Below are 72089 nucleotides of genomic sequence, written 5' to 3'. Positions count from 1 at the left end.
AAAATCTATTCCATTTAGCACATACAATGTCATCTTATTCAGCCGCAACCACGTAACCAAGCCGTATTAAAATTCCCAAACGTAGACAGCTATAGAAACCTCAGTTCTGAATCAATCAATCAAATCTATTGAACATTCGTTCTTAGAAATTCAAGACAAAACTTCGTCGAATATTAGAGAACCATCGGCCCACAAATGTATAGAAATGTATCGATATTAACTGGACTCTAGTTGAGCCATTAGCAAATATCCAGAAAGCATACACCCCTCATATAGGATTCTGTGAAACTACATTAATATTTCAGTCTGAGGGCAAGTTTGAGGTCCTTTCTAAACAGCCCTTGGTCTTCCCAAGTTATTCCAACTTTGTTCACAAGTTTCCAAGCTTTTGGAGGGGGAATGTAAAGATTACTTTGTGGGGGGCACCTTATCTTAGTTTTGTGTTAGTTTGATAATGAAAGTTGTTGCGGTACAAAAATGTACCTCGCGGCTAGTGAGGGTTGGCTTGTGGTTTGCATGGGACGTGTTTTTGTGCAATTGTTGTTATGCTGTTTTATTGAACTCTTTCTTAAAATTGTAAGAGATCTAAGGACCTCTTTTGCTTTATTTCTTTATACGGAAGGCTTGCAGAATAACAAACAAATAAATATTAAAATATAATAGTGATAGGTACCAAATTACAAGCCTCTTTTAATTTGAATCTTGTTATTTCATTAAAGTTTTTCTGCTGGTCGATAAATTATTACTTTTTTAAAATCGTCGTGATTTTAATAGTTAACCTAAATCGGTTTTCAATGTGAATACCTGTATGGTATTTTTTAATACTTTGTTGCTGGTTTATTATTCTTATTCAGTCACGGTCCCGTTTTTCAACTTCAGCTACAGTTACATGTAAAGAACACAAAAAAACACTAAAAACTACATTCTAACTAACTAATGCTACACATGAATTACTTTTCGACACTACCATAGCAGAAATATACGACCATTCTCAATCACCACTTGAATTATTTCGTAATAACCCTCTTATATAGCCCTTAATATGTACAAATACATAAACAAGAGTATGCAATCTATGTTAGGCAATAATAGAACATATTGTTGGAGTTGATGTTATCTTTCTACTCGGTGAACGGAGCTAAATGGTGATACCACTCGTGGAAGCCACTGGCTTTGGGTGTAGGGTGGGTATGGGTGCAAAATTAGGTGGACTTTTTTAATCAATTATGGGTGAAATAATTTTTCATTGCATTGTATGTATATTAATTATTAAATTATCAACAGCGCGACGATCGCCGCGTCGTGTGTCGTGGAATTCTACTCAAGAATATTAGCCTCTAGCATGGCTTGAAACATGTCGAATTCCTCGTTAAACAGTTACATGAGTAAACCGATAACATACTAATTAATTTAGTATGTCTCACGAAAGTTGTAATAAAATTATGTTTAGCTACACACGCACACTTAATTACTACACCTGTCGAAAAAAGATGGCTCAAAGTATCCCAATGCGTGTTCCAGATAAACATGTTGATTTTATTTTAGCAAAAACAATATGCATTATTTTTGTTATTTTATGCATTATAAGTACGTGAGACATACTAAATTAATTGGAAATTACGTGAAATGATTAACTTTCATCAGTACATAAACAAGCTTTCCAAAACTTGATCAGTTGTTCAATAAACATTGATTTGCTATAAAATGTAAAAGAGTAAACAATATAAAAATAATTACAATACAAACGAATTAAACACACAAATCATGGCATCCCAAACACCGTCTATATCTTAGCCACCCTACCACTTACGAATACGTGGCAAAGTCGAGGAGCCAACAAGATTTTGACCAATTTATAGCGTGTCAAGTGGAAAGATAAGATAATATGGCTTAGAAACGAGGGGTTTTGTATTGGAAAACTAATTTTGCATAAACTAAGAGCTAGGGAGCGCATTGGAGCGGACTAATGTAACAGGTATTTGATGTATGCGTTGATTGACGATGATATGTTGTTGTTAATAATTGAAGTGACTCCTTGACTATTAATGGGTATTAATATTGTATTAAGATTTGTTTGAGGGTAATTCATATTTTGTTTATTGAACTGTAAATGGAATTCACGTTGTTGATGTAAGTGCAGGTGGGTATGTAGTTTACGTTTCTACTTTGTTACTGAAACCTTAAGTTACTTAGTATTTACTGTCATCGTGTTAATCTACCTTTAACGAAGAGTATAAAGTACTTACCACTTCCAAACAAAATAAATGCTCTGAAAATTATGGGAAAAAAAGATACTTTCAAACACAAATATTATTCTATAAAAAATATTTTCTTTCTTCTTTTTTCCTTTAATAAAAACGTTCTCCTCTCACTAGAATTTTCTCCCAAGTCGCGGGTGAGTTTAAAAACATACAAGTTCACATACACATGCCACCTAGACCCGAGACAACAATTTTGGATCATACAAAGGGTTGCTCTGTGCGGGAATCGAACCCGTGACACGTTGCGTGCCGCCGTCCTCGGTCACCGCACCAACCGTGCAAAATACTCCATTGCAACGTGAAAGAAAATATAAAAACCAATAAACACAATATTGAATTTCTAATAATGATCAACTAAAAAAGGCATAATATTTCCATATGGACCATAATTTACTCATGAAGGAAGACGAATTAAAGAGCGTGTTTATACACACGAATATCCAAAATCCCATTAAATAATCTTGCCCTAACACTCATATATATTCAAATGATCATTCCTACCCTTTAACTACCACTATTCTTAGCATATCAAACGACAAATATCTTGAAAATTAAACGGAACCTTTTCAACATACCTTCGTTTACATAGCGCATACTAATGACTAAGCGTTGGACCTCCGAGGGTGACCATCAGGGGACGAAAATTTCCTAAAGGGTTTACCCTAAAACGGGGGCCGAACGCGATAATTAATGCTTTAAAACGACTGTGTTTTAACCTGACATTTAAAACAAAATTCAACTTTATCTCCTTACATCAAAGTGCTATTTTGTGTGCTATTGTTGGACACATTCGGTCTAATTTTATAGTGTAGGGTGGCAAATAATAAGAGGTTTTGGGTACATGCAAAGTTCGTAGAGAGTTGTTGATGAATGACACTCGGAGGACCCATTGCCCTTCGAATGTTTTAAGTGGGTTGGATAAGAAATGTCGGATATACTGTGAAATATTTCCAAACGTCGTGCGTCGCCGCCATGTTTGTTTTACCATAATAATTAATTCCTGAAGTTGGTAATATTGTCTTTTGATGTGCGACTGGAGTGCTGTTTTCATTTACTAGTTCTGTTTTTAATGTGCAATTATGAATTGTTTATGAATATGTCTTATGGAGTTTGTATCATTATGGTAATGAATTAATTAATGTGTTTTCGTTCATGTGTTTTATAATTATTTTTATTATATAAAAATCCAGACATAAATTGAGTAAAATACTGCCTCTAACTCTATAAAAAGTTTTTTTATCGATTTCAAGGCAAACGAGTAAACGGATAATATCACGCTATATTACGGTAAGCGATCAGCGCCACCCGTGAAATTCCGCAACATCAGAGAAGATGCAGGTGCATTGCCGGCCTCTTAAAAAAGAATACACTCTTTTCTTCTAGCGCTTTATCAAAGTTTCCAATGCACTATATAGTCTAGTGTCCATAGGCGTCACTGATCATTTACTTTCAGGCGATCTATATGTTCGTATGAATCCAAAAAAATAAAACAGTAGTCTTGAAGGTCCACAATTTATTGCAAAGCAAAAAGTTCATACTATACTAAACATATCATAAAATAAGAAATATTTAACAGCACCTCCCAAACCCCTATGCAATGACTTGCAGGACACACCATATGCTATAAGGGGTGATTCGAAACGCTAATTACGATCATCCCTTTGAATTGTGACGTCATCAAGTAATGGCCGCCATTTCTGACGCTGAGAAATATGAAACCAAATTAATTAGTGTTTATTGATGGATCTGTGTTGATGAGGACACTGGCGAGTTTGTTTAAGAGGATTTTCGCCTTTATGCAGTAAGGGACTGTATGTTAAAATGGATGTAACTGTTAAAGTTTTTCAGTTATTTTTTGTTACAATAGCAGTTGCCTGCGTAGAATAATGAGTTCTGACAGAATGTGAATGTGGGTCTTTTAATTATTTTTTTTAGGTAAAATATTTTTTTTTAAATAAATGTAGCCTTAGTAACTCCTTTGTATATCAGCTTATCAGCTACCTGTCAATAAAAGTCCCGTCAAAATCGATCTATCCATTTCAGAGTCCAATATAATCTCAATAATAATAAAGAATTAAAAAAAAAACTCAATAATATTGTAATTGCTAAAAAATGTGTCTTTATTTTTTGACATAATGGAGCTTTTTAATGGTATTATTTTTGTCGGTTAATTAGAAGCAAGTTGGAGTTATATGGATGGAAAACTTATGCCTTAATAAATCTTAATTATAACTCATTATCATACATATTCAGGTATTAATCAACTACCTATATCTTAACAACTTACCTACATAAAATATATATACCAGATATCCTATGAAATTATAATGAAAAGCATGCTCAAACTGTACATACAGGACAGGAGTATCAATATCAAAGATGGGTACCTCATTAGTGGGATGTAGGTAGCTACTGGCTCAGTATATACGAAGATATTTTATTAATTTGGCAGTGGTATACGAGATTGGATTTGTTGTGATTATGTTTTAATTTGAATGTGCTGTTGTTCCAGTGGTGGATTGAATAGTCGGTGTGCCAAGGGGTTTTTTTTCATGGTATAAGCCGGTAAATGAGCAGACGGATTACCTGATGGTAAGCAATCGCCGTCACAGAGGTGCATGTAAATGATACACTAACTGTTACCCGCGACTTCGTTTGCGTAGAATAATGTCTTCTGACGGAATTTGCGTCTCTTTTTTCTAAAATTAAAATATTATTTTATAAAATAATAGTAGTTTAAGTTACTCTTTAGTACATCAGCTTCCTGGCAGTAAAAGTCTTGTCTGAATCGATCCGGCAATTTCAGATATTAGCCAGAACAAACAGACAGACAAAATCTTGTAAAAAAATTGGTGCATCTATCGTATGTATATTCATACGCATGTAGAAAATAGCGGTTATGAAATAACCGCTTATATTTACTCTATTATATTACCAACAGATTCTACAATTTTATTTTAAATTAGTCTAATTAATATGTATATGCAAATACAAAAAAGGACTAGTAAATAGACATGTACACTAATACAATACCCACACATCCACATATCTAGAGACCTATATAAACCAAAACATAATAATTATTAGCATACACACACAACAATAATTCTGCAATAAAGCGATTTATCACACACATTATACTTCTCAGTCATTAAGAACACGCTACCACGCTCCTTTCAATCCGTCTTTATGAAACTATGAAAACATAATGACCATACGTCACGCCGTAAAATACCTACCAAAACAATGGGAGCTCGCGACAGAAATTAATATATCATTATGTCAGACCCATGTTCTGTGGCCCTCACACTCGAAATACCGACCTCTCTTTCACACTTACATCTTAATGTATTTCCCATCTCCCTTCTGGGCGGAAAACTTTAGTATGAATACGCGAATCTCTCCCGTGATTGGGATTTGTTAATCTTCTTGCCTCCAAACTGCTGAAGTTAAAATTCTAATGTGCTACAATGCCTTTGGGTAGTGTTTGTGTTTGTTTGTTCGAAATTTACGATAGGAAAGTTTATAGTTGAATTATGACGACGTTATAAAGATGTGTATCTACGCACCTAATCGACTGCCAAATTGGGTTATTGAGGCTGTGATTTTTTTTTTATTTATATAGTGGCATTACGTGCCATAATGTGCTCCTCTGCCTACCCCTTCGGGGACGGTGGTGAGACGTTGCATGATTTTTTAAATTATTTTGTAATATTGAAATGCTCGATGCCATAAAAAAGAAGCACCTATTAAGTATTGTAAGCTAGATCAGAATTTGAGCAACCTTCTGACTATATTTGACTTTGACTTTTACTTTATTCTTTTAATGTGTCTTTTATAGGTACTTAACTGTGCTATAGTTATAGTTGAGTATAAGATTGATCAAATTCAAAATATTATGTGGTTATACAATAACATAGTAATTTTTAGTCAAACTGTTTCTTTCAAGCCTTATTTAAAATAAAATAAAATTATCATGTTATTTAAAATTCCAAGAGAAAAATAAAGTACCGTATAACCCCCCCTAATTCAATGAAGCAGCAGCGCAAACGCACGTTGCAAATTTAATCTTATCATACAATGAGACGTCGGCACCATTATTTTTAAATGACTTCATACGAGAATATGTTTATGGTTCATAGCACTTTTGAACGAAAATTTTTCAATAAACAATGACCATAATTATTTCACCAAGATTTTATTCAAAATACCACTTAATTCAACCCCAATCTCCTCTACAAAACCACACACACTCACCCATCCCTACTACACCACACACAGCAACTAATACGCTAATGCTTTGACAAAAGCCTTCTATAAAACCAGGGCAATGATAGTGCGTCGGTTCTCTCAGTCTAGGCTTTGCCGCACTTCACATCCGAGGCTAATTTACACGGGGCCGCCACAAAGGAAAATACGCTAATTAAAAAGTGAGTCGACACAAAGTGTCATAGCAAACGTAAAGCCGAGAATAGACGTACTGTTGCCGTTCGTGTGTTCTTTTAGTTCGGCCGTATTGATGTCTTTGTGCATTTTGGCGTGAAATTTGTGTGTTGCGGGAGGTTTTGTGTGCTTGCTTTGGAATTGGACATATTATAGTGTTTTTTACTAGAGGACTGACCGACAGACAGACATTTTTAATATTATTATATTTGCTTTGACATTCAAAAGTGTCTTCCTGGTCTATTTAAAATAAGTAAATTTGATTTTGAACATTTTAATAGATTTTATTAGTTATGTAACTTTAAATATTGCGTGGTCCATCTATAAATGTATTAAAATTTGCTGTTTTGAAGTCTATCTTTTCTTTCCATTTTCGTAATCTTATTGATGAATTATTCGAATGTTTTAATGTGCCTAAAGCCAACAAGTAAATCTGAGTGCAGATTGCTATACTAATTTCTTTCTTCACCTAAAGTATTAAAAAAAAAAACAACTCTTTCGATATTCAATTAAAACTTTTTACCTTTAGATACTTCCATTATCTGTCATATTACACGTGTAATATGTCAAATTGTATACAAAAACCGAATTAACAACAAAACCACAAAACGCACGAATAAAAACGAAAACCAACCACTTTTTCAACAAAACTAAAAAGCAAAAGACATTTCATAACAAAATAAATAACATAATAAACGTAATAACAATGTATTAACGTAACAAGCTCCATAGAGAACAAGACAACATTTATAAGGATTGAAAATAGTAAGGAAATGATGCGAACGAGCTACTTTAATGAGCTGATTCTAGTGACTAGGGCAGCGGTTCCCAAATATTGGGCCACGACCCGGCATCGAGTTATCAAATAAAATATGGGATCGCAACATTTACATTTTTTTTAAATATTTTCCATATTATCACCAAGAAACTAAGGTATTTTATGTATAAATCAATACATACACAAATATTTTAGGTAAAATTTTAACAATAATCTGTTTTAAATTATTTGAAAATAACGTGAAGAAACTGACAAAAGACGAGAGAGAGACTCAGCGACATCACTCGCTGCACATGAATAAGAGGTTATAAGAGTCGCTATGTTACTTGAAACTAGTAGAGCTTCACTCAATTACTTCAAGTGAGTAAGCCGTTATTTTCTAATTAATTTAATATGTCTCACAATATTTGTTTTTTATTATTATTTTTTAGTATTATTTTTACCTAATAAAGGCATCGTAAAAATTACTACGCTTTGGCAGAATAATCTTTGGGAAACACTGGACTAGTGCATTGAAAGCATCCATGTCAACGGTGGTACCACAAAAGCCCCCAAGCATTATATCATTTCAAAGGAAAATGATGCCATCGTTATATGACTGTAGTAAGCATATAGATGCCATTATTGTGTGAAGATTTATTAAGAATTAAACTTGTGATTCTTTAATTTTGTTTTGTAAGTGTCGTGTTTTGAATGTGTTTGTATTTTAATGTAAATGTAGGGCATTTAGGTTTTATACATTGTTTCACTTAATGTGTATTCTTAAAATATTTACTGCTAATGGTAACATTAGCGACCCGCCTCTATTCGCATGGGTGCAATGGTGATATATTATGCACGTATTATACATATAAACCTTCCTCTTAAATCACTCCATCAATAAAAAAAGACCGCATCAAAATCCGTTGCGTAGTTTTAAAAACTTAAGCATACGAAGGGATATAATATGGACAGAGAATGCGACTTTGTTTTATACTATGTAGTGATGTACCACTAGTTAAAATATAGCTCATATAATTCACTCAAAAATGTCATACATTATTTTATTTCCAAACTCCGTATATACTCAATGTATTTCTAAATACCCTAAATGATACCAAAGCTGCTATATATACGTGCAGTGTAAAATTAAAACAATTGTAATGTTTGTTTCAGACGTGTATCGGCTACGTGGAAGAGAAACCATCAAGAATTAAAAGCCTTTTAATGACAGCCCAGGTTATGGACCATATTATGCAACAAGGAACAACGCTATATCGATTTTTAATAACAAGCACATCAAGTTACCCTTAGCTGTCAATAGATTATGATGTTTAATTTTATTTGATAAAAATCTATTAAAGGGATTTGATCATTTAGAGTTGTTAAAACTTCATGTTTGCTCTAAATAAGAGCCAGAAACTGCAGTAAAATATTGTGTGTTTTTATTAAGTATAAAATAAATGTTTATATAACTAGGTAAAAAGACGCAATTTTAAGCAAATCATTACCTAATGCAGTTTCTATTCTTACTTTATGTTTCTTTAATAAAGAAAATTAGACTTGTTTAATAATTAAGTAACTATTTCTCTTACTTTAATTAAATTTTATCCATAGAATTGCATTGCGTTAATTAATATTAAAATAAAATTCATAATAGACTTCCTTCATCTAGCATAAACCGCTCCAGCTTAAGTGCAGTTCGCTTCTTAAAACCATAGGTGGTTTTATCGAAGTAGAGGTGAAACGCTCAGCGTTACGAGGTCTCGATTGTTCGGCTTGTTGCAGTTCAAATATTTAAGTGCGCTCGCCCCACTCTAGTTTGTTCCCGCATACTCACGATTGCAGTGAATTATATCGATAGATCGGGAAATTATTGCGAGTATTTTTTCTTTAGTCAAATCGATAGTATCTACTGATTTAGTTTTGAAAATCGTTTTGTATCCGGAAAATCGATAGTACCTACTGATTTAGTTTTGAAAATCGTTTTGTATTTGTATAAAGTTTAAAATTTATTTTTTGTATAAAAGAAGAAGTTACCTGGAAGTAGTTTTTACTAATAATACTTTGTTTTTCTAATAAAAAATGATAAGTTAAGAATAAAATGAGAAGCTAAAATACTCCTAAAATTATGATCACAAAAGATAACATTGCAGTTTATTTATTATATGCCATAAAATAATTGAACATATACCGTCGTTACGAGAAATATTCCTCGAAACACAATAAAAAATAAACAAACACTAAAAAAAAAACAAGAAAAAATGCAAAAAATAACTATTCACAAACTTGTAAACGTCATTACTGCATATCAAAAGCTTGCAGGAACAATTGGTATCGTAGTTTAATTGGCACATCGAGCCAACTGCCAACGTGACTCCCACGAGTCGGGGAGAAAGTGGCGATAAAGAGGTACAATGGTGGAAAAAAGTGGCAATTCCCGACCACTCAGTGTTGCCAGCTACTAATTAAGGTGTCGCAATATAGCACGGGGAGTGACGATAGTTTTTTTAGGGATCGAGAGGTGATTGTGGTTAGGATTGGTTTTAGGGTTCCTGTGTCTAAAAAATTGGAATTAAAATTATAGAAAATCAATGGTTAATACATTAATTGCCAATGCGGTTAATGTTTACTGGACTGCATGATGGCGCGGTGGCTTGGCAATAGGCTGCCGTACAGCGTGTAGCGGGTTCGATTCCCGCACGGAACAATTCTTTGTGTGATCCACAAATTATTATTTTGGTTATGGGTGTCATGTGCATGTGTATGTTTGTAAAACGCACCAACGACACAGGAGAAAATCCTGGTGTGAGGAAATGTTATACAAATATGTTGACCAACACTAACGGGGCCAACACTAACTTCAAAATTAAAATAAATCTGTAAGTACAGAATTAAAGTTTTTTCTACTTAAGGGCAAAGTTTATTTCAATGAGATATTTTATAGCCTATTAAAATAAACATTATTTAAGACTCATTAAACACTTTAATAGTTTACTATACGATATAGATTTTTGTATACGGAACTCGTAGTTTGACTAGCACTATTCCGTTCCACGGTATCAGTATGAAAGGCTTACTAATTGGTAATTTACACTGTTTGCCGAGTGCCCTTATTGGTGCTACTTATTGCACGGGTTTTGTTTCGTTTTTTCTGTGAACCGCGGTTACATTTTATAATTTGTTTTTGTAGGAGGAAACTCAAACTCAACCTCAAATCATTTGTTGCAATCATTAGCACATTAGTTTCAACATATTCTTTACTAGTAAGGAGTTTATAACTGTACTACTTTAAATAATAACGACTTTAAATAATTATCTATTATTATAAGTCCATTGTTAAGTAACCTCAGGCATATTAATTCAGTGATGGTTCTATTTACTTTTATTTACTTTTATCATATGTTCGTGAAGCGATTCTGTTTTAAAATTTAACCAGTTCAATTAAATTCTAGTTAGTCTAGGGATACATAAGTGTCCTTATTGGTAAAAAGCGTGAAGTTCATGTAACTTTTTTATTGTCTTTGCAGACACAGTTCAGGCGTAGCACGAAGACTGAAGACGGCTACGAGATGCTACGAATGTGCTACGGATCCGCTACAAGAGTAAAAGATGTTTAAAAATATATGTATATAAAAAAAATCTTGTATCGTTACTTTATAAACGTATTATATTTGAGTTTTAAGCCACCATTACTGACTATAATTTCCATTGAAGGTTTATTGAATACTTACATAATTATATTGGTACTTTCCAACCTAACTAATATTATAAATGTGAAAGTTTTAGTGTATGTTTGTTACTCAATTACGTCAAACGACTAAAGCGATTGGGATCAAATTTGGAGCAGATTATGGTCTAAAATAAAACATAGGCCACTGTTTTTTAACCCACGGGAACACAGACAAAGCCGCTGACAGAAGCTAGATAATAAACAAACGTTAGGTAATTGTCGGTTCATAAGAATCCTTCGTCACAGTTTTTTTCCCCAAAATCCTTGAATCACTTTCACGCACGAACCTGCACTGGTTTATCCCGTCAATCTCCATCCCCACAATTCTCCAAACCCGTTCCAATCTTCGATTAAGAACTAATCAATCCAACTATCCAATCATCAAAATTGAATTGTAATAAGATACGTCTGTCTGTCCTCGCTATGCTTTGTTCGGAGCCAAGCTTCGCCGCACACAGGATGAACACAACACCTGAGACCTATATACAGCGGGTTATTTAATTTGTTGTAAACCTTTTGTAATGTAAATAACAACTGATGTGTTGTAAACGAATTGTAATCAAGTGTAAATAAAGTGTTTTATTGTTGGGTAAGAAATGTGTTGTGGTAGGTTTTATTGAAAATGTAGAGACTGTAATAATTTTATTGTAAATATTTTTTAGGTTTTCGTATTAATTAAGAATTGATATTATAAATTAACACTTTCAGCGTCACGTCGGACACTGGTGACTGACGCTTAGCGGAGGACTTGCCTTTCAACAGTTTTCTTTCGGCAGTTACATAATCTTTTAATAAAACAATACGCTGTAAAAACTTTCAATTGTTTATGAAGAAGAAGACCGATCGATTTGACTGATAATATAATTCGTGAGAAGGTAGTTTAGAAATCCAGACACTGACATAGGATACTTTTTAGAATCAAGAAACGGAAAACGGATTACGCGAAATCGCGGGCGAAAGCTAGTTTATTAATAATAATTTATGTCTATAAAATAGTTATTTGTAAGTGTGTATGGTTTAAATTATTTTTAACTGTCTATTAGACGCAAAATAATTTTAACACAGATCAGTTATAATTTATTAATACCACATATTTTCACTTCAACACACATCATTCCAAACACACCACAAACACGTAACTAAAAAAATAATCTATCAAAGCGAAGCTATCAGCACACATTATTTTCAACATTTAATAATTTGTCAATGTTAACCCTACGACAATGGTGCCGGTCCAACACGCCCGATGTTGACAAAACTCTATTACCGAAAATTGGACAATATTGCACTAAAACGGGTCATATTATGTTCATAAACCCACCGCGCAGTTGGCCGAGGAACATAATGGAAATGATCTAGTTATTATGACCCTTATTTTATAAAGGGACAATGGAAACTTGAAATTCCAGTTTCGTGGATTCCGGATTAAAATAAATGTATTTTTGAATACTCGTACGGCACGAGCGTGGTCCTGATTGAATGTAATTTGATTTTATGTGACGTGCCAAGGTAAAATAAGGGAAATTAAACTCTTTTTCACTGATGAGATGGATAGCTTCTCCTACAACTTTAAAAATGGATTTTTAATCTTGAAAACTGTAATACCATATTATTATTATTAAAAAGAAGAAGGAATTTATTAAATAAAATCACACTAATATTATAAACGTGAAAGTTTGTTTGGGAGAATATACAAAAATAGAGAGAATAAATTGTTTTGAGTCAACGATGTGTTTTTACAAGTTAAATTACCTATAATAAAACCAGTATAGTATCTGTAATGCACGTCGTATATTTTTTATTTTAATAGTACTACACGTCTCTAAATAGTACATATTCGACTACAGTAAACACCTCTCACAACAAAGACTCATTCAACTCAACACATTTCCCAACAGAAAACGAACCACATCTTACATCGCCCCAAATCTTTTCATCAAACATGATGGCCGGCTTAAAACCAGAACCAGAACGCAGGCAATGCATAAAAAATGGAAAAAATTAGAAAAAAAAAAGGTAAAACAATGCCTACATTCGTCGAGAGTGCAGACGATGACGTCCGACTAGCGTTCTCAACGAACAATAGTGACCCATTGTCACATCGTCCATTTTAAATGAACAAAATGGCGCCGAAACTCCGGATTCTGAAACAATGCTTGTCCCTAATCCCTGTGAAGGGTTAAATGCATGCTATTGGTCAACTGTACCCCCAGTCTGCTTTTATGAGCGTCTGTGTGCGTGTTGCAAAGTTTTTCGCGTTAATGTTTGTGCGTTGTTTGCGAGGTGAAGTTACGGTGGGGTATTTTTGTCCTGCGATTTGAATTCGTCCTCCATGTTTTTGCAACGGCTTTGCAACGGTCAACGTCAAAAAAATATATCTTTATTATAGTTACGATCTTTTTGTTAAAAGAGGAGAGGTATGTATCAGTCTAAGAGTAGAAAAATTAAATATAGTTTTTATTCAAAATTAAAACAACCAACAGCCGTACTCAGATATATTTTATGATTACATAAACTATTCCTCAGAAAAGATTTTGTTCCGAAAATAATTGCTAAAGACTGGGTTACGTAACCATTAAATGACCCTGATTACAGTGGTAATATTACATTATTACTACGTTAGTACCTGCCTAAATAATCTTGGTTCATAACAGTCAGGCCACTTCCATTCACCACAAAATAAAATATTAAGACAAAATTCCTAAAACACTGACCTACTAACGAACATCTTGCGTAGCGTCTAACATAAAAACAAACGACGTACGACACATCAGCCGTGAGCCAGGACAATTCATCGAACCCGTCAACCGTGACAGCCAGCAACGCAATCAAAACTTCCCAACTCGGGGTACATTGTACCCGCCTACGTCCCACTTTTCTCGAAGACTATTATTTGAATGTCTTTCAACCCGTGAGAAGGGTAGGCTCTCCCCACGCGTGTGCCTGCCTGATAATGTAATTAAAACAACACCTTTATTCAGAGTAGTCACATTTTGTAACGAGTTTTAGTTTGATATGTGGCGACATCTTTCGAGGATTTCTTGTAAACTTTATCTCTTTGTGGCTTAGTTTTGGTCGAGGTTAGGATAAAGGTTTAATGTTGTATTATAGGACTTTGGTTAAGAATTTGTTCGGTCATTAGGCAAATAAAAGATGCAAAAGATTTGTTATTTCACATAAATACAGGGGTTTCTTAAATAATAACAAGCTAGTGATAATAGATTACTTTTGCAACACTAGCAAAATAGAGAATCATTATCACAATACAACACGACATTTTAAAAACAAACATTTGCTGTTAAACAAAAACAAAAGCAAAAAACACGAGCAATTTTTCAACAAACCACCCGCTAGTGGGAGCGGCGAATAAGAAAAACACACATTAACCTCCAGACGCGTCGCAAAACATAATCCCTATAAAGAAACAAAGGACTGTCGCACATTAAAGTCGACAGAGATTTTCAAAGTGAAGCGCCCGAATTCTGCGAGAGAAATTTTCGGGTAACATTATACCCGTGCATTAGAGCTAAGTGATACCGTCACATTTGTTGGATTAATTCATCATCTGAATTGCCGTGGCCAGACTGATGGGCCAGAACGCCCGGCACCCCCCCTTCCACCCCCCTACGTAGTGGGGGCGCTTACGTACAGATAACTTTTCCCCTCTGTTACGTATGGTGTTTTAATTATGTGTTGTTTTTGGTGTTTAGTGACTGTGTAGGTGTAGTGTTGATTTGTTTTTGTGTTAGATGAAAGTAACAATTGTTTTGGTTGAAGATTTTTTCATTCAAATTAAATAGTATATTAGAGATTTTACAACAATCCTAATTATTATATGGAAATACTTTATCAATAAAATTATGGAATAAAAAGAAATAAAATTAAAAAGACCAGACAGTACTCCAGTAACCTATTTTAAGTGGAACTTCTTTCACCTATAACCAGAACTTAAATCACCGAACGCAAAGAATAAAGTTTAGTTAAAGTGGTAATCAGCGCTTGTAGCGCTTAGCTTCGCCCGATGCCCTTTTGCCCCCCGAATTAGACCCCCCTCGGTGGGGGGAGATCCCACTCTACGGGACAGCGAGTGTAAGGATAAATGGGAGGGCTGGCTCTTCTGGTTAAGTGTAGATTTTCCGAATGCGGTGTTGATGACGGCTCCGTTGAGCTGGGATTGAGATGTCGATGTATGTTTTTTTTTTGTTTGTTTTTGTGACAATAGTGTGTTTTATTATTTTAATAAGTTATGCTCATTGAAGGTTTGTTAAATTATTATCGTCTAGAACGGGATTATTAATAATCTTGAATATACGAGTATATAATATTGTACATGGTAAGCAAACCCATAAAATATGTGAATAATGTTGTTTAATTAGTTTTGGAACAGATTAATTGAATTTCTATATATTTTTTTTTATTTTCGTTCGAAAAACCGAAAAAAGTCCAGTAATACTTCGCCCCATGACCGTTTGCTCTGGCAGTCGCACTTGCAACCACTCGGCCAACGAGGCAGTCATATTTTCGTCATTTTCTTCAATTTTGCTGTTTCTTTCTTTTATAATAATCTTTGTATTTGTGTATGTGTATACTGTATATAATAAATGTTTTTTTTTCTTTCGGTCTCTCTTTTATTTCTGATGACTAACTCATAAGAAATAATTAGGATATAATTTACATAAAAACTATTTATAACTTATCAATGTAATTATTAAATATATAATTAAGAGACAGTCTCTCTAGTAATGAATACGCAATGAATAGATTCTCAAGAAAACAAAAAAAAAGAGGCTTTACACTTACATACATAAAATATATAACACTAGTGTTGTCTATCGACAAACTTAACCCCCATCACTACCCAAGTTCTCGAGACCGTTGGACAGCGAGGTTGTAAATACTCGTGTAAAATTGTCCACATTCCCCCTGGAAGCCTTTTGTGTTATATATTTCTTTGTTATTTACTTCACCCGGCGAATGTACGCTACCTGATGTAGGGAGCACGGTTTTAATGGACATAGATACGGCTTTATATAGGTTTGTATGTTTGTAAGTGTCTGCGAGATCTTGTGGGTGAATGGGGATGGACTGGTTCTTTTTTTTTTTGTTTAGTGATGGGTGTGTATGGGTGTAGATATAAATGTGTAATGGATTTCATCGTGTTGAAGTTTAAATTTATAAGCAACTAAAAGTAAATAAGATTACTTTTATGTGAGGTGTGAATACTTTAATTGATTACCACATAGTCCTTTTATTTGCAGGGTATAAACGGAACGCTCCCGAAAAATGCTACAAAATTTTGGTTATTATCATTTTAATTGTTTTATATAATTATGCAACATCAGGCTTAATCAGTTGATCAGAACGATTATAACATAAAATAAACATTGATTTCCTTATTTTTTTTGAAATTAAGACTCGTTTTTTACCATTACTTGTTTGCGGCGTTTGTGAACGATCCGTTTACACCCTGTATACAATTTTGACATTGTTTTCAAGATGGTAAGTCATATGCAATATCACGACACATTAAAACGTTAATTAATGTGGTTAAGTAATCTAGATTACAGTATCGTGTCGGAATATCAACACAATCCTCACCTACTAAGAAATAAAATTGACGATAGACGATACACATTTACACAAAAAAGCGACGTCTCTCATCAATTAAAATGACAAAATTTGCATACCTACTTAACCAATTCTATCATAAAATAAACACATATAATTATTAATATATTTTTACATAGCAATAATAATAACGTAAATAAAGACAGGTAAACATACAAGTTAGTATAGAGCCGTAAAAACAAGGGACATCGGTGTTCGCGTCACGAAGCGCGCGAGTTAATTGCTAAGCACAAATGAGTGGCGGCGAGCGAGTTACCGAGCTACAGCCGACCGACACCTGCGCTTGAAGGGGCATCTCACACTGGTGCTTGAAGAAAACTAAGTATTTACTAAGGTGGTTAAATGTTAATCAAGTTAAAGTCAAAATTATTTATTTCAAATAGACCAGTACACATAGTATGAGTTTGGTTTACGTTGAACGATAACGAAACAAGAACGCGTTCGGCGTTTATTCAAGCCGGCCAATCAGAACGCCAAACGCGTGTAGCAAACTCGTACTAAGGGTACTGGACGGTACTTTTGAACGTCAATGCAAATATAATAATATTAAAAATGTATGTCTGTCAGTCAGTCAGTCCGTCTAGTGAAGCTATTTGCTCGTTCCAAAGTGTAGATTCCTGTGGAGAAGAACGAGAACAAGAAACTCCATAGGTTGACTTGGTTTAAAAACTGAATTAAATTGGAAAAAGTATCTAATAGTTACTGGCGAGCAAAAGATCAAATATAAAGGTTGAATCCTTGCGTTAAATAAATATATGTGTGTGATTTTTATGCAAAAGAATGTCATTAATAGTGTGATCTGAGTGATAACTGGATTTGCTTAATTATTAATTAATGGGAATAGTTATAATTAAAAATTATTATACCTTATTAGGTTCTCTTACTCAACTCATGGTATTGTCATATCAGGAAAATACAGGACGTTAAGTACATTATTTGAAAATAATTATAATATTAGTGTGATAAAACATTGCACTTAAAATAATCAAATACTAGTTTTTCGTTGTTATTATACACGTGTAAAAAATATTACAAATCTGACTCAATATTTTCTACGCACATTACACGTTGATCTTTACAACAAAATGTCTCCCTTTCACCTTCTACTTTCGCTTGGATAATCTTATTTTTGCCCCAGCCAAGGTGCTATAATCCCTCTAACGAACGGAATAAGGTCCAAAATCGTCCATTCCTTAACCAGGAGTTAAAATGTATTACCTTTTATTGTGATCCTCAACAGGGATTAAGAGAGAGCGCGGTTTTGAATTTTGATTCGGATTGTAGCGCTCAAGTTGGCCATCCAAATTAGAACTCTCTTGGATTATTTGTCGGCCCTTTTCTAATCTGATCGGAGAAAGTGTGAGGGGGGTGGGATAGTTCAAGTTACGTTGGTTTATTCCTAACTATGCACACCTATTTTGCCTATTGCTTTGATTACATTCTACGGAATGGTCTTTAATGAAGATTTTGAATGTTGGAGGCGTGGTTTTAGTTGTTTAGAGACTCGAGCAGCACAGTTATTGTGTATTTGTTCAGTTTCCAGTGAAATCTTTCGTAATCTCGCGAGCTTAGCTCAGTAGAATACCTTTACTAGTAGGTAGGACTAAGATACGGTAAATGTTCTTGATTCTATTCCCATTATTGCGATGGCTCAATTAGAGCGGTGTAGCACCTCTTTTCACTTTGACAAAAGGTGGGTACTATGTTCTTCTCTGTAGAATTAAATGTTTATTTTTAGAATAGTAGATTATTCTTCAAATGAGTGTGAACGGGGAATAATGGCATACACCATCATCGTCTTACTCTTCAGTGAGAGACTTGTGTTATAAAAGTCATTTCAGCAGGCAACAATTAATTAGTACTTCTAAGCTTTTAGCTATTTAGGTACCTATATGAAATTTCGAATGCATAGTTGGGTACCTAACTTTGACGATATGTAAAGCTTTCGTTTAAATCCAAAGATCTCAATCTATCTCACATAACTTTTAAAATACCTAAGTTAAAACATAAAACAGCTAATGTTTCTCTCAACCGGTTACATTAAACCCACGCCTGGCCTATGTGACCAGTTATTAGGGCGTTTTAACCCTTTCACTGCGGCCCTCGGTACAAAATGACCTCTTCGACCCATTTCCCTGTTTTTCTCTTAAATCAACCCTTCGTCGCGTGCTCGTTGTGGGGTAAAAATGTTGTTTTCTGTTAATAAAAAAAGTTTTATTACTTATTGTGAAACATATGTCCTGTTTTATTATTATTTTTATTAATCGTGTTGATGTGACGATAAGTTATTAGTTTTGAATTTGTTGTAGGTATTGATGTTTTGAAGGGTTGAGGGAAATTGTATTTATTGTGCATTTATTAGAGTTTAGATTAGATAATCTTATTTCTAGCCTGTTCGACTGTCGACACGTCAACTATACCTATTGTGACTTAAAAATGTACGTAGGAAGATCTTTTGCAAATTATGTGAACGCCACTAATGTTTACATTATAATTTCTTTGACGATTGATTTAACTTTATTAATGAAGCGCAATGGTATTGATATTTTAAAGTTACGATTGTTGGATATGCTTCACTGGTCTGAGAACCAGATTCTTAACAGCTTCTTGCTGGTTATAAAAAGGTAAAGTGTTATAATGTAAATGCATAGCTAAACTGCCTGCTTCAAACCCAAATAAGTTAGTATAGGTATAAGTAATTTGAACTCATACATTTGTGTTCATATAAATAACGAATAACTCTATCAGCTATCAAGTTGAGTTATGAATGCAAACTAAAAACCTGTTCGACCAGCTATCGAACCCTCGCCACACTTGCAGAATGTGTGCAAAAAGTGCATTGTTACATTTGGCAGATGGTATGAAGTTATTGAAATAATAATTTTCAAAAATAACAATATAATGCTTAACGGTCACTTTTTAATATTTATTTTTTGGATAGACAGATAGGATAATATTATTGCTATTGGTTCTCTGTCAAATATAATAATATAGTTCTTTAGTCGGTTCTTACGACACCCGCGGGATGACCAGAGGTGGTTTTAAAATGTGTTCTACTATTTTTAAGGGGGGGGATCATCTAATGTCTTCTCGGGTCTTGGGCGAGGCGAAAGCGAGTGTCAGACTCTTACTGAATGCTTTTCGCACCGGAGGCGAAGGCCCGATAACCTGATATACATCCGCAGCTCCTGGAAATGTATTCTAATCTGTCATCATCAGTGCTTTTTTTTTAATTATCTCGAAAATCATTTGTATAACTGGGTTAGTTTCTGTGTAAATAATGCCATAAAAATATAGTATAGCATTTTTATTAATTTCTATGTTTCTTTAGTTAGATGTTCTTAGAAATATCTTTATCTTTAATGTTACCGTACTTAAATGCTTACAGTAACACAATAGGTAAGCTCACATACAAAAAAACAAAGTAACATAACTGACAAACAGCGAGCGTATTTATTGCAAATACATCCCTGTCTACACGACTTTCCTTGCGTAACTTTTTTTTTAATTGGAAAAAATTATTAAGTTATCGCCTTAATAACAATAAGTAGTATAGATCAAGTAGTATAGTTTCTAAATTACAATTGGAATTACACAAACAAATATCGTATAGCCCACAACCTATAAATACCTACTCTTCCACGAACTTATTTCATCCCAACCCTACAAGCATGTTAACACTTCAACATCAATCAATCTCACGCACCCGCGTTTGACCGCTGTCCGCTGTGGGCGTGGCCATACTGACCGTCCATTGGTCAAATAGCCCCCGGTCATACGCACAAAGTTGGATGGACTCGGTCAGCGGTGCAAGGGTTTTGTGTTCCGAATATTTTTTTCTTATAAGGGTGCGTTCTTATTGGAGGTAAAGGGTGTTTTAATTTCTGATAGGACGGTGTGTGGATGTTTCGGTATATGTGTTGTGTCACTTGGGTATATCGTATAGGTGTTCGTAGGTTTGTGGTTAAGGAACTTTTTTACCTTTATACGTCTGCGTTTGGCCACCAATCCGTTTACAAGAAACAGAAAATTTAAGAAAATAATAAATCGTAATAATATGGCGTTTTATTAATTGCATTATTTCAGATAATATAAATAAGTAAAGTATTATTTAGATAAAATATCTAATAGGTATAAACAATGAGATGGTTTAATGCAGGAGTTTATTTTCAATTATTTGTGTAACTACTTGTGTATCTAAAAAATGATATAAACTCCATATTAATACATACATATATGCATAACATAACATATACCTAGGTATTAAAATAATTTTCAAAATCAAAAAAGCTCGCTCGATATAAAACGCAGTGACGATATGTAGTATCACTATTTATACAAAACCAAAAAGTAATATAATAAGTTATATTCGTCGAATAAAAATTACAGATTCTTAAATAAATTTTAAATGCGCAAGCGCAACTCCGTTGGTGCTGCCATCTACAGAAAACGAATAACACAAATAATACCGATCTCACTGCCATCTGTTGATTTTTTGGCGTATTCGATTCTAAAAATCGATTTACGATCCCGCAACTACAAAATCGAATTAGAATTTCCAATAAGAAATTAATGTTTATTGGAATGAAGTTGGTAAAAAAATGTTTATTGGAAATTCTAGTAGTTTAGTTGCAACAATAAATTGTTAAGCAACATTATATTTTATCATACCTACCTGAAAATAAATGGGATGTTGGTTGCAGAATGTTCTAATAAAAAGAATACGTCATCTTTGTTTTTTAGTTTTTGATAACAATATTTGAATATTTTACTTCATCTACTTATTTAATCTTATTAAATTTAACATTCAAATTCAAATAATTTACGAAAATAAACCAGTATCGTAAGTCAAATAAGTAACACAAACTTAATAATTACATGTTTCTTATAAACATTTTACTACATTTACTACAATATTAATAAAATAGAAAAAAGCAAATACAACATAGTATAACTTAATAATAATATGATTTTAGTAAACATCTTCCATATAACATAAAAAGAAGCTTCCAAAACATTTTGCAAACCCACCAAACTTACTTTGTTTCCGCTACTCGGCGCTAGATGGCGTTAGTAGCTCACCAGTAAAAGCTCGGCGAACTTCGCGAGAGGGTTGAATATTTTTCAAGTTCCTATAATTTGTACGTCGGAATAGCTTTGTTTTTTTTTAATTTTCATAGAATTAAGTATTATTTATACATACATTTCACGTTTTAATTTACTGATAGCTTATAAAAGATATTTATATGAAAATGGGATCATATTTGTTCCAGGATTACGGAGGACTTGTCATTGCTACTAGCTTAGAACATTATTTAGGGTATTAAATAAAATTACTAATCGATTTTCTTATTTTATTTTGGTTAAAATTGTAATAACATAAACACTCATACCGCTTTCCATTTTTCGTACTTTGCGTGTCCCCAAAATTCGAACCCGGAACGTGCCCATTTGAATTAATATTTTTTCGTTGCTGTAAATCACAAAGAAATTTTCACTTGAAAAAAAAACAGCAAAGTAAGTAATTTTACATTTAAACTATTTAACCCTATTTAAACTCAAACAGCTTTTTTTAAGAGGGGGAAATCATTCTGTAAATTCTCCCGTCCTGGAGAAGAGACGAGAAGTCCGAGGCGAGAGAGAGTGTCAGACTCTTACTGACTAAAAACCACCCCGTTCCTACTCTTACTTTTCAAGCCGGAGCCCCGGTAAACCCGCTAGGTAGTCCGCAGCTCCGGATCAACACTCCAGTAGCTATTACTTAAAACAAAACGAATCCTAAATTATGAATTGAAGTAGTTAATTATGTTGTAAGAATATCAATTAACGAGTGATTCGACTTTATCCTATTAGAGTAGAGAAGGGGCTTAAGATTTTAAAGATACCTTTTTATTAAGATAAAAGATATAAAAGGTTTCGGAATAAAAGATTGGAGTCAATGGTTTACAGTCGCAGTCATGAATGTTTGACTACAGAGAATAGTCGATTAAAGAGTTTAGATTTTTGATTTTGATGAAACTATTTATCTATCTACCTAATAAGATTCTATTTTTTTCAATTGTGGTAAAGCCATGCTTCGGCACGAATGGGTCGGCTCGACTGGAATGATACCACGGCCTCACAGAAAACCGACGTGAAACAACGTTCACGAGGCCAAATTACCCCTTCCCAATCGAGAAGATTACTCTTAAATTCCTTACCTCCAAAGGCCACGTCTAGTGTTTTTGGTATCCATGTGCGGTGGCGATTGCTTACCATCAGGTGATCCGTCTGCTCGTTTACAGGCTTATACCATACAAAAAAAAAACTAGGTTCATCAGGGCAGTATATGTTACAAACTTTTCACCAATTATGTTATGAAACATTTATGTTACATTGACTGAGCTTTTTTTATCATAAACCAGGTGCAATTCTAAACTAAGTCCTATTAGGTACCAAGAATTTTCGGAAAGTTCAAATTGAGATAGTTGGAATATTGATGGTCAATTGAACGCGAGTGCCGAACAAACACTCACGCTTACAAACACTCGAAAATCTAGACAGTCATATCAAAATTCTGTTTTTTAAGTTAAATATCGTCTCGTCTTTATCCCTGAAGGATTGGGTAAAGGTGCACATTGCGACACATAATGCCACTGTAAAGTCTACACCCATTCTTCACTATTCATGTTATATATGTCCCATGTAATAGGGGTGAGTCTATTGCCACATACTGGGCAGAAATCCAGACTCTATGCTACTACTGATTTTTTTTTCGAAAAACGAAAAGCCTAGCAAGACTTTGCTAGACCCGGGAATCGAACCCGAACTCATTACCCGGCTGTCTTATTGGCGATCACTCGACCAATGAGGCAGTTTACTTATATAGTAGCACATTTTAATAAACCTAAACGTTTTAAACTGCGATATCTAACGCTCTCTGATTCTAATATCCAAAAGATCAATTTATACAAACCCTTTTATGTAGGAGAGGTTATTGAGATAGTGCAATCATTTACTTTTAGTTGGTAAAATATTCATAATATCCCTTGCCACTTTAAGAATTTCGTATTGCTTGGAGCAAATACCTGATTGAAGAATCGAACCCAAGAGGTAGTAACCAATATGTTTATTTCCAAAAACGATTGCAGGTATTTCTTCTTATATCCTTATTACGAAACGGAAACTTTTTCCATATTAGGTACAATTGTTATTATACTTAACCAATATGTTAGGATTGTTCCATGCGGGAATTGAACCTGTAATACTATGAGGATTAATCGATAGTAGTTATTTGCTCTCCTAATATGCTGTTTTCCGTGAGAGTGAATCTTTAAAACACCATTTCATGGTGGCTTCATGATAAACCCGGGAATCAAACCCAGGACGCAACCAAGAAAGCAGTCTCGATTGTTCATCATCATTTTATTTATTTTAGGGGTAAATGAAAAGGCAAAAGATTGATTAACAAATCGTGGATATTTATTGAAATAAAAATAATAATAATGAAAAATAATAAAAACAGTTCATCTTTCACGTAGTTACACAATAAAATTTGTCTTAGTTAATTTTTTCTCTATTTTGTGTCCATTCGTCGTCCTGTCCAATCTATTTATATTTTAACAAAAACCTAAACATGTTAACATGTTAACATTCAAAAATGGAAAAATTAATCACAATAATATCGTCTTTGTATGTTCACATTTCTTTTACAATCTAACATAATAATAATTTATCTAAAAGATTACTGACCACACGCGAAAATAAATGATTTAATTTAACATTTATTTTATTTTTTGGTTCGAATTTACATTTTATTTTTATTACTTAGTTTGAGCGAGAAACATGTTCAACATTTAAGTAAACGATTTTAACATTCCTAGTGTGATCTATAAAATATTTTTCAAAGCAACTGTTTTTTTTAATATTTATATTTAAGTAGTTGCTTGGAAAAATATTTTTTAAATACAAACGGTAATGTACGGATGGTTAGGTCCCGTTCACATGACATTTAAAGGGTTTATGAATAAAACCTTTTTGGTTAAACGTTATCTGAAGGAGACCTAAGCTTAAGGAGACAGATATGGACGACAAAATGTTTCTATTATAATTTACTTATATTTATCTAATATAAATTCTATCATAATTTACATTAAGTACGTATACTGAAAGATTTCACGCTTGGACTAATTTAGGTACGAATGAAATTCACGAAGAAATTATTTAAAAAATAAAACTGGAATATTGGTTTCAGTCTTAATAAAATAACTAGCTTCCACAAGAAATAATAATAGCACATTAACGAATATCGATTTCACAGTGATATTTTTTTTTAATTTAATAATTTAATCGCTAATTAAACATACAAGTACCTCATACGAATAACACCTACCATTAATCGATTCCAATTTCGCTTTCTACAATGCTTAAATAAATTATCGATTACAGGAAACTCACCGTTTTCTCACGAAATTTTGTTTTAATTCTTGAAATATTATCGTCTATAAATATGAACATCAATAGGTAGGTACTCGATTTACACAAATAAACTTACATCAAATATTTACACAAGTTTGTTTATCTAGGATAGGAAACATTTCGCTTATTATTGTACATGATACACTAAAATTACGAAACAGCTTACTCTTCAAACACATACTACATCAAACTATGAAGATCCTAGAAAATACTGGAAAGAATTCTAATTTAATTGACACTATACAGCTTAAGAACTAAATAGTAAGTATTTAAATCAACATAGCTAACTTTGGCATTGGTTTCCACATTTTTCTATAAATAAAAAACATGTCAAAACAAGATCGAGAGAACGTAACATAAAACCGCAGTACTTACAGCCTCGAACGAACAAAATGGTAGAAAACTAACATCAACAATGCAACGGGAATCAACACTGTTCAGTACGAAGAAGATATGTTACTTACGATTACAGTAACTAAATTAATGCCCTTCGGTGCAAACTTTTGGGCTCATATTGCGTGCGTATAAACAATAATATCGCCAGTATTCAATCCTTAAGACTAGAAATTGAACATAACTCGGCCTGGGTCCGGTCTACGCGAACGTTCATATCTTGCGTACTTCCTGAGGTAGCGCGACGAAACACGTGACCGGAGTAGACCTTAGAAGATCTGGCTGGGCGGCGCGGGCGGCGGCAGGCGGAGCCCGCCCCACGGGTAGAGTCACGAGGCCTCGTCACGGCACGCGTTAGAGTCATCGGATAGAGCTAAGGGAGCACCATTACTTTGATTCACAACACACTTTCGCATATGCTTTTCAAGCGTCGACGGCACGGAGAAGGGCATCTCGCAAAACCTGCACCGGTAAACGTCCTTGCCCAGTCGTCCGTGCGTCTTCATGTGCCTCGTGAGCTTGGAGCTCTGTGCGCACGCGTATGAGCACAGTTCACATTTGTACGGCTTCTCCCCCGTGTGGGAGCGCCGGTGAACCGTTAAGTTTGAGCAGTTCTTGAAGACTTTCCCGCAGAACTCGCAGGTGTCATTTCGTCGTCCCTCTTTTGATTTCAATAAAGGGTTCTGTAATAACCCGTTACCGCTGTTTTTGAGGCCATCAAATATATTATCTGGCGGCCTCTGCGCATGCAAAGTTGGTAACCACCATCCCTCACCCCTATCCATGTCCAATTTTATGCGTTTGGACGCTTCAAAGGGGTTCTCAAAAGGGTTGAAAAGTGGATGAGGTTGAGGAGGCATCTTCGCAAATTCCTCTTTCAAACGCAAAGCAGCGGTTGGTGGCATGCCATTTGGTTTATCACTAGGAGGTCCGTTGTTATTGTCTCTATCTTTAGCTAATTGCCATTTCAGAGAATTTCCTGATTCTTGCAAAGCTTGTTTAAAAGCTTCACTGTATTGAGCAATGTTTGATAATCCGAATTTGTCCATTAATTCACCAACAACAGATGCACTGGGTGCGTTATTTGGCATTATAGGAGTCTGTTTTCTAGTCGGTGCAGATGGTGCACTGCTGTTTGAGACAGTTAAATCTTCCGCCTCTTCCACGTCATCTCCATCCTCATTTTCTTCCTCTTCCTCTCCATCCAACTCCTCATCTTCTAATTCATCATCAGAATCGTCTTCACCGGTATCACCGCCAGATTCACCATCTTCCGTATTGGCATCAGGTGCTCTATGAATCTTCATATGTCGCTTTAATTTGGAGGCTTTTTCAAAAGCTTCATCACATTCTGTACATTTGTAAGGTTTCTCACCTGTGTGTGATCGGCGATGAACTATTAGGTTGCTTTCAAATCTAAATTTCTTGCCACAGAATTCGCAAGAATGAACTCCTTCATCTGTGTTACGTTTCACTGGTGGCGTTGACGTGGGTCGCTCAGTTGGCGGTGCGTCTGCCGCTAGAGGTTCAATTCGACGTTCGGGTGAAGTTGAACTGTGCGGCCTCGTAGCTTCGCGAGGCGCGTCCACCGTCCCGGGTCCGGCGCCCACCGGAGGAGTCTGTCCGACTCTGGAGGGCGACGGGGAAGCGAACGGAGGCGAATGCTTCCTGGGGCTAGGAGAGCTGGAATTGCCTGTGGCCGCCCCTGGACTGGTCGTACCGGCCAGTTGCCGCAAGCGCTGCGAGTAAAAATCCAGCTGGGGTTCAAGTGAAAGGGGTTGAGATACGGGTGGGGCTCTGTCACGCCCCGATAACGAAGTTGGAACTACCGGAGGTCGGTCCGCCGGTGATGGAAATGTCTGGTGTGGTGGCAGTGAGTTCGCTGCCACGGCAGCAGCTGCCGCCGCTAAGTTGAGACCATGGTGACGAAACTGTTCTGACACAAGCTGTTCCATTCTAAATCGGTGATCGTGGTGATTTGGCCTTGCGAACAAAGGCGTAGGAGGAACTGATGGATGAGCCAGTGGTGGTAAGCTCCCTGGTAATGGCATTCTAAGTAAACTACCAACTCCAAAAGGTGAGTGCATGTCTGGAGGTGGTAATAGGGGGTGATGGCGCAGTGAAGGTGGTGGGAGTGGCGCGCCAGTGGACGAACAGCCTGAGCTCGAAGAGGAAGTACTCGACGTGGAGTGGTTTTGCTTGCTGGGTTGCTGCTGGGGCATCGCCTCTACGTAGATCTTGACGCCGTGCACATGTTGCACGTGCTGTAGCAGTCTCCATGCGGAGTGCACGCGGGCTTTGCACGTCGAACACACATAGTTGCTAGGTTCTGTAGACAAGAGAGAAATCGGTTAAACACACGTAACATGAAGCTGATCGACGAAGATGGAAACGCTCTCCGATGTAAGATTTACAGCAATATTAACACGGGCAAAGTGTCTAGTAATAGCTCTCACATATCGTAGTGTTGGGCCTAGGGTGGGTGCGTGGCGCGCATGTTAAGCAGTCGGAGGTCCAAGGGTTCGTGGCGCCGCGGTGAGTGATCGCCGCTCCGTGTCTCGCGTGATTCATGCACCTCTAAAATCTTATGAAATATACGGGGTTGGGATCACGTACGCACGCGCGGGTTAAGACGGTTGATATTGAAATCTATGTATGTAACACTGGCTCGCTAAGGGAAAAATGAATAGAGGCTTTTTTTATTAAACGGAAGCTTAGTTGCCTTCATTTGAATATGGTCGATATATGAGCGGAGCTTACGGCTCGAGATCGAGATCTCTGTAATTGTGTTTTTTTATAACATACTAATCTTTACCATTAAGTGAATACATGTTTTTCTATTCGTTCTATTGAATTATTGACCTAAAGCTGTAGGACAATCCCTAAGCAACCTAATTCATTGGTTCCGCTGTATGGTTTAGGAGATGCGGTCAAGGTGCGTCCAGCCCGCCTCGCTGTGACAGTAATTTGATTGCTCATTGTTAACCCGAGACACATTTTATTGTAGAGACAATCACGTCTCAGCGATCTTCTAGTGATGTTCCACTTAAGTATAAGTAGTCGATAGAAAAATTGCAAGACTGTACTTCAGACATTTCTTATTTACATTACGATTTATCGATTCGCTTCTGTATTCGTGCTTATATCAAAATTGAGATACTACTTATATATTTTAAAGGCAATAAAATTAAATCATCGGCACTCGCAACCAATCACATCACCCTTATCACACTAATCTATAAACACTGTAAATTATCAGAAACATTGCACCTAGCTAGCCTCAACCTCAACCGAATTGGTGCGACACAGATGATAATGTGACGCAAGTGTAAAGTCGATTGAAAATATCGATATCATTGACTTTGCGCTTCACTACGCGGTGGGCGCGGCAGATAAGCGATCTTCACTGTTAAGACGATTATTGAAATGTAACGGTCAGATTGTGACCGACCGGAAAGATGACACATACATGCTGTTCGTGTTTTAGTCACAAGATAAAAAATATATCGTAATTTTATGTTTACACTTTTACGGGCAAACGAATGTTATAATAGATACTTTACCTATAAGTCGCTTAGCATAGTATTTATAAGTATATAAAATAATAAGATACATTGTAACCAGTAATACAAGTTTTGCTTGTATTTTTGTGAAAAAAAATTGTATAAGTTTAAAAAGAAACACGAACTGAAAAACGAGCAATTTCTATCAGAACAACAGAACTTAATCATTTGGGATGAAGTCCAGTTAACAAAAAAAAAAAAATTAAATTGTGTTAAACTATCTATCTAGGCTTCATTCTCATAATACTATAGTCTGTAACAACATATATTAGTACCAAACATAGACTCATACATTTTCTATCAAACACTCTATTGCCTCAAATCTTCGCCAGAGAATCCTACTACCATCCTGTATATAAAGATTTATCATGATATCAATATTGTGACCTTTTTGTGCGGAGGTACCGACCATTGTTCATTGTGTTGAGTTTTGGTCATCATACGGTACTGGACAGATAGTACGAACATGTACATATTATTTTTGAAATCATCCAAATTACATAATTTTAGCTAAACATCAATAAGCCTGTAAATAAAGCCTTGTCGACTGAACTGATTCAAATAATTAATGAATTGATTGAAACAAAGCTTGCTTTGTATTTAAACTTGTAAATTATTAATCAAAGAGATATATAGAATTTCATCAAAGCATATACAAAGAGTGGCAACGTACTTGTAAAATAGGTAAGCCAAGCACAGACCTAATGTTATAAAACAGTATTTTTTAGCAAAATTTAACGAATCCTAACCTTACACTAAATAGACAAGATTATAAAATAATAATTGAGTTCAGTAGACTAGACATCACCTTAATTTTATTAACTAAAACATACTAACACACTTCATTACTTAGTTAAAACATATTTCCCGAAAACAAATTTCCTTGACCATTCAAAAAAAGTACCGGAATCACAAACAATATCTAATACATCAGCCGATAAAGAGATAACCTGGACAATCTTCTAACAAATAATCTAATCGACAATATTTTTGCTAACCGTACGATAAGCGTCCAAATAATCTTGGTAAGGTCAGCATAAGTATAGACCGATCTTCAGAATCGATTGATAAAGGATTACGATTATTCGGTTATAATTTTCAATGGTAGGTTGGTCGATAACCATCTGTGGTCATATGTGGTTGGTATAATTAAGTGTGGTTCTGTGTGTGGGTGTGTGGTCGGATTAAACGGTGTGATGGTTTGCTATGATATCATGTGTGGGTACCGAGAATTACACAAAGATTGTCAGCTGTGAATTGTAGGATAATTGATGTGATGTGTTGGTTTTAAAACTGGTTTTTTTAGTCCTATCTAATTATCTGACGGAAAAAAGAAGGATTAATTTAAAATAGATAAGTTATCTGGAAATATTTCATTTTAGTAGTCTAGGTAAACAGTGTCATCTTGAATTTCATCAGTCAGTGAAGACATTATAATGCATTCTGATGTTGCTTTACGTCTGTTGCGTTACAACCATTAGGTTCAGTTGAAAAGCGGCAGACACTAGATGTCTGATATTCAAGCTGAACTGGACCATTTTTGGTGCAACTGTCGAGCACAACACATTACCTAATATTGTTAGTGTTTTGTTTTTTAATTTTTGTGTTTTATCTACATTTATTTTTGTTGTACTTTTCTTGTTTTATTTTGCGTATACTGTTTGGGCCTGGCGTTGTAACAAATAAATTATTTTACTTTCTTTCAATTCTCCAACGGTAATCATATAGCTACTAGTTAAACAAAGAACCAAAATCTATGGTAAGTACGATAGGTATAGTTTACAAATCCCAAGCGAGCAGCGACCAATCTAAAAAATCCGTACTACAACCAATTAATCAACAACTATCGCTTTAAAAAAATATCAATACGATCCAGAGTCATCCGGAAAACGCACCGGTTATCCGGCTAGGAGAAAAAATGTGTAACGAGCGTTTCGATTTCAAAAGGCAATCGCTGATTACCGGGTATTGTGTGGGTTGGGAGTCACCGGGAGTGAAATTTTTAAACACGGGGGCCCAAACGGGGTCCTAGTGGGCCCTGAATGACCCCCCAGTGGGTGTTGGGGGATCGGGGTGGACGTTTAGCTCGGGAAAGTGTATCCGGTTGTCGTGGCCGTACCATAATTTATGTGCATGCAGTTTTTGGTAATTTTATTGGATGTGAATTAGAATGTTATTGATGGGTTATAAATTGTTATGGTGTTAATGAGTGTTCTTTCAAAAATGGACTTTGTTTCTATACTATTAAGCTGTGTTATCCTAAGTACTTGTGAATAATAAAATAAAGTGTAAATAAATGTTCAATCAATAATAAATAATTAATAAGTTGGTTTGTCTAACAAGCTATAAGCGTAAACCCTAACCACAAAATCACTCACACCAATTTACAAAACCTTAAAAATGTAAACACATTTTCCATGAAAAATAAAACTTTCGACTGAAAACGCGAATTCTAACGGCCCATATAGAACATTCCTCGACCGGAAGCCGCCAGCGCTGCTTCCGGCGACGACAACAGTTGTTCGCACCCCAGCGCCTCTCGCGGACACCACTAGAAACTACAGACAACCTCCCGAGTGTGTACGACGGTATTGTTTATTTAGATATACATCTATGTAGGTGTCTATGCATCAGGTCTGAAATTGTGAAGGCTTGTTTGTAAAAGTTCATGGTTGGATTTCATTTTTATTACACGTAGCGCTAAGAATTTTTACCTCATAAACCGTATTGAGATGCATAACCCGCTAATCAAATAAGATAAAGTACTAACTACCAAAAATTTAAGGCATAAGTCACCAATCTTGAAGATAATTACCAAACCTACGCAAGCCAAACAAAAACAAAACACAAACAATTTGCTCAATTATTTAAAAAATGCGTTTTTTTTTTAATTTATTTCAGTACCGTAGATTTTTGAATCTATGCGAAATCTGAAATAAGGACGGCGTTCCGTGGAGAGTCGCCATCGACTTGTTATGCGGCGGATGTCCGTCGCGCCGCTGCGCTGAATGACCGCCTTCCCCTTCCGCCCGCTCACCGCTAACCCCCCTTCGGTATAGGATATAGTGCCAGCAATTGGCGGATTGAGAAAATATAGGTTTGATAGTCTTTTTGTTTTGAAACTTAATGATTGATGGTCTATGTTAAATATTATGGAATTAAAAAATTATAAGCAAATAATATAAGAATAGGCTATATTTTAAACCATTATCTTCAAATTTTTATTTAATGAAATGGCATTTTTTGTCTTCTATTAAAATTAGGAAATATTTGCTTAACGATACAAAAAAATTGCTTAAACTTTCAATAATATTGTATTCAGAACGAATTACTTTTCCAAAATGATGTGCTTCTTTTTAGAGTTATGAGAAACTCAAATAATGATTTAACTAGTTTTAGTTATTGGGTCATCCCAACCCGCTGGCACTATGTCCTCAGCCTTACGCTAGTGCGAAGTTATAACCCCGAATGGTGCAAATTGTGACCCATAACTGAGAGACATGTTGTTGTGTGCGAAGAAAAATAAAAATTTTGCAAATACTACTTTCTTAGCCGACTCTGGTTGGTCGCCAAGTGATCTGAATATTTGTCAGGATGTATGGTTTCGATTTGGTTATATCTATTGCTTATGTAGCAAATTAAAATTGTTTGAAACAGAACAATGAATCATTTAGTATCACAATATTTTCATATAATGGCACGCGACTAGTGACAATAATTATTCGATAACTTCAGTTTAAAAAGAAAATTTCTCACTTTACATCGTATCAAAATAACTTGAACATCGTATAAGGACATTCCACAATCACTCAAACGAAAATTAGCAACATAGCAACAATGAAAACCGAACAAAAAAACTTCATTACTAAACATTACCTACAACTCAACAATTACAGAACTAAACTGATCATTAAGTATATTCAAATAAATTACATTTTCCATACAACATTAGCAGCGAGACTTAGATAATGACGTCACACTGTCTGGGTCATAAGGACGCAACTGAAAAAATAATTTGTGACTTGTACAAATACATTGTATACTTATACGAAGTGACCGATTCGACCGACGGTACTGAGTACACAAGTGTTTTGAAATGACTATAGTTAGGTAATGGTAGTTTATGAAAAGAATGACCCGACGACTCTTGAAAAACTATTAAACATAGTTTGTTGTGTTGATGAATTAAGGAAAACTGAAGATTTAAATAGTTGTTTGGCATTTTTGTGTAAGAATTTAATGTATTTTAAACAATTAAGTAAAGGGTTTTAATGATTATCTACCTTTTTGTTATCAATAACTAGCGGGCAGGCAAACTTTGTATCGCCTCAAACATTTATTTCTCACTAATAAACCTTTTGTGAACTTCCACAAATAATTTAAGACCAAAATTAGCCAAATCGGTCCAGCCGTTCTCAAGTTTTAACGAGACTAACGAACAGCAATTGATTATTATATATAGCGATACATTTCGAAAATTATCAAACCATTTTCTACTTTGAACCTTGGCAATAAAATTCTAATTAGTTAAACAAGTAATCGAGCTGTCAACATAGTGTCGACGGTCACACCCAGAATGTATAAAATGGTGATTTTTGTAAACTATCGCGTTACTCCACAAATTGTTGCCACCGACACCCTCGCAGTTACACCCTTATGTAAGTAATAATAAAGCGTTTTGGTGGGAGGAACTGAATTGGGTAGGAATTACCTGATTTCTATGGAAAATATATTTAATATAACATGGAAATTAATTACTGTATAACCAGAAATGTTCTTTATTTCTAGGTATTGGTAATTTCATATAACAGGCGGTAAGCCTTATGGAACACGCCTTTAATTGCTCAGTATAAAGAGGTAAGATATCAACGAGGTTAATAGTCAACGGAATAAACCAAATTATGACGTGCTAGAAATGCCTTTAGAGCATATCCACCAATCAAGAGACTAAACTAAGAATACAAATAATTTTTACATCTTAGAAAATATCTTTAAGCTATTTGACACCCTCTATAAGTGACGAAATTTCTCAAGTAATCCAGCAACCCCGAGCACTGCTTAGACACGCTAACATCACGTCTCGGGACCCAAAATCAAGACACAAATGTTCACAAAATTTCGTCCCCAACACGATGTGTGGGGCTATTTTAAACTCATAACAACTTTTCGACACATGTGTGCCGACCATTACCACATATTACAAAAAAATGTTGGAAAAACAATAAAATTTCGTGAGGGGTAGGTGGACGCTTTAAAATTGATTCAGAGCACTGATGCGTTTAAGTGTTTCTTGTTTATTACATGGGTATATTGTGTTTTGTGGCGTGTTTGTGTCTGGATATTTAGGGGGAGTACCTACGTTGAATAATTCTCTTATCGCATATTTACTTCTAAGTATGTGATAACTTTGTCAAACTTGTCTCTTTTATATTTTTACTATCTCGTCTTCAGTAGAGATAGTTGTGACCACAACATAAAGGAAATCACCTAAATATATCTCATGATAACACGATTAGATTACATCTCTATTAGATACATCTTCATCCGCAATATCAAATTATATATACGGTTTTCACTTATCTTCTAGGTGTATAGTCCAAGTCTCTATGATCAGAATACTAATAATCATACAGGACATACCTCAACTAATTAGTCGCATTAAACCCCACATACAAACAGCTATGATCAATCGGATAGCAAATTTTAATTAACGAATTCCGCAAACGGTCACAGCGGACCCCACGTGGACGGCGGCCACAAAGCAAATATGACAGCTATTCAACTGCACACTGCACCATACAACAATGCACCGCAATCCTTTAAAATTCCTAACTCACGCATCACACATCCATAACCACATACTCCCGAAAATCTACCAACGGTTGAGTCGAGAGGCAATCTATCATAAAATAAATCTATGATATATTTACACACACTGAATGCATTATCACCATTCCTAAATCAGCTATCAACGGACTCTTTTCACTAAAAGGGTGAGGTTCACTATAGAAAAGGTTGACCCCTCATAAAGACTTATCACCTCATATACAAAATAAGGTTCTACTAATCCAAAATCTCTCAGACGAAAGTTGAATTTATGAATCCAGTGTTAGGGATCAAAGTCGAATGGACAGCAGGCAGCAGATGGGATCTCGTCAAAGTTAGCGGTAGTTTTTTTCACAACAATCTCCTCTCGGACTTAACTTACGTTATCTCGCCCACGAACGTCGCAAGGAATAGAAACCCGCACGTACATAATAAGGACGATATTTCTAAAGAAATTTAAATTCGCCCGCAAAGGTCCCCGAGATAGGATTAAAGATTGGGCGCCGAGATGGCCCTTTTGTGGTCGACCCTTAAGAAAACATGTCTTGATATGGAAATATCTTGGACGGGAGTTAATCGAGGAATCATTTGCGGGGGCGATCATTTATCAGAAGTACGGTCTATGAATGCGTAATTAGTTCACAGATAGAACAGCCCCGCTGTCCGCTTCAAACTCATTGTTGACGTTTATTTCGCGCGAGTGGGCAAGTAAAAAGCGGCGGTTGTTTGGGCCGCAGCAGCCAGCAGCTGACCGTTTTGAGGTGCGCCAGACCGTGCATGTCGGGTTAAAAAGATAATTTTATCTGGGGTCCTGCAGAAATCGATACGGCTATCATTGTCCATGCTCCACTTTAAAGGTCATCGAATAAAGGTTTAAAAAAGACTAAAATATAAAACTCTTCCCAAATAAAATTTGACAAGTTGCTACAATGCAGGGGATACGAATGAATAGAAAAATAATACAGTTTTGTACATTTTGTATAACTCATAACATGAATATGGAACATGGTATCCGCTGCGACAATCCTTCATTAATTCGTAAAGCAAACAAAGTCGACCAAACACTGGACTCGATCCACACTTGATACAATATTTGTTTTGATACAAACAACTGACGGCCATTGGTTCACCACCGTTTTGTCATGTTAATGACTTTCATACACTGACATTGTGGACACAGATTCTTCCGTCGTGGAACCATTGTTGCCTGTAAATGCCACATTACCGAAATTAAAACACTTTACAATTGCAGGAACTACCGATAAAGTTAAACTCTTAAATACGTTCACAACTGAAAGGACACGCGATAGTCACGAGACAAACTTCCCCTCACATTTCACAAAGTCGCAGACGTCATGTCTAAAATTAAAACCCACTTATTCCAAACCCGCCACTTAGCCACCTTCCCGTTTATACAAAAACTAAAAATATCCACCAGCATTGTGTCACGCTTAAAGGAGTTCCATAGGTCACGGCGAACGCATGAGCGTGTACCACGTGTCAGGAACACGCCAAACATTTTTTATCTTTGAAAAAATTATAAAAGACCGTTTCTAACAATGGGGCCTCGGTAGCATCTTTGACAATTATAATATCGTAGCCATCGGTAAACGGTGCGCCATTAACGCCCATCCGATAAAATACGACATTGAACTCTAACAACAATGTGTAAAGGTTGAATATTAAAAGAATATTCATAAACATGAGCTCTTTAGTCATTTGCGCGGCCACGGTTAATGTAAGGGTCATCACAAAAGGCAGATGACAACAATACGCGTGCGTCAATCGTGTGCTCATGCAAATAATTTTTTTCTCCTAAATCATCCCCTTTATCTGTTCGTACAGCGATGGGGTTAATTAATATGTACGGAATAATACAATTAAAATTAAGATCCCTTTTTTAAGTTGGCACGAGGTCGCGACTTACTGTCACCATTAGAATTATGTTCTTGTTTTGACAATAAGCTTCCGTTATGAATGCGGTTTTAAAAGTCGAGTGGATTTATGGACTCGCTACTATTGTTTTTTGTTATCAATTTAATATATTGCTATTGCTGTATTGTGATGGGGCCCCGTAGTATAGCGGAACTGGTTGGTCTGACAGCTCAGTGGAAAGGGTTAATATGAACGTTTAGGATAAACTCAATAATCCGAACCAACCGGTGCTGAAGCCAACCTGCAATTGACACTTCGATAGCGCAACCCCGGTACAGTCACGCAATAACGTCATATTTAGTGTCCAGATAGAACAATGACGTTTCATATCTTTTGGATTATCGAGCTGAACTCTTTATATCTAGTAATCGGACGATATTTTTATCAACATGTTAAACAACAGTACAAAAAGGTTGGCCTTTACTTATCAGTAGGATGAGTGGCTGGCGATTGCTATATAAAGATGCAGTATCATGCATAGGCAGTGTGGGACAGTATTATAAATAGCGCAGGCTGCTTATGTTATTTACTTGCTATCTTTTCTTTTAACATCACAGACAAGAAGCTGACAGATCTAGATAGTATTTCCAGTTTAAACCGCTAATATATTATGTAAAGACCAAAACAGTAGCAATTTAATAATATTTTTTCTTTATCCTTTGTAAGTCGCTATGTAATAAAGCAGTTGACAGAATGCGGGTCGAAAATTTTGAACGGTGCACAATTTTCGGGTTTAAGGAAGGCATTGTTGTGCAACGGGTTTAATACAAAAGTGTCAAATGACAGCACATCTGGTCGCACAAAGGGTTAGTCTCGGATAGATTATTTCTCGAACCACCCCCGCAAGATTGCTCGCTTATACAGATGTTCAACTCAACCTCCGGTTCTATTTATTTTACGTTTTATTGAAACAGTTTTAAAGATTAGCGAGTTCATTTTTAACGAATTTAAAGGTAAGCGATTTAGTTTAAACCTTGAATTGACCAAATTATTTTCGATAGCCCTGAAGCGTAAAGGTTAATGATTCCAAAAGAGGTAGATTAAATTTTAAATTACTTTCAACCTCTATTCAACATTCAGAATTCGCAACAATTAATAAAACTGTTAATAATTCCATACCTAACTACATTATTGTGGGAGGATAAAAAAATGTGACATATCAAAAGTGAAATAAGAATGGCACAATTCGAAACATCCTGTTACCAGAAACAGGATTAAGCTCCAATCTCAAATGTATGGACAGGCGATGACGAGGCAGAAACCATGCGATTGTCCAACATTGTTATTGTGCAACATCTTACGTGACAAAGTCGTATCGTGACGATAAAATTGTCTCCAAAGAATCCTTTGAAGCTCAGAAAGAATCATTAATATAATAAACACTGGACCGTCATGCCGATGACATGAGTTTCGGTATAAAAATGGCATTCAGTCGCACGTGTCTTTTCCTTTCGGTCGGTAAAGGAATTTTTCGGTTGGTTGAGTCATAGACGGAATTGTTCTGGTCTAAGAGATGACGTTCACAAACATGGAGATGTAAACAGTGAGAATAGAATGTTACTACAAGATTTTTAGGACTACCTACCTATTATAAGTTTCGTTGGAGCTCTCGTTTAACAAAACTTTAACAAGAAATTAAATAAATGTTTTTGCTATCCTACTGGTTAGTTAATAGTGTTTAAATATAATATAATATTTAAGCAAATAATTTAAGAGATCATTAATCATATTACTGTAACTTATTCACGTCTTTAATGCACCCTAGGCTCCAACACGTACTGACGATTTCTTGAAAAACCTGCCTCCAAATAATGATGATAAAATTGTGACTTACCACTATGCATAGTATTCGATTCTGCGTCAGCAACTTCAGTTCTAGATTTCTTTTGATCCTCAGGAGATCCTGTGGTATCCATATGTTCTTGCTTGATCTTCGGCTTAATGTCTTCGTCCGGAGAACTTGATGGCATCGGTGATGTTGACGCTCGCCTTTTAGGCGTTGAAACTTCGACGTCACCTATTTGTGTGAAAAATAATTGCTACAGACATCGGCTACAAACGAATTTGAACATTTGGTAGTCATAAACTAACAAGGGTTTGTATCTTACCATCTAATAGCCTCTTAGGTGTGCTAGATGCTCCTCCATCTTCCAGAAGGTCGGGAGGTGCCATAGAGGGACTAGCAAGGGGAGGAGTGTGCACTCTGCTGCTTGGAGGCCTTCTTGCTGTGAGAAGGGACGGCCTCCGCGCGCTGGTACTCCCACTTGAGACCTGGCCTGGTCTTGAACCATCTTCAGGGTCGGAATTCGGTCCTATGGTTGAAGAAAATGTATCCAATGTTAATGTTTGGTGAATAACAGATAAATACCAGTAAAACTTTGCTAGTAATTGAGACTAAATTTGGTTGCCTGTTTCTGTAGTTTTAATCGGGGTTTTTGGTCCAAAATGTTTCCATATCTGAATTAATGCGAAATTCAGCTTACCAGCACTGTAACAGTGGTAGGACGTGAGATCCTTATCACAGGAGGATACTTTATGCTGGATGAAGCGTACGATGTCGGCAAGGGCGAAGGCTCTGCGACATGCTCCACAGGTCAGGGTGTCTGCAGGCACCCCGGGTACGGGGGACCCGCCACCTTCTGCCGCGCTGTCCGCATCCGCTGAAAGAAGAACATAGTTTGATATCTGATTTGGAGATCACGAAGAGATGATATTAAGTGATGGTATTCTTATACACATCCTGATGTGGTACAAAGGTGGTTTGGTCTCCTATATTCCAATATACCAAGTTTGATACGGAGTAGTGGGATTTGAAGTGCTAAGACACGACATTTAGAGGTGTTCATAATTAAGAACGTCTTGAATAGTAACTCCTGCTCACCAAATAGCAGCAGACATTGTTTAATTGTTACGGATTCTAAGATACTTAAATAATTTCCACCAGACGGACTTGCAAAGTTACATTGCTTTGACTCTGGTTAACTAATTTAATGATAAAATAAAAATGTTCCTTTCCTAACAATTGCATTTATGTTTTGTAAATACAAAATAATGTTTATAAAACCACAAAAAAATTACCATAAAGACGACTGGTGTTAAACGTGACACAGTTTTCAAAAGACAGGACTTTGGCAATTATTTATATGTATATACAAAAAAAAAATACTTCACAACATTCGTCCACAACATATGGGCAATGACACTTTCTTTCAATCTTTTAAGTGTTAAATAACACTTAATTACATGTTGTAGCAGTCACGGTATGTGAGGTGTCAGTTGTAGGGTTGACCGCTTATCTGGGTACAAAAGACCTATAATAACCATCTTGTTCTGTGGTCCGTTTTTAAAGGGTTATTTCTTTGTTGGGACAAGAAAGTTAATCGATTTTTTTTGTAACAGATGTTGAGGTGTAAGATAGTAATTATGTTTTTGATTCGAATTATTTGTGAATGGAATAGATACTATAATTATATTCGGATGGGTTCTAAGTACTGTTTGGTATAACTAGAGGATTTAATTTAGGGTCATGGGCTCACGGGCTTTTTCATTTATTAGCGGTTTATCTATTTTAATTCTTATTACGTTTAATATCATTCATGTAAAATTATTTGTTTTATTTAATTGCAATTTAGTATTATGGAAATATTAACTAACACTCGTGTGTTTGTAGTAGTAGTTAGTAGTAGAGTTACTAGATGAGCAGAGTGGGGACGTAAGCAAAGCCGAAGAAATGACATCACCTAGCAGGAAAGAGTTTAAAAAACCAACTAACAAGTTACATTTCTCTCAAATGAACTGAATATCTTTAAATAAAGCAATGATTTCTACGAATTCAGCTTACCAGGAAGCCAAACAACTTGAAACTACTCAGAATAAGCTATTATAGAGCTTAGTACACTTTAATAAGGACAAATACTTAACAATTGATCATTTACAAGGCCAAATTACCCAATCAAATTCATTGTTATAAAAAAATATCTATTTATAGGTACTTTTCTGAGAATTATTCATAACTTTTTTCATAAGAGATTAGTCAATCTCTGGATAAGTTTAAACTGTTTACATGCGAGTATTGCATCACCAGGACGCCTGTTTTCCCCCTCACATACATAATTAACTTCTTACATATTAATTGACATCGTCGCTGTATAAATAGCAGCCCAACTCAAGACACTCGCGTTGGATTATAAAGGCGTTTTCGCACGAACAATTGGTCGGTACATCAAAGCGCGTTCGCGAGCTAATTTCACATAAGTACTGTGTAGACGCCCTTACATTCTCCGTTCAAACTCTCTTGTTATTATTATTTTTTCCTCCATTTCTTTGTGAGGAAGGCAGCGCTGTAATGTCTATGGGGGTTGTATTGCATTGTAACCCGAGTTCTAAATTAATATGGTGAAAAAAACTACGTGATTCGACGTCCATTGTTTGGACTGGCGTACCTAGTTTGTTTAGAGGGTATATTATGTAAATGCACGCGTTATTGATGTTAATTTTTTACAGATTTGTAAAGGTGATGGCTCGTGGCAAATGGGAACACTTCCTGGGGAAGTAGAGGTGGTTGTATCCTGTGCCTGTTTAAACAAACGTTTAGTCATATTATAGTGGGTAGTAGTAGTATGGAAAATGTTAAAGTTTGTTGAGAAAATATTTCGTGCAATGTACGAGTAAGAAGTCAGATATTAGCCTCATTCTAGCCTCCTAGGTATGGGTACTAATGCAGCGATGTTCGATTCCTCTACACTTATGCAACGAACAATCTTTGAACATAATAGGTACATTATTGCTTCACGACTTGAGCTCTAACGCACATCACACCGCTAAACCCTTTCTAAATTCACCGCATAAAAGCCTTATAAATACATAATATACATAAACGTTTACACAATCGAACCCTATCAATTTACGTGTAAAGTTATCTGGACTGTGGGTCAACTCGGGTACACGTCAAGCCCCACCCACTGCCCCGCTACTGGACAGTGGTCACCACACATGCGCCGTGTGGACAAAAACTTTACACCTACATAAATATTTGATTTTCACGTTAGAAGTGATTTATGGTTATCTATATCGGGGGTGGAATGCTCCGATTTTGATTGGTTTTAATTGATCAGTTTTGTGGCTTTATGTATACCTATGTCGTGTATTTGCGTGATTGATATGATTTTCATAAAGTGACTACACTGAATATGATTAATTTATTAAAAGTATTCTTGTTCGATTCTTGTTTTTTGTTGATTCATAATTTTATAAAATAAAGTGATATTTGTCTAAGCTAAATAAATGTTTAAGCTTTTAAAGACATTCACAAAAAGACGAGCCATTTTCCAATTCAATTTAAATCTTTAAAAAAGTATGTACCCAAACCGAAATCAATTATTATTCTCAACCGAAAACCAATATGAGAGGTGCGTGCATTTTATTTCTGTTTTATTGAAAAGTGCCGTCTAACCAAGGACAGTCGCCTCAGGTGACGAGAAGGGCCCTCCGAAAGGACTGAGAGACCGAAAAGTTTAAATTAGCTCGTTACTACACACGCCGTAACATGCCAGTTATATCTCCAGCATTTGTTTTTTCACAGAAAAGGTCACGCCGCGCGACAGAAGTAACTTCTGTGTTAGCAAAGTTTCTACTTGGCCGTTTGTTGCATTAATTATTAATTACATTTTGTCCCCGCCGCCGCGAATTGTATCACTGTGTTAATTTGCGAAACGCTTCTAACGGTTTTGGTGGAGTTGAAACTTTGTGTTTACTTTTAGAATATTTAAGATTGATGTGTATTGATTGCCGTGTGTCGTTTGCTGCAAAAAATGTGTCTAACTTTGACACAGCCCTGACCACCGTGTCCAATGTTAATTGGCAGGGGATCACGGACCCTAACGATTGTGTATAGAAATTGTACCGTTTTTCACGACAATAAATCGAAAATAAAAATAATAAGAATGGATATCAAATGTTGCGGGGGTGTTTATTGTGTAGTGCTATTATGATTTTGGATTCTGTTTCCCACTTGGGTGTGGTCGGTGGTGAAAATTGAATATTATTTAGGAGAGTCATATAAAGAATTGTATTGATTAGGCAGCTGGTAATTCAAAGTTAATGTGCTCCTTGAATATAAAAGAGATCAACTAGATAAATAAAAATGAAGAAGCACTAGAGAGCTCTGAGAAAATATTTATGTTATTGAAGTAATAAATAAAATTTGAAATCAAATTACAATTAAATCTAGGACATCTGCTCGCCCAGTCCCAGCGAGCGCGACTGAGCAAAAACTTTTCATTTTCTTTTTTTACCATTTCTGTTTTCTTTTACCAACTTATGAATGCCAAAGAATTTTGACATCGGCTTCTTTGACAGCTACTTTATTCAAAGGCTCGAGTTGTCGGAAATGGACATACGCCACAAAAGCCTATAGAAACCGCCCTGTGTCGGCAAATTGAGATTTAAAGCTTGTTTTAATTTATCAGAAGCTTTTTGTGTTGGTAGAACTGGCTGGACACTTGTGTGATTTGAAATCGTTTTTATTTCTCTTTTTTTCGAATTCGAACGTGTTCGTTTTTTGAGGGTTGGTAATTTTAAACCGTCGCTTGTCCTACACAGAAGGAGTTTCGAAGAGAAAATTCGGGACCGGTCAGGACATTGTTTTATTTGTTGACTATAAAATAATAGTAAATCAACAATTTTGTTTTTAAAAAGTACATTTATTTCTAAAAACCAGCAAAAGCACCTGGTTCCATATTGGAAACACGCCCATATAGCCAGTTTAGCCTCGCCATTCACGTCAGAAGGCGGGTTGTGTCAACAGCGTACTAATGACGTCACTTTTCTCAACATGGCCACTCCGCAACCCTTGCTTTTTTACCTATAATTACACTTAGCTGATGGAGGGGAGAACTTTGCGCTATATACTTTAAATTGGTATATAAATTATGTTCAGTACACACAGCAACCATCGAATTATCGTTGAAATAAATTAACCAAAGTAACTTGAAATATAACTACATATTTACAAATACATGTTTCAATATCTAAAAAATACAATACCACAATAGATAAAGCGAATTTCAAATTGATAGCTTTCATAAGATAAAACATATCAATTATTGATTGTTACCGCCGTTTAACGTACACTCGATGAAACAACCAATAAACATAAAACACAATCAGAAACGTCCAATATAAAACACCTAGCATCTATCAGATTAAAGGGCCTACCTATAAAATAGGATTACCTCTTAAGGGGACGGTTCTCGCCCACCGATAGCTAATCAAATTATCCGACGTAATTCGGAGCGACAAAAACGGCTGATTATCTTTATCTTGTTGTTTTTTTTTTCCTCTCGACCCAAGGGAGCTAAAGGGATCACTGTCCAATTCTGAATTTGTTATTTTTTTTTGCTAAAGACTACCGTTTCATTTGATTTTCATTTTTATAGTTAAATCAAAATAATTAAGTTTTTTTTTCTACATATCTCTACGTTTCGTAGCAGTGTGCATTTGTTAATAATACATAATTATTCTATTTGTATTTACTGTAGATGATATAAACAGAAGAAAAGTACATAATTTTTTTGTAACATCCTATATCGAATATTGAACGTTGATTTGAAAACTTTTAACAGGGTCATCAATAAGGAGATTGTTTATCAATATTGCCTCTTTACATAGCTCAGGTAAATAAGGTGTCCCTGGGGGGTGACAACACGAAAAAATAGCGGCCATGTCGGTGGTTGATCAAATTAAGGTCGGGTCAGTAATCGTGTTACAGATACCCAATACTGCCTGGAATATTCGGAATAACTGGAGAAAAACAGAGCCCTCCTGTGTATTGGCCTCTTCGTTAGAGGGATTTGAATTTTTTTTTCTCCTTTTTTTTCGCTCTAGGTGTGTAACACGATTCCGCGCCTAGGGAATCGGATGGACAACCCTTAATAGAAAAAATGTTGGTTATAAAAATCGAGAGTGAAAATTTATATTGTCAATTTCTCTCAACGGTGTCAATGTCGGTTTAACTTCGAGATTAAAATTGTCTTTCTAAGTTATTAAAATTGGCTGGTCAAAAATAAACGCTAATGCCCTGTATTTAGGCTCTAAATTTGTATGCTTTGCCTTACCTTAGAATTGCTACCTTACCTTAGAATGAATTGAAAGGTAATTTATTAATGCATTATAATGTTTTTATTTTACGTTGGAGTATAACCAAATTACCTACTGTAATAAAAAAGAAAAACCTGCTCACTTATTAGAAGAAACACGAGCAAGTCTATCTCTAGGCGAAATATTATATTTTCTCATCGTAAAATTCCCAATAAGTCATATCAGAATACACAAGTCGTATATAGTTGGAGGAGACATCAACCATTTCGGATAGGATAGGGAGAAAGGAGTGTGTTGTGTTCTTCCTGAAGATATTTGTCACGCCACGAGTGTCAATAAAAACGCCACACCGGACTGTCTGGCACTACACTAAGATGGGGTAGAGATGGGAACGGGTAATAGACGAGATTATCGATAGGATAGGTATAGTTTTCTTTTTATAGTGAATAGTGAGTCAAAAAAAGGGAATCATGGATTTAGAATTAAAACTATAGAAGTTGGTTATGAAGAAGTTTTATGAAGTATGAAGAAAGAATTCAGTAAAAACTCAATAATAATTTTATTTTATTTATCTTAAAAGGACATTGAAATCTAAAATTTCTTAGACATTTAAAGTTTTCACCTATGATAATTATCAACAACTAACTCACAATATAACACCTATACATACATTTTCACATCCAACCTTACATAACAACCCACAATAATTCCCACAGACTAAACCCATCGGTATTATCGACATCGATAACTCGCAGCACTAGAACAATACCCGTTAAAGCGGACACTTAACCCCTAATCCTTGGTGCGGCAGTTTTATCTCAACGCCGGGCATTTATGGCAAAAATCTTAATTCCAGCACCGCACTGTCGTTAACTGCCCGCCACTAATTATTGCCGCCGACTGTATTTATTACTACAAGTGCCTGCTATTTATTGTACCTAAGTTTATTTACTGATACGAATAGAGAATCAATGTGTGGATTTTTATTGATTTCTTCGGAGATATTGGGTTGTTAGTAGATTGTAGTGTCTTTATATTCATGATCAGTACTACATTCAGCTACATTAGTTTCTACTTAATAATTCTAGATTTGCCACAAATCAACCTCATTTAAATATGACAAAGCCAAAAGAAAATGCCTCTTTAACAATCCTAACTTTTAGTTTAGCCTGCAAAATTTTCGCACAGCAAAATAAATGGAATGCATGCATGTATCTGCACAATAAGAAATATAGTTTTTCCTAAAGCTATAAAAGTGAGGTCATAAAGCTTCGTCCGGTCGGGACTGGTGCCAGTATTGGCTACAACCCTTGCTCAGTTACAGTGGAAATGGACTTTTTAAACCATAATAAACTTATATGAGACCTAAAATTTTAAAACGATGATAAAATAAAAGTATGGAATGAAATATACGTAATGAGTCGTAATATTGAAATGAACGATGAAAGAACTAAAGTTAGACACGATAATTATGTTGCAGATGATGAGGAAAATAAAAGAATTTAAGTTGAAAATAAGTCTAATTAGAATTGTAACTAAAGTGTGAAAGTGTGGGTTTAAATTACAATTTTCAATCGATTTCTATCAAGTGTTATATCTTTCAACGATGTTTCTAGCCAGCCATACATCTCCATTAAACCAACATACGTTTGAAATAAAACAAAGATCTCGAACACATCCTAGGCTCGCCTATTACCCTCGCGGTCATTATTTTGACATACAGCCTCTGCGGCCGAGTATTTGCGGTCAATGCGGCAGACGAATGCAGTTTTATTTGAAATATACTTTTAAATATCGCTTTATGTTGATAAAGTGTTGTGTTTGAGGAAATGAATGTTTGCTTTGCATTTGTATAAGAATACTTAATAAATTTGAAAAAGAAGTTAATTATAGTTTGTCTACAATTGTTCTAAGATCAGATAACATCTCTTCATGGCTGTCTTATCTCTATTTAGTCAGCAATCAATCTAATCTCAGCATAATAGCTAAATTAAATCATATCATATTTATATAGCCCATATAACTCAGGGCCGATCTATACGCAGGGAGATATACGCACTATAACGTTCAGTCCACTTACGCACTCATTTATATGTTAATGTGAACGGCATCCGATTCGTTCAGATTCATACACAGATATTTTTCGGGGACAGATATCATTTTCACTGCCTTATTACTTTCCAATTTGTCTTCAGTATTGGTTATTGCTTCGTTTATTGCTGCCCCCAACGTCTCTATTAACTCGAGTTCGACAATCACATAAACAAAATGAGCACAAAAGTTGGAAAATTTTCAAGCGAAAATACCTTTTCGTCTTAAGTCGATGCCAGAGTCGAAAAATCTTGACTTACTCCGCGATGATAAATCCATGATTCTTCTTCACCAAACGATCACTTTAAGTGTTCGAAACCAAATGTAGTCCAAGCGTACCAAACTATAACTTAACTCACACTAACTTAAAACTGAACTAATCTCAAGTCCGATATTCACTGACCACACAGTAACCAAGATGTTTGAAGTCATAAAGCATGTGATCATCTTCGCAGATGAACACAGACTGACTGGCTACCTCTATAAAGTTCGAGGCCCAAAATTTTAATGAAAAAAGATCCCCCAAAGTGCCAGGTAAAAAAATTCCCGTATCAAAACCGCCGTTTCCTAGTGACCCCGATCGCTCTCCCATCCCTTTGTTGGGCTCCTTTTATTTATAATAGTATATTTTTTTCACACACGGCACCCCTAATAACGTGTGAGCAAAAATATGCGTAATAGTTTGCCATACCCGAGTATGGGGACAGTATTCAAACGTTCATACAGAAAAAACACAACTGTCCCCTATTTGAATGGCAAAAAGTGCATGTCATTGCGAAAATGGTATTAGTGGATGAATATGATTTTGTGCAGATCAGAATGGATGGATGACTTATAATTGTACCATGCTATATTTAGCATGAATTATTGGTTTGACGTGGTTTTTGTGAAGTACAGCGCGGCTTATGGATCGATGTCCACATTCATTTAATCTACCAAGATGATGAACCATGTACTAAGTTTTGTTGACACAAATCCCATGTTTTATTAAATATCAAAACTGAATTGTGTTCTTCTTTTCTGTCTGTAGTGCTAACGGAATTCTATCTTCTATTTCTTCCAGTAATTAAATAAAGACATTAACTTCGAGATTTGCCACGAGACTCGTAATAAAATTATGACAATCAAATTGACGACCAAAATGTTCGGTAGTGACCCCAGCACGACATAATGTTTGCTATTTCTAGGTAAACAAACATGGAAGATTGACATGGATTGTACATCTGGTAGGCTGACGCAAATAATGGGGGATAAATAATATAATTTGATTTTCCTGCGACAAATTGCGCGTGATGTTTCGGACAAAAATGTTTTTGCTAACCGTTCGATAGTTAGAGAATAAATATAGCGTATTAGTTGTAGTAAAGGTATGTATGAATTGTAACCAAATTAACTTAGTAATAGAGTTGAAAATATAAAATCGTTTTCGGGAACCTAGACATTGTCATCCAAATCAAATACAGCTAAACTTTTTCATCATCGATATCAAACAAAAAATCGTGTCGGATGAACAAAAACGTATACAGTTACACCTCCGTTGTCCAAGATGAGATCCGAAAATTTCGTCTGAACTTACCTGTTACCAGCCGTGTGAAAACGGAACAGGTGTTTGCGGTCCGTCTTCCGTCCGACCCGGTAATTATAGAATGGACAATGGCGGCGCGTGATGCGCGAGAGTGTATGTCGACGCGTCCGCGGTTTCATTCCGAATATTCGCGATTGTGGTTCGCTATTGTGAAATACTGTTCTGATTATAGACTTGCGAATTTTATGAGTGATATTTTTTGTCTGTATTTAATTATGTTTTCAAAAGATATGGCTATTCTAAAGCATCTTTTTAAAATTTAAAGCGTTATTGTAAACACTCTTTAAAATCAAGAATAATTTTATTGGTCGTAATTACCGTATGGAATAAAATGTTAATACAACAACAGAAGTTCACCAAAACATCAATTAAAGATCCACCAAGACTACACGGAAGGACCGTGACCACCTATTTTCGAAAAAAATCTTCCCACAAATGTGTTCCGATTCTGGTCAGAGCGCACATTGTGGACAGTATTGTCAAGTGTTTTGATGACGGATCTGCCAAAAGGATTGGATGACACCTTGAATACAAAAAAATAATGACAGCGTGGGATACACGGAAAGGAATCTTGGCAAAAATGTCATGAAGAACGGCAAGCCATTGTTTTGTGTTTTAGAAAAAGTTGATTCTTAATTTAACCTGTTATAAAAGTTCAAGTTCTTAATTACGATACTTTTATAGACTCGGAGTGTTAACTTATTTTTTGACTATCAAAAAAAGCCAATGCAATTATATCATAAGCTTGATTTATAACTGGAAGGTCCATAAATATCTCAAGATAAGTTGCTACCGCTTGCGTTTATCGTCCTAAGTGTAACACAGATTTCTTTCACCATAAAAAGTGTTCAGCGTTCCTAGACTCATTGAACTTATTCTCATAATTTACTGCATGTGCTTCCAATATAGTATGATCTCCGTCACACAGTGTAAGCTCTCCTCTGTCATGTGAGTGTGCATGTCAGTAGGGAGGGAGGAGGTGTCAAGTTAAATTGGTGTATTCTACGGGTAAGGTACATTGATGAAACCAATTATTCGTGGCGTGAATTTAATGGTTCGCTTCGTTCTTGTCACAGAGTTGTTTAGCTGTAGACGTGTCTTCATTTATTTTTTGATGAGTTGGAATTTAGGTCCCTACTACTATCTAGAACTACTATAGTCTTATGCTTACTGATTTGTTTATTGCATTTCAAAAATAGTAATGTATAATTCAGATAAAACTATTTGAGGCAAATGACAGCTTCAATGATTGAAGACAATAAACAGTAACGGAGTTTATAAAAAGTAATGTCTCAATGAAGGCGTAATTAAAACAATTAACTTACTTGGTATTCATACAAAATGGATGTGTACGGGTAATTCTAACGTTTGAGAGTGCGGTGCAGACAATAGGCTATGTTGGGCGCTCGCACGCGGGTCGCCGGTCGTCGGTTATCTGGCGATCGGAAGAAAGCCGATCTGCGGCCGCACCGTCAAATTTATCGTTCTGTTCGCCTGTTCGCCTCTACGTTTACAGTTAGTTGCGATGTCTGTGGTAAGTATAGGGTTTTGGAGTTTTTCCCTGCGGTTCCACTAGGTGTGGGTGGAATATTAGATGTTAATTTTTGCGTTATAGTAATTTAGTTTTTTGTAAACGTAGAAAATCGTTCTGTTATTTTTTCATTTAAGTGCGTTTTATTGCTGATAAAGTAATTTTTAAGTTTTTATAAACGTGTAGATCTATTTATTTCTTCTTCGTTGTCGTTTATTCGTCTAGGAAATCCCAGTTCTATACAATCTTGTGCAAAAAATATTCTTTGTTTACACATACATGAACCTTCTTGTTCATTTCACATGGCCTCAATTAAGCAGTCATCATTCAAACGGATGTAAGTGCATAATCTCAAGTCGGGTCATCGCGTTAACAAGGCGAGCGGTCACGAACTGCCCGGTATGGGAAAGCTCCCAGCATACAAATGCAGATACGACCTTATGACGGTACGGCTTGGGTAACCGGAAATGCAGTATTGCGCCGACACCTACGTGCGACGCCAGATGGCGGTAGTGATTACTAAGATTTATCAGTAATATTAGACTTCCATAATTACCGGACAACTTTTTAGGAAAGTAGTTACAGACGGACCATTTTGAGACGATCATAAAACAGTTGTTTGGTTATGAATATTCCGCTAACAATATCTACTTATCGAATCGTGGTGAACATTAACAATATTTAGTTAAAGGGCTATCTGTAATAAATCTGTGAGCACGCCCACACTGCACACGTGATGACTGGAACAATGCCCGACAAGCCTTACAACACAATATAAATCATGATCGTACATCGAGCTATCATCTTTCACTCCTTTAGCTGTGTCTTATGATTTTTAACACCCACTTAATCTCTTAGGCGAAACAATAAGCATTTGAGACATTGCAACATATTCCTATACGTGGCCTAAGGTCTGTCTATTACTTTATTGGTCTGTGGTCTCGGATTGAGTAGTGTAATTTCGTATTTGATGATTGTATTTAGACGAAGCCAATCTCTGTGTTGCTATAAGACAAATGTGTGCTAATTGATCGTTTATTGTTAAATTACTTTGTTATAAGAACAGTAAGTGTTAATAAGACCTTTTGGCAAATTATACAAAAAGTTTTTCCTAATTTGTTACAGATGCGAATTTGCTTAAATCAGTTTTGCTATAATAATATGCAATTAAAAACAACACCGAAAAAAAAGATATCAAAGAAATAAATCAGCCCACAAAAAAGGAGCAAATCTGGATGAGTTCCAACAATGCAGGACTATGCTCTATTAAAGACCACGTTTGTCCAATCTGACATGTAAGCCATATAGAAGAAAAAAAAAAAGTAATCGGAGTCTAAAATGCCGAATCAAAAGATATTGGACAATGGTCACGAAGGAATCATTCATTCGCTGACGGCTAAGGATGAATTGATGTGGATCAGGTAGATCTGACACGTAGCAATCTTCCCTTCAATCAAATCTTTGAAGATTTTGTACCTGCAGTCATAGAAAATCGGGATCTGGAAATATGTGGTTGTGGATGCAATGTAGCGTTGGAATGAAAGTGATAAAGTTAGTCAATTAGATGATACCTTTCCATAATAAATTATTTATTCAAGCAATAATAATCTTTTAATAAAACCTAATTAAAACCGCAAAGACTATTTAATGAGCAAGCGCGAAAAATAAGAAATTATTAAACACACGTTTTAAGATTAGATATCAATGATGTCATTATTTTATAAAAAAAAGAATCAAAATCACTATAATGATTAGGCCCACACATTTGTTAAATATGTACCATTTTGTATTCTGGTAAAATTTAGCCGAATAAAATAAACGAATTACTGCACAATGTGCATATTTCCAAACATTCATATTTATATTTCCAGCAATAATGCTACTGTGCACAAAAAATAGAGCATGAACTAGAAAAAATCAAAGAAAGTGACACTTGTAAGCTCTTTTCTATTAAAATTGATGAAAGGGTGTCACATAATGATGCACAATAGTTATTTTGCCTTCGTATACCAACCCTATTCCGTATTGTTAATATTATCGGCGATCCGACTCATGTGGGTGCGTCTGAGCCTGTTTTGGCCAAAAAAAATCTTTTGACCAATTGTTTGTCAAAGGCTGGAATAGATTTTTTGTCAAGGTGTTTATCGATGTTTGACCATGGGAAAATATTGGAGATTCAGGTGCCTCTATCGAATTTTGATCCATTGTCAACCTGTTGTTCGGGGTTGTTCGATAAAATCTTTGTACCTATTGTTTACCTTGAACATTTTCCGTGTATTAATGATACTGTTTTTTGATCAGTCTGTTAAACAAAACGGAGTAAAAGTTCTTTGTTAAGCCTGTAATCTGTATAAAGCTAACACCTACCAAACTTTAAATCGTCTAACGTTGAAAGGCCGACAATAACAAATTGGTATCAAAGCCTGACAAAGATGGACTCTTGAGAAACTGTCCACCCACTCCCCGTCTATTGATCGTGGTCTGCTCACAATAAATTAATTCTTGTTATGAACATTTTTTATTCCATTGTGTTTTAACTCTGTATTTATTTTAAAGCCCGTAATAGAGCCTAATAGGCGGACATTGGTCAAAGAAGGTTTAGTATAAAAGATTGGATAGAAGATGAATAGATTCTTTCAACGCATTATTAAATAATCTGTTTAGTTAATTATTGTGAGTAATGAATTGAATTAAGCCAGGATTTGGCTCGGTAACGTTGAGGAGAACATTTTCTTTAAAGGTTAAAGAGCTGCTGTATTTCTTAAAACTGACGATGGTTTGAGATTCAATCCTTTTGACAATTACAATGTAACGATCATAATCGATACCGAAAATGTTATTGGTTAAAAAAAACTACAATACAGATTATTTGTACAAGATAAGTTTAGTTGTGCTGTAAAGGTATTATCTCCGTGACTCATCTTAATGTCATAGATTACGTCTTAGTTGTGAACAAAAAAGGCAATGTTTGGGCTACTGTTGTTATTGTTTGTAACTGGATTTGTATTGTTAGTTCTATTAATCCTTTTCCTTTCCTTGAAAGGATTGTTGTTTGTAAAAACAGCAGTGTTCTCTTTTTTTTGTAGTTCTTTCTCCATCTACTTTGTATACAATCTGTCTCAAGTATGGATCGTTTTTATTCTTCGTATTACAGGTAAAAGATAAATCAAAGAACGTTAATTAATTAATTCGAAAGAGTAGTAGTCGTTGAGATACGTTCTTCGAGTTAAAATGGAAATTTCTTTGTATCTGTTGCAAATATAACGGTAAGTACGAACAAGATATTTCAATCTCTCTATTTCGCTTGTCATACATATTTCAATTTGACTCCGTTTTTCTGTTCACATCTGCATTTATGGCTTTTTGTTCAAATCTAAAATGGCCTGTATCATATCGAGAATGCCTCCAACGTTGTTCTGCACTGTTTAATGGGACCGGACTAATAAATCCAATTTAAATGTTACCAGGGACCTCCGCTGACATAACATATGTAAATCCATACGTCTTTATCTTCAGAATCAAAAACAAAACGCCGTTCGACGCGCTCAAACAAAAAAGCATAAAATCAAGCCGGTCCAGTTGGAAATTCAAAACGGGTGGCCGTCCGCACAATCATTATTCTAAATAAGAAAATTAACTTCATTCCCATAATTTAAATATGTTGCAAAATAAATTATGTGGCTGTTGTGGCTTTCTCTTATACTGCTCTAATGGACGTCGGTTGTCAATTGCTAAAATATGTTCTCTTGACGAATTCAATTTATTGGTTCAAGTACAAGGAGATGGGAATTCTTTCCCACGACCGTGGTTCGCGTGGATGCATTATTGCTGAGTGCGTGCAGTTGAAATAGGTGATCAGGTCTATTAGCGTGCTTTGTGATATTTATTGCTCGTTAATCATGATTCCTTTGTAAACAAAGCGGTTGCTGTGTGAAGGGTTTACTTGACCGTTAAATCAAGATAGTACCGCTGCTTGATTTTATTATGCCATTATCTCAATCAACATCAACAGTTCGACATGCAAAATATAGAATAGGACCCAACCCTACACTTGCTTCTCACAGTATGTTTGTATGAAGACACGAAGATTAACCGAGGTCCAATAATTCCTGACCAAGGATCAAGATTGAGAGTTCCGTTTGTAAATGCGATCCTTCGATATTCGCTTAATGAAGACATATTGAATCGCTAAGCGGCAAAGGACAAGATATAGGCAATGTTTAAATTGACGTGCGGCCCTTTTATGCTGCATCCGTTCAGTTTTGTATCAAACACAATGGTAAAACAATTAACAAAACATTTGGTCAATAAAAAATGATACAGATTGTAGGAGCATTGAATGTTTTATTAATTTCGGAGCTTTACTGCATATGTTGAAAAAGCAAAATAATTATTAATGATGTATTCATCATTCGAATGCGAACAAAACAAAACAACATCAATTAAAAAGTCTAGAGAGGACAGAAAACCCATATCAATTAGTGACAAACGCGAAGTAAAAACAAAACGGTACCTCTGTTAATGTTTTATTTAGACCCCGGTCGGGCACGGCACGGTACGAAAGTTAACTTGGATTTTTAAAAGTTTGTTCAAAAGTTACGCTCGCGGTATCCCCCGTCCGTCTGGCCTCGCACCTGATAAAGTAATTTTACGATTCCCTAATTCATACTTTTGAGGAGGGTTTTAAAAAGCCAGAAGGTTTCGTGCCTCTGGACATAATTGGGATCGCGTTAAAATTTGACGACTTTTACATTTTAAATTTTGCGATACCATTCCGTTTATAACTTTTAAAAACATTTTTGTTTTGTGACTGGTGTTGTGACAGATTTAAAGAGTGCGTATTTAAGTAAGTTTGGTTAAATTTCTCCAGTAATTACTGGTCTGGTACGAGCATACATACACAAGCGACCACATAATGGCATCCAATTTCATGTACGTGTAAAGGGGGTCCCATTGTTACTCACAACAAAACGCAAGTACCTCGAACTTCTTGCTTTCAAAATAAGAACAAACGTGTCATCGACGAAATGACGCGTGTCGACCAATCGGGCGCGACGGCCACAGACGACGGTGACGTCACTCTGCCACCGACCAATCCGAGTCGCCCGTCGCCTCCGGTCAACTTGGACTAATTGCCCATGTGTGCGATAACGCTAGTTTCGAGAGGAATCCGTGCGCGAGAGTCGACAGCCGACGCAGGCGCATATACTACAAAATAATGATTTTGTACAGGCGTTATAAGCCAATTTCAGCTGATTGATTTTTTTAATGTCTATCTTTTTAATGGTAATAAAAACGTAATTTTAAATGGATCAATCATGTTAGATAAAAATATTTTTCTGGTACTATAATAAGGGCAATTACTTTGACACACAAACTAGTAGGTACATTATACATGAAAATAGACAATTATCTAAATCCAAGTTAATAAAAACCGCAACGTGAGAGTAATTGGCGGTCTAAAATTATAAATTCACTGGTCATCCCATTGTCAGTAAAGTAAAGCATGGGAAAGAACATGAGATGCTTACACTTTTGCTTATAATTTTTAATTAATACACCTAACTGTTTGATAGTGGGAATCAAATCTAGAAACAATGGAAAAGGCATGTGTATTCAGAAAACAGTTTCTAATGTTTCATGTTACAACTCTTAATTGGCTTATAAAAATTAGCTTAAATATTTTGACACATTTTTCTCTACTCATCCTTCTACACTTTAATGACATTGAAGTAAATGGTAATTTTGTCCACATAGTAGATTGTTGCATTTATGATCTTGGTGATAATAAAAGCAGAGTTAATTTTACAGCTAATAAATTAATTATAGCCAGCGACATCTTACAATGTATGAGTGTTGCCGACCTTAAAACTAGCATTAAAGTTATTGCACGTGATATAATAATTGACATTGCAATTATGATTTTTTATTAAGTACAATTGCATTATGTGATCATTAAAAAAAATATTCTACTCCGTCAGGAATTTTTCACCAATCATATTAGCCAAATTTGTAAGTCTATAATTTTCATTACAAATTTTTGCAAAGATATCAATAGCGTTACTGTCATCTTAATATTCATCTCTACTACTAATTTTAGCATTGTCTGTTACGGTAGTAAGCTGTCCATTATCCCCATCTCAGGGAAGACTGGTATGAATATTTTAAAGCGGCTACTTAGTCCTCTTTTCATGTTTCCCTTTCGGACATGTGATGACCACGGACGTAGTGTCAATATTGCCACAAGCTCTGGTATTAAGTAGCTCGTTGCCAGAGTGAATGGAGTCTCGCCGGCTCTGGCGCATTGTGCATGTGGACTGTGTGTTTATTTAGATGATGTTTTTGTACAGGGTTGGATGGAGTTCTGCACGGACACGGCAGTATTTTTTTTTTATTTTAAATTTTTATTTTACTCAGGGTTAAAAGCCGTTGTGAATTTTTGGCGATGATTCATTTTTGGTTTTGAATTTATTTTGTCCAGATTACTACTATACTTTAGATTTTAGTCCACATAGAATTTTTTGCAAACCGTTTTCACGTTAATTTTGGTCTAGGGATTTTTTTTTGCAAAGTTGTTCAACAAATAAAATTCTGCAGGATTATTTACTTAGAAAAGTTCTAAAGCCTTACCTTGCGCGATGCGTACAGCTGGCATCTTGATTCTCATCTTGATTTGGTCACCTATTTTTAGATCTTCAACAACTTCTTGATCCTCGGAATTTTTATCTAAATATCTTTGCTATCTTATGACAGTTCTTTAGCTCACTTCACACGTGCCGCCGTCGGTCCAGCGGCTTATCGTCCTATTTCTAAAACGTTATTGATAACGGAGGTCGTGTTATCGTAAATCCCCCCTTGAATGTCCGACGGTAAACATCAATAAAACTTTTAGTCATCTTCTTAATTTCTTCATCGTTCACGAATTAAAATCCAACTATTTTATCTTACTTTTTCCTTTTCATGGTGTGGTGATTCAGTTCACACGTCAGCCGAATGTTTGCTCGCCAAAATCGAATGGTCATAAAGAGGGCCTTATCAACACTTGAATGAGCGTCTCAGTGCCCTATCTAATCTATCCACACCTAGTGGCGATCCTGCGATTCGGTAAACGTATCATTTGGTCACACTTCATTAAATATCATCTGTTTAAACTTCTTCACTTTTCAGTCCGATCAAACCAAAATTTTTGTCACTGTCCAAAAAACAAAATAATTTGTATTGTCCCGGTGAAAATAATTGTTTATTTCACCGTATAAATTAACGCCAAAAATAACACCAAAATAAAATAATTTTAAAATGTTAACAGTTGTCTTGTGTTTACGATATATCGAAGTAGCGTCTCGCGATCGAGCACGTCGCGCGTGCGAATTGGTGCGAGGCAGGTGCGCGGCCGGCCGCCCGCTCTCGCCCGATGTCCGAGAGCGTCTGTCCTGTGTCCCTTTGCGCGAGGGCTCCGCGGCCTCCTCATGTCCACGACTCGCGCTGTCTCGCTCAGCCGGCCGACGACGGCGCGTGCGAGTCCACACGAAGTGGCCAGGGGTTACTCGCGGTCGCCACCGCCTCGGCTGATCGACAGAGACCGTGTCACGCGTGCTCTACCACCAGACGCGTGGGTGGGAGTGAGACGGGCATAAATCATAAGTGCCGTGCGTCAGTGTGCGTGCGCGGGTGGGGCGAAGATGCAGCGCGTACAAAAGAAAAGGGATAATATTTGCTTGCATATTTCATGACTCGATTAGGAGATGGAATTTTTAATTGAATGGACCAGAGCGCGGTCAGTTTACGTTTTAAGGCGGATTTTAAAAATTAAAAACTGCCGTAAAAGAGGTTTATAAAGTTTTATTTTGTTTAAGTTGGAAGACGTGTCTTTATCTCATGATAGAGCTTTATTTAAATTGATTGACTATTAAGTACCTAATTAAATTTAATGATATGAGCTCTCACGTAAAAAATATTTATGTATTTTAATGATAGCACCGTAATAGTAAAGCTTACGTTTTTACGTCAGCGTCATTGAGTAAACGACACGTTAACGTAGCAAACCGCTACGTACGCTACGCGGCTCGTAGCACGTTGTGCTCGTAGACTCAATGGAAAAATCTAACGGTATACTACGGCGCCCAAATATTTTTGGTACATCACAAAATTTATAGAAAAGTCAATGCTTAAAATAAACAAAGACGTGTGGTAAACAAAATAAGTGATACGGAAATAAAACCTTCAAAACACTCCGTAGCTTCCTCACAAACTTTTATTCGCACAAATAAAAAAGTAAGAACATAAAACTACATTACCGAAAAATTCAAGAAAGCGCAACACGTAAAGCTAGATCTTCACTCTCGCTGGCAAGTTTTCGCGGCACATTTTTTTCCCTCGCCGCCGTTATTTTACTTAAGACGCCGACGAACTTATCTCGGTCGGTCCTTGACTTTAATAAGTTTTATGAGTGTCAGTCGGGACTTAACTGGCGCGAGAACGGGCGTCGAAAAAGAACTTTTTCATAATTGTTTCTCGAGTCAGTCGCAAACTTCGCGGGACTGTTCGATTATTGAAATTTCAAATTGTTCTAAGTGATTGATTGTTTATTGATTTCGTTATTTTTGTTGTTTTGTGGGGAGATGTTTTTCGAGAATGCTTTTGTTTTTGATGTTATATTTTAGTATTCAAATTGTGATTCATGTTGCAATCTAACTTTTGTAATTGCATTAAGCTAATTAAGTACAAAAATAAAATACAAAACCATTTTTAATAATCAAGCTATTTTTAATAGTGAAAAATAAAAATCTCAACGTTCTGTACCCGACCTAAGACCCCCAATCGCTTGACCAAACACACCGTGATAGGCTGCACACTCACCTTTTAAAAATCGTGGTCACTACTGTCCAGTGACATAAAACCTTCAATCTATACCCGTCCTTGTCTAATTGTCTCATATGAACGGCGATAATAGAGACAACTAAAGGGTTGTACGGTTTTCTCGAGTGGAAATCTGGATATAATGACCGATATATGTCTATCTCGTTCATATGTAGGGGTGTGTGGGTGTGTGGAAAGGGATGGTGGTGTACACGGACTTAGTTCGGGTGTGTGGGGTGAGTTTTCACGTCGCTACTCGACGCTAGGCGGCGTGGAAAACGCTGTGGCGTTTCGTGAAATATTTTGAGTTCGGTTTATAAGTTAAAGATTTCTACTTTGTTGTTTTATTGTATCTAATAATGGCTTTCTTAGTGTGATATTAAACAAAATAATATTTTTTTGAGTAAGTATTTTTCACGAGATGTTTAAAAAACAATATATTTTTAATTCTGCCAAGATTAATTTTCAATTTGCAGTACTTATCATATCAAACTAACAACTAACATAATAATTTTATTACAGCTATTATAATGAACTAATGTGTCTCTATTCTATTCAAAACCGTATCAATAGTAGTTTTATAGTCGTAAATCAATTGAATCGTAACCAATGCCATAACTAGTAGCCTTGACTTTGCTGTTTTAACAAAAGCTGTGTTTCAATCGTTCATAAAATTTGTTGTTTAGATTTCCTGACATGGTTTCAAGTATCAATGTGAATGTCATGCATTCAAGGGCTTTTTAGCTTCGGTAGTTGGAAAACTATCCATGTTGTATTGTGAAAATGTAAACTGTTTTTCAATGAATTTTTATAAGACATAATATAAATATATTAGGTATATTATTTATCTTTGTATAATATTTCTACGGGGGTTAGGAAAATAAGTGATGTTATGACCGATGGGCGAATCTATAGGCAGAGCTTGTTCTCAGCCGCGTTAAATAAAGTTCAACACACAATTGACTTGGTAAAAATATGGTATACTAGCAAACCTGGCGAACTTCGTTTCGCTTCCAATAATTTTCCCTGTGTTCCTACTTTTCTCTTGAAAATGTTCTATAAACTACTTTAAACCTCACGAAGCCTGAGACCTTTCCAGCGAATGCAGCCGTGGAGGCGTTGATTGGAAATACTTATAGATATCTGCAAATTAAATAAAAAAATTAATGTATAGTTGAATATATTGATTTGCACGCAACATTATGTTGAATGTGTCATTACTATTGGAATGTATTATCACAAAATAATACGTTGCTTGTTTACGCATTTTTTTTCAGACAATTGCATCAACGTCTAAGAATTTGGTTTAAATTTTAATCAGCCATAATGATTTTAATGCCGAATTATCGTTATATATTAAGCTCTACAAACATATTTATATAATTATAATACAATAAATATTAGTTTGTTTAGATGATTAATTTATCATTATCGTTATTTTTTATGGTATAAGCCGGATCACTGATGGTAAGCAATTGCCGCCGCCCATGGCCACCAATGGCGTTAGAAGTGCGTTGCCCGTCTTTTGGGGGTTATGATTGCTTATCATCAGGTCATCCGTTTGTAGGTTTACCGACTTATTCGATAAAAAAATATTTGACATGTATTACTCATACAGAATGTCTGTCAGGCAAAATACTAATGAAACCTTTCACATGCTTGCCACGATAATTTGCCATAAGAATTTAAGGAACGTGTAGGTATTTAAAGTTTTTCTGAAGAGTGAGGAGAGTACTTAGAACATATTCTCAAAAAAAGAAATGAATAATTTGTGTATGTGTCACAGAAATATAAATGACTACTACTACTATAAATATTTAATGACTGCCAAAACGGTTTCCGTAGAAACCGTTCTACAATTTTGGCCGTTTATAAATACATACAAAAAGCTCTGGACACCTTAAATGATAAAAAATACGCGATAGGACTTCTATTGGATATGACGAAAGCATACGACAAAGTGCAATTTGACATCTTATTAAAAAAGCTTTACAATGTAGGACTCCGCGGTAAATGCCATGACTGGTTTGTATCTTATTTAAAACACAGGGAACAAATAGTAGAAATAGAGCATTACAATATCAACAAAAATGAAATAGAATTAATTAGATCAGACAACAACCAAATCTCCGCGTCAATACCACAGGGAAGCGTAATAGGATGTTTCCTATTTCTAATTTATATAAATGACCTTCCTAATAATATTAACGAGTCATGTGTTCTATTCGCAGACGACATATCTATACTGACGTCGTGTGAAAATAATGCAAACATAAATGATAAATTAAATTCCATATTAGATACAACAATAAATTGGATGACAGATCATAACTTAGAAATTAACTTCAGCAAAACCAAAATAATTCCATTTTACCCTCGCCAAAAACTACCGTTAAATATTAACTTTACATTTAGAAATAATGAATTGGAAATAGTCGATACATTCACTCTACTAGGCCTAAACATTGACACACACATTAATTGGAAGTCACACGTCCAGAAAATAAGATCAAAATTATCCAAATTTGCTTACGCCCTCCGAGAAATAAAAAAAACTACAGACCTTAAAACTGCACTAACAACATATTACGCATATGCTTACGCTTGGCTCAAATATGGTGTTATTCTATGGGGAAACAGTACTGACGCACCCACGCTATTTACCCTGCAAAAAAAACTAATTAGAATATTAGTAAATATTGAAGACACCGACAGTTGCAAACCTCACTTTCAGGAACTCAAAATCTTATCCCTACCCTGTCTCTATATATTTGAAATTTGTAAGTTTGTGCGTATGTACCCAGAATTATTTACAAAAAGAGAGGACATACAAACAAAAATTTCTTTAAGGCATAAAAATAGGCTAAATCTACCAACGTCACGTATAAAAATGCACTCTGATAGTACTCTTGTCATGTCCATAAAAATATACAATAAACTACCGGAAAAAATAAAAAATTTAAATAAAAATTCAATTTTTATCAATAAACTAAAAGATTTCCTTATAAGCAAATGTTACTATAGTATAAACGAATACCTAAATGAGAAATAAAAGCTATATACCTACTATTACTAATCTACATACATACTTATATTAAAAAATAAAAAATACAAACCATCCCATTAGAAAACCTAATATAAAATAAAGAAAATTACGAAATAAATAAACAAAATAATAATTATATATAAAAAAACTCCAAATTACTAACTACTTAACTAATAATACATAGAATATAAACACAGTGCTCTTCCTCCTCTCTCCTACTAGGTATTATTTTGCTGTGCCCGACAGGGTCCATAATTGTGACTAATATCTATATACTAACAACCTGTAATACATTATGGCAAGCAATAAAGAATTGAGAATTGAGAATTGAAATCATAATTAACTAATAATAATTGAAACACATGTGTTGGACAGTTGTTTGGTCTGAAATATTAGGGTAACACTGGTTAGAGTATAAATTGAACGGTTTAGCTAGAAAACTTAATTTTGATTTGGTTCTTAAATTACTTACTAAGGGAAATATCGTTAATAGAAGAATTCACTTCTTAAACGAGAATGTAAATACCATATTGTTCTTGTTAATGACATTGTGTATGTTTTGATTGTTGGTGTTACTTACGCAATCTTATAAGTTTGCATTGGGCTAAGAACATACCTAACTGATGAAAAGTTTATGAAACAATTTTCACAATAAAATAGAAAAATTCGCGTATAAGAAGACTTAATTAAAATCTAGTTTAGATTACTAGGTGTTTGACCCTAAATACTTAGAAATTATAAATCGACTAGTAGGAAACGATATTACCGGGGAAATACTGGTATTAGTGACGTTACATTAATTACCTTTAAAAATGGACAGTTATGATAAACTCAGTCTAAAGACCGGGTCATTTTTAGATAGCTACCATAATCAAATCTAGTACTGTCCGGCCTGTACTTGTACATGACGATTTACTAATAATTAAAAACCGAATCAAACTAGATTTTTTGTGTCAACAAATGAAATGATGCCGAACTATCTTTGATAAACCGTTTATCTGCGATAAAAAATAGACATTTATCAAATTAGAGATTTCAGTGTTTGATGTTAAACTAATTCGCTTTAGATTAATACGTAGCTATTTCTTCGTGCGTACGCATTTATTATTTTAAACGGTTTTAATGGGTTTATATTGTATGGTAATCAAGATAAGGTGTGTGTACCAAACATCAGGTTGATCGGAAGTAAAGAAGGGGCTTAAATGCCAATTATAAATTTTGACCCAAACAAGCAAACATATATTGAGAAATCTATAATGAATGCATTAATTTATTATGAATGTATTATTTCCAAAGCACCGTACTGCAGCCTTGACGTGTCTGTGCCTTTTATGTGCGCGTTGATCCTTTTTTTGAGGTGGGAGGTGGAAGTCATCAAATGACTTCTCCCACCTTATGCGTGGCGAGAAGGAGTGTCAGAGTCTTACTGACTAAAAACCATCCCGTTCCTCATCCTGCTTTTCGAGCTGAAGCCCTGGTAATCCGCTAGACAGTCCGCAGCTCTGAGTCGGGTGCGATGTCCTTAGGGGTAGGTACTATAAATATTGTACAATAATCAGGTCACCCTATGAAAAGGTAAGTACACCTATTTCTTTCTGAAAGTCTTCAAAGTTAAAATTTGGACTGTACCAATAACCGGGTAAAAATCTATAATTGAATATTTCAACGGATACTTTTTTTCTATCATCCTCTAAGACAGATGTGGGACAGGATATGTGAAATTGCTCAATTTGAGACACGTAACGTTATACCAATGTATCGAGTTCTATTTTGTGTTGACAAGCTTATTTTTTTGTTAGTTTGTCGATGCATGCGACTCTGTGAAATGTATGGTAATGTTTGAATTTGGAGAAATGAAGATGCAGTTTTGCATTTCTTGATTTTATTGTTACTTTTTTGAGTATAAGCTTGTCAGCTTATAAGCGAAACACCATAGATATATGATTGAAAATTACTCACATTTCATAAATACCTCTGGCATCCCTTTTAAGTTTTAAAAGTCACTGTTATTTTTGAAAAGAGTAATGATGCAGTTTCTTACTCGTTCTTTTCCATTCGAAGATACACTTTGGAATGAGCACCTAGCTTCACAGACAGACAGACGGACAATGCCTAATTAAAGATTAATTGAAAAAAATACTTTGACTTTTGACCAAAACTCAGTAGTAATTCAGATCTCATAATTAGCTCATATTATTATTTAGAAACAAGTAAGTGTGTAGCTTTAAAATATGACTTTTTCAAATATGATAATTTAGTAATAAGTTGTTGACCTGTGACTTAATAAATAATTAAATAACAGTTTATTAATAACACTTCAATATAAAACCTAGAATCAATTATGATATACTGTCTTTCTTAATATTCTATTTTCATCCCTAAGAATCTAAATAATATCTGTATAGAAAAATATGAATCTAAGATTGTCATAAATTAACGTGTTCATTGCAACTGTGCCTTCTTGGGGGCCTGTTTTAAAATAGATTGGGGCCGGGTCCCTTTTCAAGGGCATATTTTTGAAACACGTGTGTCGGACAGTTTGTTCAGGCTGAAGGATTTCGGTAACTTTGTTTAAAGTAAATTGAAAGGTTTAGCTAGAAAACTTAATGTTGATTTGATTATTAAATTACTTACTAAGAGAAATAGTGTTAATAAAATGATACACTTCTTAAACCAGAATGAAAATTTCTTATTGTTTTTGTTAAAAAAAAATGTGTAAGTTATGATTTTTTTGTGTTATTTATGATTACTTAAAGTTTTCTCGGAGTAATAACCTAACTGAAGAAAAGTTGATGTGTATTATTGTTAGTGTGTATCTCTCCCTATTCTCCATTAGGGATTGGGTAGGGACTATGATTACTTCTGTTTTAACATTTATTTCCTATCAAAATATAGAATTGCAGCAATGCTATGCATAAATCAAGGAATAACGCCTTATCATTCACATCACATTAGTCCACAGGCTCTGCACTGACTCTGTTACTTACCAATACTACATGGAACAATAAGAACTCTCTCTCTCTCTCTCTCTCTCTCTCTCTGTCACCCGCGCCACCTATATCATAAAAAATATTTGTTTGTCCTGTCACAACACACTCTTCAACGCATGACCGTCTTGAATTAAGAGTTTGAACCGCGACCCACCCTAACACCAGACTATTTCTGGTCTGGCCGAGCCACAACCCACTTATTGGGCGCTTCTCTAAATTTAGCACCTACGGGTATCCATTTATTTTTAAAATTTACTTTTTATGATGAGGTGTGAAGTCCAAAAGCTTGTGTATTTTTCTGCAGTGGCTTTAAAGTCTCTTGGAAATGAGGGTGATATTCTTGTAAGAAGGTAAACTTGTGTTGTGTTTACATCTTGATTTTGTAAACACTTCGTAAGAGTATTTGTTTTTGTTTATTTTTAGATAGCTTAATAGAGATACTTCTATTGTCTTTTTTTTAGAAGAGTGGTTAATATTAATTTTGGTTGTGACCATAGTTTGATCGATTGATCACAAAGTGCTACAAACGTGGATGTGCAGACCCTAGTTTCATCCTGATCTCCTAGATCCTAGTTCCTAGTTTCATGGGGATGAATAGGACAAACGCTCCGAAGTAGTCCCGATCGCATACCCAAACAAGACATGGACTGGAATTCTCTCGCCCCGTGGCCGTCTTTGCTAACTTGGCGCGGAAGGCGGGATGTCGTGAAGCGAGGTGAAGCGTGAAGCTCAAGACAGATTACGATGGAGAACTTCATTGGATACACTCTGTCCCAATAAAAGGACACAGGATATTAAGTCAAGTAAGCCATTTAATAAGAAGATAATCTTACAACAAGCTATATAGCCCACAAAAATGTTCTTCACAACCGTATTTTGAGAATAACATTTTCACCTCTAGGTACATGATATTAAGCAGAGGACATTACAAGTGATTTAGGGACAGTCCTTATGTTATATCGTTGTTTATGAACGATGTTAGGAGCTAATTAGGATGAATGTGTACCTCGAGGTGGGAACGCGCCTACGATACACCTAATCAAGTGCTGAGCCAAATAAGTCAACGGGTTTGCGTTCTAGTGATGTTCTTGTTAGTGTTTTATCGATATAATCTGACTATACATCTGCATCTTTGTAGAATATGGGACAAAAACGCAGGCAGATCTGCTGGTAAGCGATCAGCGCCGCCTATGGATATCTTCAACACCAGAGGAGTCACAAGTGCGTTGCCAACCTTTTTAGAACGAGTAACTAGTTTCACCAAGACAAATTGACAGACAGCTCTATTGTGACGTTTCAAAAGTCCCCATGTACGGATTAATTGCAATATGTTTCGATTTTAATTCTATGATAACCTTAATGAAACTGACTTACCTATTAACATGATGAAAATAACAATTAACCAATTGGTGTTATGATTTTTTAAATTGTAATTAATATATCTACGACAAGGGATTAAAAAATCGTTCGATGTTGTCTAATTATTTTTTTATCATAAAAATTGCAATTAATCCATAATTATTAAATACATATAGGGATTTATGTATTTATTAAGTGTCGTCATCCAGAAAAGATTTTCACGAGAATTATATATAAAGTAACTAGACTACTCTAAACTGTGTCTTCAAGGCCCGAGTGAATAGGTTGCTCATGGGCAGACGTGCTCCATCGTAGGCCGCATCATCATTTACCACCAGGCGAGATAGCGGCTAAACGTCGACCCATTAAATATATATATAAAAAAGACAAATTTTATCGATGTAGTTCCCATCACTAAACCTCGTTGCACTATCTAAATAGTCGGTAGCTAGTAGTTGGTACTAAATGCAAGGCCCGCCAACGTGACAATAAATCGAGAGGAGGCGTCGCATCCATCTGGAGAGTTACCTCAATGACCTTTGTGCGTACACCCGTAATTAGCTTGGCTTGAATCAAATTAGTTACATCTGTCATGAAAGTTTGTGCTTTAAATATAAGGCTTTTTAGTATCCCTAATTGGAGATATCTTTAAGAAACTGCATTTAAATTTTTTGGCTTACTGACTTAACTTTTTGACGACCAACAGTAGCAGCGTGAACGTCACCACTTCGGGGGTCGTGGAATGCTGCTGAATATGAGCCTCTAGCATGACTTGAAACTAGTCGAGTTTATCGTCAAATAGTTATGTCAGAATGCTAAAAAACATAATAATTAATTTAGTATGTCTCACAAAAGACATTAGACAACTAGGTGTAGTTTATTTCTTAAGATCACAATTTTTCAGCTTAACGAAAATGGACTCTAAGTTGGTGTCATACAAATTGTTCATTTCTAAATTACCGATAAGTAATTCAAATCTGGACAAGCACTAACAAGCTAGGCAGCTAATTTAAAATAACTATTTACAAACCTCTTCATTCATCTCCTCCCCAAGATTACTATGTAATATAAGATATTTACTATAAGTACGTATTTTATTTCAATAAATACTTTGACAATTGAGAAAGCCAAAGGTTATCTACAATCAAATGTCACCCGTACCTTTAGAGTCAAAACGTATAGATTGAATTATTTTAACATTAAATATCTCCTTTATGATTAAATCGGCGGTATTTTGTTGTGGTATTTCAGAAATTATAGGTTTTAGACGACCTAGGTCATCACACCCCTTCTCTTATGATTTGTTTTGTCACCTCATGGGTAACGGTGAATTTTAAAGTTTAATGTTTCACGATCATTCATATTGAAACGATAGTCTTTAGGGACTAAATACAGAAAATTTTCTAAAATAACAAGAAATCTGGAAAGGGATGTTGTATACCGATAAAATAGGCATAAAATACATTATGGGTCTAATATACATAACTTACCATACCACAAATTATTGCAATTTATACCTCAGTAATTTTATTTTGAGTATTGACAAATTAATATCGACAAACAAATTAATGTCGTTTCAACATACTTTTCTCGGCTTGATTCTAAACAATTAGGCGATTAGTAGGTACTAACATTGGTTTATAAAAGAACTTAATATAAATCATACTCACCATAATCCCTTCTTAAATATAATTTGATATATAGTCAACCATTTAGTTCAAGGCTATATATTGCAACGTATGGTGACAGGTTGATAATTGCCAACCTCATTGGCAGAGGTTAACTGAACCGTTATTAGCGTCTAATTGATGACTGCACTAAAACAAACATCATTGTTGTTATTTTAATTAGATTTTATCTTTTACCGACTTCAAAAAAAGGAGGTACTGTGATTCAGATTTGCACAAATGTATTAGCTATACAAGAGAAAACATTAGTTCAAAGCTCTTTTCTTTTTCATGGTAAAAGCTAGTGAATGAGCAGACGGATCACCTGATAGTAAAAGCAATCATCACCGCCCATGGACACCCAAACACGAAAGCAATACGAGTGCGTTTCCTTTTGGGGGTTATAAATTTAAAAGTTGTTGAGGAATCACTCACGCAACGAAACACATCGCAAGCGTTGTTTCACGTCAGTTTTCTGTGAGGTCTTGTTTTTCGTACTTCTTATAATCATGTCCTTACGTACTTATTTCTGTAAGAATTCCAAAAGCTATAAGCACTTGTTGAAGAACAAACATACACTGATACAAAAAGGACGACACCTCCTCACCTTACACAAGACTTAATCACTAAAACCAACACAGGACTAAAATTAAATGTAGGGCAAGGTGTTCATTTAAAAAGTCATTAGCCAAGTAACCGAGTCATGATGTAAGCTATGCAAAGCAAACGTACTCACACCCACGCCACGAGCTTCGGAATATTCTCACACGATTACTCATCAGTTGTATTGCGACACTCAATAACTTGAGTTTGTTAATAAGGAGCCAACTGTACCTATGAGTGGATTTCTATGGTAGACTGTTAAGCTTTTATTGTTTTGAAGTTTGTTTGTCTGTTGATTCAGATAAAATGTGTGGATTTGTTCAGGATACTGAATCAATATTTAGTTTCTTCTTTTTTTTTTGTTCTGAGTAAATACAAGCTACTTGAAGTGCATACTACAAAATATTTAACATTTATTGTATAATAAATCTTTTATTTTCACTTTCCTATGTCTGGCGTCTTTTAGATTCTATAAGTATTTTTTACGTTTTAAAAGCTAGTATCTTCTTCCATTAATCTACTCGTATTTAGTACTTATGGAAATTGGACGCGAAAAAGATTTAAAGCCAAAGAATTAGATATTGCCATACCATACTGCATCATATCTATCTATTAAATCTTATTTGTTAGTATCCTAATACATAGTAACAAACAATTATCAAGGTCTTTAAGAACATTATCGTGTTACTCAATCGTAACAATTTTTCAATAGTCACTATTGGCAATCGTTTGTAATAATATTTCCATTATACTTAATAGTATTTGTTTGAATAAAAGTAAATATGATTTCGAAGGTCAATTATTTAGTATTTACGGAAGTTAACAACAATAACAAGTATAGATTAATGACATGCAATATTTACAAATGTTTTGGACAAGACATTGTTACTTCTTTAATGTAAGCAACATCAATAAATACGACTTTATGCACTTTTATCGTTTTGCAAAATTAATGTCTCCTAAATGCGAGGTATTGTGCAGTATATAATTTCTTCTTCCAAAAAAACCTTTACGTTTTTGCTTGCCACTACATAGTATAAAACAAAGTCGCTTTCTCTGTCCCTATATTATCCCTTTGTATGCTTAAATCTTTAAAACTACGCAACGGATTTTGGTGCGGTTTTTTAATACATAGATATAGTGATTCAAGAGGAAGGTTTTTATGTATAATACGTGGATAATATATCACTATTTCACGCATGCGAAGCTGGAGCGTGTCGCTAAACTAAACTAAAGAAATGAGGAATGTATACATATAAAACTAAACATTTTTCTTTCACTAATTTTAAATGAACAACAGAAACCAAACCAGCGGTTTAACGTAGTATTATACTCAAGCTAAATGCTTATCCTAGCTCAATTTATGTGAGTACCACAAGTATTGTTTAGAGCTCCGCAATCTCACCGATGCAGCGATGACTTACTATTCAGTTCGATATTTGTTCAAAGGCCCATTAGACCTTTGTTTAGCTTGATAGGCATCTGGCTACTAGCATTGCTTGACTTTTTGAAAATTTCAATGGTTGGTGAATGTTGGTGATCGTGATTTAATAACTACTGTGTAGAAATGATAGTTGTCGAATTTAGCAACCTTAGCAACTATTATGATGCTTTTCTACCAGAAATGTGCTATGTAGTTATGCTATGAAGATGTAATAGCTAAGCTCTGAAACTTTGTGACTGTTTCCACCGATACTAAGCTATGTAGCTATTCTAGGAAGATTGCGCATCTTCCTCGCACAGCTAATAAATCTTTAAAACATATCTGAGAAAAAATTAAGAAAGCTTTAACACTTTAACCGCCTACATGGTCTATATTGACCGATAGTCATTTTTAACATGTGTTTTTGTGAAAATCTTAAAATCTATAGGGCATTACTTAACCGCGTCATGTCAAGTAGTATTAGTTAGGCTCTCACAAGCAATAATAGAGTAATTCGTTATAGCGTAGAAGCTTCTAGAATAATTTATGTACAGTTAAGTGCCGATCTTAGCGTGGTACTACGCTAATTATTGATTTATAGTATGTAGAGCAGGCTTTCTCAATCTTTGGTTTATTTGGCATACCTACTTATGAAGATTTATTTATGTTTTCAGCTATCGAAGCCTTTATTTGACAGAGTGAAACCTTCAAAATGCACCTAGCTTTTTGTGGAGAAAGACCAGAGAGTGTGGTTACCTTCAGGGCCGATAAGGGGCACCGACTTCTCTAATTAGACTTGCTCCGGAGTCCCTATGGTGCAAAGCTAGACGCCCTATTAAAGCCAAGTGAATCAAATTTATCATACATAGATACACCTGCATCTATTTACATATGTACCTACCATTAAAAAAAAGACAGGTGAAATTTCATATTCAATTCTTATCACAGCAAATATAGAAAAACACACCTACCCCGCAGGTATCAAAAACATTTTTTTATTCAATATATATATTTTTCTTATCAGGCGGGCTACTCGTAAAAACAAAAGCCCTGTTAGACAATGGCAGGGGTCGCCAACAATCGGTGGGCCCGTGCCACATTGTGTGGGCGATAGCCTCTAAACGATACCATCGCTACCCTTTACTTTTTAATGTTTTTTTTTTTTTTCGGAATATGGGGTGTTTTGAAAACAGAATCAGGACTATTGAAGTTGTATTGTTTTTTTTTTCTGTAAGTGTTGTGACAATACGTTTTTCTGTAGTTTTTTTTTATGGAACTAATTTGACCATTTGAAGTGGTTATTTTTTTTCTGAAAATGTAATCCCACCCAAAACATAAATGTGAAAGGCTGCCAAGTTCGATAATATTGGAATGCTTCGCCTATAAAAGAAGTGAGATCTAAATAAGTACCAAGTTCCATACACAGACCTCAGTTAAAAATGATATAACAAGTTGGCAAGTTTTCACATACTTTGTTATAAACCTACTAAACGCAATGAGTCAAGTATATAATTTTCTGTTAAAACTAAAGTTATATCATTTTTAACTGAGGTCTGTGTATGGAACTTGGTACTTATTTAGATCTCACTTCTTTTATAGGCGAAGCATTCTAATATTATCGAACTTGGCAGCCTTTCACATTTATGTTTTGGGTGGGATTTCATTTATTTTTGTTAGGTTTATTTTCTTTTTTTCTTATTTTACTTTACTTTGACTAAATACAAACCTTCGTAACGAATTTTAGGTCGGTACGACCATTGGAAGATATAGATAATTTTTTTGTTTTAGTTCCTTAGGGGTATGAATTTACACCTTCATTATTTTTAAAACCGACTCACACTTGGC

At 35.3% G+C, this 72089-nt stretch overlaps 1 protein-coding gene across 1 annotated transcript; it reads right to left on the bottom strand.

The window, feature by feature from the left end:
* Positions 1–24261: 24261 nt before the first annotated feature.
* On the bottom strand, positions 24262–57899 carry LOC118267404 (B-cell lymphoma/leukemia 11B). Its single transcript, XM_035581367.2, has 5 exons — positions 56931–57899; positions 39480–39656; positions 39105–39308; positions 38831–39013; positions 24262–28001 (listed from the first exon to the last, which is right to left on the bottom strand). Exons 1-5 carry the CDS (start codon positions 56965–56967, stop codon positions 26002–26004), a joined length of 2601 nt encoding a protein of 866 aa, XP_035437260.1. The 5' UTR covers positions 56968–57899; the 3' UTR covers positions 24262–26001.
* Positions 57900–72089: the final 14190 nt, after the last annotated feature.

This window comes from Spodoptera frugiperda, chromosome 6 (genome assembly GCF_023101765.2).
Source record: "Spodoptera frugiperda isolate SF20-4 chromosome 6, AGI-APGP_CSIRO_Sfru_2.0, whole genome shotgun sequence".
Taxonomy (NCBI): domain Eukaryota; kingdom Metazoa; phylum Arthropoda; class Insecta; order Lepidoptera; family Noctuidae; genus Spodoptera; species Spodoptera frugiperda.
This window is presented reverse-complemented; position numbering and strand designations above follow the sequence as displayed.

What these genes read in the sequence shown, in the direction of transcription:
- LOC118267404 (XM_035581367.2), bottom strand. Translation starts at nt 56,967, where the DNA reads ATGAGAATCAAGATGCCAGCTGTACGCATCGCGCAAG. An exon ending in CTACCACTGTTACAGTGCTG is followed by an intron (nt 39,309 to 39,479) that starts GTAAGCTGAATT and finishes CTTCAACCATAG; the next exon opens with GACCGAATTCCGACCCTGAA. An exon ending in ATCGAATACTATGCATAGTG is followed by an intron (nt 28,002 to 38,830) that starts GTAAGTCACAAT and finishes TCTTGTCTACAG; the next exon opens with AACCTAGCAACTATGTGTGT.